Here is a 65,767-nt window from a genome sequence, read left to right as displayed (position 1 = left end):
TTTCTCCCTGCTATGCATATTATAAGACAAAACAAAACCTTACACCTGGCATAACATGGCATGCAGCACAGTGCAGGTGTGCACCAGTTTAGCACAGCCATATGTTGGAAGTACAAAATATACTTGTGCCCATCTTTGCACCCATGGATCATTAAAATGAGGTGTGGTCAGGCAAATGGTTGGCATATTGCTATCTTACTGTAGGCGGAATGAGAAATGTTTAGCTCTTAGGCCTGATCTAAAGCCCTGTGCAGCATGACAGAGCAGTGTGTCCCTGCAACAGCATTATTCAAATTAACCACTTGAGCCCTATCATCCCCCCAAAAATAGCAGATTTACACACAAGCTCACAAGGCGTCACAACGCAAAGCGTTGTAGAGCGGCTATTTTTGGCAAAGAGATTTAGCGTAGACGGAAAACAAGAGTACACCAAGTACAGTTGCAACTCAGGTCCATTTCACTAAGACTATAGGGTTTAAGTGGTTAAGATGTGCGCCTAGGAAGGTACACAACGCACATACTGTACAGTACACTCTGCTTGCAATCTAAATCCATCTGAATTTCAACATAGATGAAAATGCAGAGAAACTCAGCCTTGAGGTAACGATGGAAACTATTATGACGATTATGCAAAATATTTGATTAGGTGATTTTATAATAACTGTGACAGGCCTAGGCCAGGTTCTCCATTTTGCATCAATTGCCTGGTGGCACCAGCCAATGTGTTGTTGGTGAACACATACCCTTCTGTTCTTCTTTGTTTTTCTCTGTACAAGGTACAGAGCCAGCCATTGCTGCCCCTAGATGAGATGTTGAAAATGCCCCTGCCACCCAAAACATAATTTAGCAAGGGTAGCAAGGGTGTTCCACAAGCGCCAGCTCCCCGTCGGACAGCCACACATTACAACATCTGCAACCAGCTACATTTTTACTACCTAAGATGCATCTGCTTCCTGATCACCTACTGTATGCCTCGCTATGCCAATGACATAAGGAGCATTCAATTGTGTCAGAGCATTTGTCATGAAAACTAAAGATACAACAAATAGTGTGCTCTCCATGATACTGAAATAACAGTGCTATATTTGAGACGTCATAGATATGTCCCTCGTGTCACCACTCCCAGTCACCTGATTGGGGTGTTGTTGTTTCTATTAAATATATGCACAGTTGAGTGAGCTGAAGCCCATGTAATGTGGGAATAATATTAATGTTAATAAAACATACTGTATATTTAAAAAATAAACTTTGGTTTTCCATCACAAATCTATTAAGCGCCATAGGTGCAGGTGCACCTGACTCTTAAAGGCAAACAACACTTTCATTAGTATTCATATTATGCCCAAAACACACCCATGACTAATTCAGAGACTAAATGCAATGAAATGGAGTGAAACAACAGCATAGTCGCTCCTGAGAAGATTTGTTTTAAACTGTCCTTAACATGTCATTACCCCCAATGTTGATGTCAATATATTCAAAATAAAACTGCATAATGGAAAATAAGTAGGCGAATTGCTTTCTATTTTTTTGTTATTATAATTTTTGTATAATATGATTTAATACATTACAAATCAGCAGGTTAACACACAGTTTGTCTGTGTATTATCATTAAACATAATATTATTTATTTATGTAGGCTATTTAGTTTTTCTCATGAACCCCCTGCATACCCCTAGGAGTACACATACCCCAATTTCTCAGTCAGTTTCATGAGGGCTGCCTATTTCAGAAGACATGTTTCAACAAGCCATTCAGATTTGCCTCCCCCTCCTATGTCAAGTGGGGACTAAATAAAATGATCCCACCTACCCATATGTACTATATATATGTGCTAGTCCATACCCGGTGATGTGCGCAGCCAAATTATATGCATGCGTTTAGGTTATGCGCTCGGTATGCATAGTTTCAGTTTTCAAAACTGTTTTCCGTTTCAGAATCAGTGATTTAATCGTTTTGGCATCAATGGTGTGTGTGTGTGTGTGTGTGTGTGTGTGTGTGTGTGTGTGTGTGTGTGTGTGTGTGTGTGTGTGTGTGTGTGTGTGTGTGTGTGTGTGTGTGTGTGTGACAACCCGGTCATTTACGACCTGAAGTGGAATCCTTCCCTTCCCACCCACAACCATGATAAGTTGATGTTTATGCTGTTTCAGCAAAGCTATGTGTGCTAATAGCCTAATGTGGATTTGAACTGTCAATGTGCGTGCTAGTGCTATAGAGATGATATCCAAAGCACCCTAATAAAACACAGTGAATGAAAGTGAATGAAAGTCCTGTATAAGTTTGCAACGTCTGCACGTTCTTCCGTTGTCTTTGTGCCGGTTTATGTGTGGTGTGTGTGTGTGTGTGTGTGTGTGTGTGTGTGTGTGTGTGTGTGTGTGTGTGTGTGTGTGTGTGTGTGTGTGTGTGTGTGTGTGTGTAAGCTAAGTTAGTGTAGCCAGCCGCTAGAGATCCCATAGCCCAAAATATGAATCTCCGGTCGTTATACAAAAATGCTTATTTAGCTTACATTTTGGTAAAGTGGCTTCGGCAATGTGCTAATGGTCAATGCCTGTGTGCAAGTTCAGATCAATTGCTCAACCCACTGAGGAGAACACTACACATTTGCACTTGGTCTGAGAGAGTTAAGATGTATGTTCTATCAATAAATATATCTATAAGTGTACTCTATCACCAGTGAACAGACACAAACACAGAAACAGCCTGTCGAGAAGGACTGTCATGCTGTATTCTGAGTGGTATTCTCAGCAAACAACTTCAAAGACATGTTTTGGAGACCAGTCAGAAATCTAGTGTAGATTAACCTGTTGAAAATGGATAATGTGTGACCTAAAACTAATCAAGTCATAGTTGCTCTGAATTCGAGTGTGTGTGTGTGTGTGTGTGTGTGTGTGTGTGTGTGTGTGTGTGTGTGTGTGTGTGTGTGTGTGTGGGGGTGTGTGTGTGTGTGTGTGTGTGTGTGTGTGTGTGTGTGTCTGTGTCTGTGTGTGTGTGTGTGTGTGTGTCTGTGTGTGTGTGTGCGTGTGTGTGTGTGTGTGTGTGCGTGCATGTGTGTGCATCTAAAATTTGCTTAATGCTAATGCCTAATAGGCACACCACATCAGAGATTAATATTCAAAATGATAAAAACAAAAATAATAAAAAAATCAACAACGGTCTTGAATTATAATTACCAAATGCAAGTGCAAGTATCATGCGACCAGATTAATTACAAGACAGGCTTTTTCTAATGCAACTTGGTAGACGATCATGCTTAAACATAATGCATAGATCATGACTTGTGCTATATGTCCTCATTAAACGTTGGAAGGTGTATACAGAGCAGTACACAGTAAGATCCTCAGAGTTAAACGTGCTGTAAATGATATTTATTTTGTTTGATTAACTATTAAATAGCTCTATATTCTGATAGTAATCGTTGCTACAGACTCTAAAAACTACATTTTCATGTTGGTATACCAATTTCATCCAATCGAGAGAGAGAACTCATACAGGATACATAAACAAGTGAAATTGGAAGTGATGGGGGAAAAAAACATTTTGAACTTGACCACAAGCTGATAAAGGTTTGTGAGGTTCTCTCCCGGTTGGATAACATTTGCAACCCACCTAAAAATGTATTTTCCCCATTGGCCGCTGCGTTTACTAAAAAGAGCTCTGGAGAGACAGGGAGACCCCTTTTATGAACAAAGCAATGATTACTATCAGAACATAGAGCTTTATTTGTTTTACTAAACAAATTAAAAAGAAAGAAAATACCAAATACAGCACCAATTGGTAACTTTAGTACACTCTTACAGTTAATTAACACAGTATGTGCTGTGGGTCAGACTTTAGTAAATCCAGCCCATTGTGTTCCTTTTCCATATCCACACCTACCTCATAATATTGTCTCTACTTGATATGATTGTGTGTCTAATGAGTTGGACTCTATGAATTCATGTCATATCTGTTTGTCAGGCATGCTTGTTCCAATTTTAAACAGCATGGTGCAGAAAAATAAATATATAAATAGCATACTGTAGTGTACGTGCTCTTAATTTTTAGTGTATACTTTCAAAATACCATCCACAGCAAATTGCATGAACGCCACCTTAACAAGTGATGAACTTCATTTGCACTTGTTCTCTTGATAGTGTGGTTTCATTCAGCCAGACTTTCTCTGTGTGTGAGTGGAATGAGCAATGTTTCACTTTGAGATCTCGTTAGTTTAGTTATTTGATTTCTATTCACAGGACAGGATCACATTCCGTGCTTAACTTTGATCAATGGAACCATAATACTAATTTGCTCAAAGACAGTAACAGCTTCTTTGTTCACTGGCCTGCCTCCATTGACACTAGAATCCTTATTTAAGAGCTTGGAACAAAAGCAAATGTATTCAGTATTCCCTGGTGGTTCACAGTGAATGCTTGTTAGGATAGCTCCGGCACGCCGGCCTTTTATACAGGGCGTTAACTAAACAGGCTCTCTTAGAACGGAAGATTTATTAGGATTAACTTCCCATATAGTCCATAAATTATGCATGCATTCCCAAATGACCTATCAGTGCTAGTCCTGGGGGGGCCACACAGTGAGGTATATATATAGTGAGGGGTTCACCAACAGCACAGACAATTGTGTCTGGTTAAACACAGAGCTTGATGAACACCTGGGGAGCATTCACTGACCTATACCACTGTAGTACACAGTGGCATAAGGTTGACAAAAGTAAGTGCATGAAGTGCTACTTCAGTGCACTGTGAGCAAGTCACTTACGAGAAAATAACCAAACTACAGGAGGGACATCCACTTCGCGGCTGGCCGTGTACCCCCCCTGGAGGGCGGTTATTTTCTCATAACTGACTTGCCTACAGTGCATTATCCTGCTTATATACAACGGTTAAGTCGAAAGGTCCCATAGCCGCCAAAACATTAGAATAGTCTTCCATGGTTCTCATTCAATCATTCATTCATTCAATGTAGTTACTTCATCCAAGTTTTTGTCACCCATGTTTCAATAATTATGATCTACAATTATGTCATCTATGTATATTGAACAGTATGGTGCATTGACATTTTTATGGTGTGGCTGAAGGGGCCCTCGATATCAACACACCACCATGTGTCTCAAGAGTGATCAATATTGTGTTGCCAGATCCAATTCATTTGTGTTTGTCTCCTTTCCACAGGGACCCACAGGACGTTGAAGAAGGGAATACAATGTATTTTGTGGCGACATTGATCTCCAGCATTCATCCCAGCTGAAACGTGCTACCCGTACCTCGCGAGTCAACTTCACGCCCGGATACCATGATAGCCAATCACCTGCCGCTCCTCCTGATGCTCTCCGTCCTGTGGCCCAGCGCCGCCCTGCCCTTCTCTCCCCGGAACATAGGGAATCTGTTTGGCATGTCAGAGGGTGATGGACGGATACTGCAGCGCTCCAAACGAGGATGGATGTGGAATCAATTCTTTCTGCTGGAGGAGTACACGGGAAACGACCATCAGTACGTCGGCAAGGTAATGTGTCAGAACACCGTCGTCCACTCTTTTCCCTCCAGTTTTGCTTTAGCTTGTTAAAGGAATGCTTGATGTACAGTAATTGGTTGACGCGGGCACGGACTGACAGAAGCTCGGCCTTGGAACAGAATCGTGCTGACGCAGCGCGCGCACGTGCAACATCAGCCCCCCCCCCTTGCTCTCGCATCACGTTTCACCCCCATTCATTCATGTGTCGTAAGTGAACTCTGACATGAATGTCACCTCGTATCATCATTTAATTAATTTTCCTGCTGTGCAGATGTCAGTGATGTGATGAGGATGCTTTGACATTTGCTGTGGAAAAGAGCACAATTTGCAGCTCATTTGAAGAGCTCGTTTTGGCATCATGCGTACATAGCACACACATCACGAAGCCACATGAAACTGTAATCACAGCTTCATCAAGTCCTTTTGAAGGCCTGCGGCAGCTGATGAGTCTGCTGCATATTTCATGATGCGAATATATTTTTTGGTCTTTGCTGAATTGGGGCCTGCTAGGCCAGACATCCATACTACGCAGAATTCACAAGAAATTGCAAGAAGGGTTAATACGCCCACACCTCCCGCCACCACTTAAACCCCATACGGATAACCGGAGTGCTAGCGTCTTTTCTGTTTTCTGTTAATGTGTCTGTTTTCTGTTATTGTGTCACTATGAGACGTGTTGCGTCCCATGGTGAGCTTGTCGATCTGCTATTTTCAGCGAAAGCTTTCCCCACAATACCGATGCTGGGGTTTGAATTCTTTAGAGGAAACTCACCGTTCATCACACAACTATTAGAGTACCAAAGGCTGATGTAAAAACCACACCCCCTGGATTGAAAAAAATAAAGAAATTCCCCTCAAAAAATCCAATTGACTTTGTTTTTAATCATTAAAAATAATTGTGACAAAAAACAACAACAACATAATAATAAAACAAATAAATGAGTCAAGGCATTCTTTCAGGGAGGTGGCTTTGTACCATTTATGATATCTAGTTTAATATATTTAGTATTGTAAAATGTATGTATTGTGCAGCAGTACCTGGATGAAGCGTTAGAAAACTACACCACCTAACATGAAATCACTGTACCCTGTGAAGCACGTCATGCCAACTTACCACAGCCAGCAATGGCGGAGGAAAACAGTCATAACTTTAAGTTATAATGTTTATGTTACTACTGTTGTGTCACGGAATGTAGTTTTAAAATGTATTTGCGCTGACATTTTCAGCGACAGCCAGCATGCCTCAGCCTGAGAGCAGCCTTATCTCGGCTATGTCTTTTTGACATTTTCAAAAAGACAAAGATCAGATATGCGTTGTGGGTATAATCTAATGACAGTCTTTGTTTCAACTCTTTTTTGGTATATTCAACTTAGCCACTGTCTCTGTTTGTTTGAATGAATGTATTTACTTTATTAATTCAGGTACATTTGGGGAAATGTAGGGGCTCGTTCTCTGGCAAGCAGAGCCTCTTCACCAGCAGAACTTACATAAACAATTATACATATAGTTATGAATATTTATTAACATTGAGACATGTTCACATTCCTCTAACTTTTTAATGTATGTATGTATGTATGTATGTATGTATGTATGTATGTATGTATGTATGTATGTATGTATGTATGTATGTATGTATGTATGTGTTCATTTATTTATATCAATACAATACAATTTTCAGGTTCTGGGTCAGATTTTGATTTTGACATGCTAATGTAACAGATTTATCCACGGTGCTGCTTATGAGCTGGGCTTAGTGCAGTGGGATGTATGATGTATAGTCATTAGGTCATTTCAAAGCCTGATAATTGAAAACACAATCCTGATTGACTGGTATCAATGTGTGCATGCCTGCCTGCCTGCGTGCCTGTGTGTGTGCGTGCAGGTGTGCGTGTGAAATTCAACTCACAATGACGTAAACAAAGTTGTGCTAACTACCTATGAAGCGGGGGCACTGTGTTGATGTGCCGATCCACCGGGATTTTCTTGCTGCATTCTTTGATGCTTTCTGGCACTGAACTTCTGTGGCATGATAGCAATCACATTCACCAATTCCCCACTCTCTCACTGTCCAATATCATTCACCGTTAAACTGTCGGGGAGACAAAGGCCTGTAATAAATGATTGAGCCTTGGAGAAAAAAGAAAAGGAAAGCAAGTGGAGCAGGGTAGGGCGTTGGGGCGTTTGGGGGCAGGTATAGAACGCAGTGTGCTGCCATGCAGAGGGAGCAATGGCGATCCGTATCACCGCTTTCAATGGGCTCACTTCAGAGTTCTCCAGAGAGAGAGAGAGAGAGAGAGAGAGAGAGAGAGAGAGAGAGAGAGAGAGAGAGAGAGAGAGAGAGAGCAGAGGGAGAGAGAGCAGAGGGAGAGAGATCGAGCAGAGAGAAATATGGAGATAGAGCAGAGAGAAAAGTGCAGTGGGAGAGCTATAGGGAGAGAGAGGGCAAAGTGTGTGAAAGGGGGGACAGTGGTAGGACAATAATAATTTCAGATTTATTGCAGTTGAGTTTGAGGAAGTTATTTTGCATCCATGTTTGAGGCAGATGGTTAGGTGGAATGGGTGGTTGTGGTGATGGTCTTGGTGGAGAGATAGAGTCGAGTATCATCAGTGTAGTAGCGGAAGTGCTACTATGGTGGTGAAAGCAGCTAGATTTAGGGCTGGACAGGGTTTATTGCTTTGGTGATAATCTCTGCGATTTGGGTCTGGCACCGCTCCGTTGTGAATCCAACTTCCTCATAGAAGCACCAGACTCATATCCACCCAGTGATATAGTCTGGCTACGCGAGACTAACAGAGTAGAACAAACATACAGAACGATGGGTGACACTTGGGATTAGAGGTGGTGGAGGAGGTGGCCAGATAGGTGTGCATTGTGTACATGTTTGATTGACAAAACACATTCAATGATTCACATTTACTTGTGGTGAAGGAGGTGGAGATGCTGTCAACAGGTTTGGGAAATGTTCTTTTTGTGGAGAAAAGTTGACAGGGTTCATGCTGCCAGATGGAGGAGTAGTGGGAAGTGCGTGTGCACTGTTGAGGGTTTTCTTTGTATTGCTGCTGGTGTAATTTATATGCATCCGAGTGGGCAGTGAGACCGGCCGGTTCCTTTGCCAAGCCATTCTAGCTGGCAGCCCTTGGATTTGAGGTGTTGGATTTTGTGTGTTTACTAGGGATCAGAGTGTGTGTTGGACACAGACTTGGTTTCAGCGGGAGGGAGCTGATTGAGGCAGGAGGACAGTGCATTGTTTTAGTACATCTAACACACTAGAAAGAACCCCCCCCCCCCCCAAAAAAAAAAAGCAAAGCTAATTGGAAGTTAATTAGCCCTACCTGAGCAGTAAACTCAATTGTTATACACATTGCTTATTTCTTTTATCCATGGTGTTGTACAGAACTGCCTCATATAACAACATATCACATTTACATTCTCACATAAAACAAATCGAGCGTGCAACTCAGATTGTATTCATGTAATATACATAACCAGAATAGAATGAATGGAATAAGAACACAATTAAGGGTAGAGGAGAGAGAATGAGCTCCTGATTTTATCAGATGTACCTGAATTAATAAGAGACACATCACACAGAGACAGCGGCTCTTAACTTTAATCCAAAAATTAGTTGAAATTAATGATATTATACTCACAACTCTATGCTCACAGCGTCTTCATCTAATTTTTAACAGAGACAACGGGAAGCCAGGGGAAAATGTCAAAAAGACTAGCCGAGATAGGCTGCTCTTGCCCGAGGGAGGCTTGCTGTTGTCTCCTGTGGTGACCCACATCTCAGAAATTGTCAGAGCAAATGTTCATGTAGACTCTATCTTGATAAAACGTACCACAGATTTAAGTTTAAACGACCATATTCTCACTGAATTATAACTCTTAAAACTGCAATGTAGTATTTATATTGCATTGTAGTTGGTTCGTAACATCGATCCTTCACAGGGGACAGTGATTTCCTGTTGGTAGTTTTCTCATTCAGGTACCGCCGCAGAATAAATTACAGTTTCTCAAAACACAGACTATATGAAATCCTACTATAAATGCGCAACATCTCTGTCTGTCCGTCACGTCTGTGAATGTGTGTGTCTGAAGTTCACATATCTCGAGACCGACTTCAAACTCGAGACGAGGGAGTGCCATGCCCGGCATTGAGTCGTCGGATAGGTGGTTGTCGAGGACCGCCCATCCATTCTGTGCTACAGCTTACATTTCCTTAAATTGACTGTGAGGACTTAGCTGTGAAATATGTTGTTTTGTTAATTTTGCCCATGGGCACAACATTGCCTTGTGCTGGTCCTGTGCTGCATGTGTCCTCACTGGTTAATGTGAAGCCCAGAGCTACATTTGTTGTTCTAATATACACGATGTGGGTGATAATGGGTGTGCTTGCATCTGGGAGTAAAAGCCTTGAAATCTCTCCTTTTGACAGACTTTCAGACTGCCGTTAACAAGTGTGAGCACTCAGCAAACCCAGACACGGTGCCCTACTTCTTTAAGGGGGTCTGTGAAGTAAGAACACTGTGTAACACAATCAGGTCTGGAGCATTTCGAGCAGTGTGTTCTGAAGTGAACAAAATCCTATTACATGTTCCAACACAGCATGTTGCCCTAAATTAGAATATTCCAGTTTTCTCCCTCTCACTCTCGTGTCATTGTTTGAGAATGGGCATCTTCAACGCCTTGCAAAGATCTTACACATTCATTTTCCAACCAGCTATACATGATAATGTGACGCAGACAAGACAGGTGGTTGTGAGGTGTTAGTTTAATCTACATAAGAACATTACTTTTTCACTTGAGTCTTAGAAAAGAGAGAGAGAGTAATTACTCTGTATCCATTCTGAGCTCCATTTTGCTATCTCCTCTTTGCAGCACCGAGCAATGCTCACCACAGACCTGACAAGAAGTGCCAATGCTTTTGCTGCTTTACTGACAATTCCTCAGTGTTTGTGCAAGGCAATTTAACTCATCAAGTCTCTCTTCTGTGCCTGTGTTGCACGGCCATGAAAAGGCACTGTTTGTGCTTTGAGACCTTGAAAGGGAAGCCATTAAAGCTATACACATTTGATTTTGTCACAGCTTTGTGGGAACTCATTGTGTGGCACTTTTTTCAAGATTGCCATTGCAAACTTCACCCAGGCTTATGCAATCTGTTTCCTGCATTATAACGCAGAGGCCACCTTTCCCTTTTTAACCATCCAAAACCAACAGCTTGGTGTAGGACTGAATGCAGCAGATGTACAGTAAACGATGTAACTAACAGACCATAGAGCAGTCAGTCACATCATCTTTTTATTGTCTTTACCCGACCGTTATGCCAGGAGGCGAAGACTATTTTTTCACCCCTGTCCGTGTGTGTGTCCGCGTGTGCCCCTGTGTGCATGTGTGTCTGTGCGCAGCTAATTTTGGACCCCACCCGACCGATCAACATTAAACTTTGCATGCACACTTCCAGTAGGCTGAAGTGCCCCAAATAGTTCAAATCTCATGGCTGTTCATGGCTCATGGTGGTGCTATACCAGCCCGCTTTGCATTTTTTTTTTTTTTTTTTTTTTTTTCACGATTTTGTAACCCCATTTTTTTTTACACCCAGTGCCAATTGTCTATGTAATCCTGGGCACTACCTTCCCTCTGCCAACCTAGGGAGGCCAGGGCCGAGCTCATGCCTCCTTCAATGCATGAGAGCCAACTGACCTTCTTGTCACCTGACAGGGGAGAGTTTCCCTGGTTGGACGTAGCGCGTGGAAGGAACACGTTATTCCAACCAGTTCCTTTCCCCTCCATCAGGCGCCCCGGCTGGCCAGGGGGAGGCAGTATAGTGACCAGGATTACTGCATGTTTTTTGTGAGGGTACCTACCCTAGGGAACACGGGGAGAACATGCAAACTCCACACAGAGAGGCCCTTTCGCCAACCCCACCTAGGGTATGGCCACTGATGATGCGGAGGAGAGAACACGCCCCCAGAGCCCACAGTGTCCCCTGCGGGAATCGAACCGCTTTGCATTTTAACCCTTTTTCTCCCCAATGCAGTTATTATGCCAATTGATTCCTCCCCACACACATGTCTGTGTTGTTACTGCTGGTGTATCCTACTGACTCACCAGTGAGGAGCCCCCACCGGGAGGACGTAGAGCCTTTGTCCTACTCCTCCCGCCTAACACTCCCTGCTGACACTCCCAAATTCTAATTATTGAGCCAAAAGCACACCACAAATGCAACAAATGTCATTGTTAACCCTGGTTGTTTTCCTCAAATTAGGCATAAATGATCTTGTGAGTGCCTTAAAAAATGTGGGCCTTTCTTTTACAAAAAAAATAAAATAATCCATACTGTATATAATGTATGCAACATCCAACACCAATTTGTAATTTCATGTTGAGGGGCCTATAAAGCATACCTCCAAAAGTGCTTTCTTTTCTGCCCATAGTGGACACCACAAATGTGAAAAGTTCAACCGTATGTTGTAGAAATGCTGTTTCCCCCCGCAGCTTCCTCATGTCCTTCTGGCTGCAACCCACAAGTTACACACCCCCAGGTAGGCCACCCAGCCTGGCGAAGACATGTGCTCCAAGGAGCACCTTTTTCTAGTCTTTTAAATGAAATAGGCATACCCAGAAAAAGCTATGGCAGCATGCTTGTTTGATAGATATAATTATGAATCATATAATTGTGGGCGGAGGGTGGAGGTGGGGTTTACAAGGCATTCAGCATTCATAAGAGTAATGACAAATTGAAATCTAATATTTATTGTCCAATCCAATCCACTTTATTTATATAGCACATTTTAAAACTTGTTCAGGGTTAACAAAGTGCTGTACAGAAAAAACCAAATACACTGGGAAAGTTAAAAAACACAGAGACAAAGCAAAACACAGAAGCAAAACATACAACAAAAGAAGCAAAATAAACCACAGAAAGAGACACATCACTGAAAATACGACACAAGCAGACAGTGAGACAAAACATAGACCACAGAAACACTCAAACAGGGTCAAACGCCAAAGCATAAAGGTGGGACTTAAGGCGAGATTTAAAGGTATCGATGGTGGGGGCCAGTTTAATGTGGGAGGGGAGCGCATTCCATAGAATGGGGGCTGCTACCGAGAACCTCTGGTTTTCAAATTTGAAATTGGGACCTCAAGTTTCAACTGGCCCGCAGATAGTGACCTAGGGGGGTTATACACCTCTAGGAGTTCAGATAAATACTGAGGTGCCAGGCCATTCAGTGATTTAAAAGCAAACAATAAAATCTTAAAATCAATTCTGAAGCGAAGTGAAGCCAGAATCGGTGTGATGTGGTCATGCTTGCGGGTTCCCGTTAGGAGACGTGCCGCAGCGTTTTGGACTAGCTGTAAACGTGCAATGGAGGCTTTGTTTAAGCCAACATAAAGTGCATTACAGTAGTCCAAGTGTGTGGTGATAAAAGCATGAATGGCAATTGTATGCAGCACAGATTTGATTGTCTATGTAATTGCCTTCATTGCCTGATTTGCAACATGCAAGTTAAATACCATGCATGTACATGTGTGAAATGCACTCCGCACTTCTGTAATACAAAGTTCGGGCCCTGTGATGCCTACCACTGATTTGGTTTTAGAAATAGAGGTTAAGAACATCCACATTATGATTGAAAATATAATCATGCACCTGCTTATAGGTGGAGGTGTTTTTCAGAATGCCAATGGTAACGATTCAACCAGGCAAGTGTCAAAAGAGTGCCTTCTTGCCATGATATTACAATGTTAGATCTCAAAACTGTACCTTAAAAATGTGCCAATTCAACATGGTACAAGAACCTTGCCTAGGCAGCATACTGGAAGTCTAAATTATGAGTTGTGCCATGCAATGTAAGGGTGGAGAATAGCCGACACCAACTTGGGACTCCTTCCTATTCAGCATCAGGGTCCAGAGCTCTGCAGTGTTGTTAGCTCCGCTGTCACACCGCAGTGTGTCCAGGTATAGGTGTTGCGCTCCCTTCCCCTCCTAGCTGTGCCTTGGGTTGACTCCCACAGTAGCAGTGGGCTCGCGATCAGTTCCGGGTGCCTGACACAGTGCCCAGCCAGCCTCAGCCTTCTCTCTCTGACCTTGTCCGTGACCTTGTCCGTGACCCGTGAGGTCTCGTAGAGGTCCAAGTTTGAGGTCTATTGCACTTTAATGCAGGCAACCAACTGTTATTTTATGTCCAAGCTCAACATACTTAAAAAAGTGAAAATAAATAAATAACATAATTGGCTGGGGTACTTGATTTTATTTTATTTTATTAGATAATATTAAAGATCCCCCGTTAGCTGGTGCCATAGCAACCAGCTAGTCTTCCTGGGGTCCACATAAATAAATAAAAATCACACCCAGTGTGAAGTGGGCGGTGTGGTCATCACAGTGGTCATCACAGTGATGGAAGCTCACTTAAGTGCATAGTCCTATTTATAGGTTATTCATTTCATCATGTGTCTCGCTAGCCAATCACAGTGCTGAATAGAGTCAGCCAATCACAGTACAGCTAGGGGTGTACTAATGTAGGGGTGTACTAATGTACGAGCCAATCACAGTACAGCGAAGGGTGTACTAATGAGGTGTCCCAACCGCACTTATAGGGGCGGCTACACCGCCCAAAAACATACAAACAAATACGGTTGCAAATACAAAATTATTAAATGTCAGTACTCAACACGCAATACATAATAAACATACAGAAAAGAAAAAAAGGAAGCATAATAATAAAGTGAATGAAAAGTGATTATTTATATTGAAACTATTTGAGATGGCTGAAATTACATGTGAGAAAAATAAGAGGAAAATACTACAGTGTTAAATAAATATAATATCCTTTAAAAAAAGTTAATTTACCGTAGATGCAGCAAATTGCAGGTTTCGAGGCAGATGCCGCCCCATAGGAGTACTTGCAGTGACTATTGTCACTCTCCCCACTCGGCTTCCCTCCCCCGAACACCACGGTGGATTCAAAGTAAACCCACAACCTCCATGGTGGTGGGCAGGCACGTTACCACTGCGCCACCCGAACACCCTAGATGGATGGATTTTAATGAAACTGAATGGCATGGTGTGATTAGGAGCGAAAAGGCAGCACCACTTGCATTTTAAATGAAATGGGCGTGGCCTATATGGGGAGTTGCTTCATGATCAGCGGAACCCAGAGAAAAAAAAATGTGCTTGTACCACCGGTTCAACAGCTATAGGTCAAAACATGAAGCGGTTGTAAGAAAACACAAAATGGAACAAAATGTAGTGAGCCCTACAGTATATGGGGAATTACGTCATGATCTAGGGAATCCAGGGAGAAAGAAAATTGCCTGTACCACCTATATGTATGGTTATAGTGCCACCATAAGGCCGATTAGAAACATGTGGTTTGGATGTTCTTCCTTGGCCTGGGAGTGTGCATGCAAAGTTTCGCGCCGATCAGTCCAGCGGTGCCCGAGATTGGCTGCTCACAGACACACAAAGACAGACACAGACAGAGAGGAACGAAAACACAATCCCTGCCCCCGGCCTTTCCTCCCTGGCAGAGATGATAATCATTAGTAATTGTAATACTAGGAACATCTACAAATCAGACTATGCATTTGGGAGCTTTATCGATTGCTATGTTGTAATTAACTTGTGACAACCAAGCAGCGGCTTGGTAATCATTGCAATAAAAGCCAAAGATGCTTTCGTGCGGCTCAGAGTACTAACAGTGCCTCACGTTGCATCACTCGCATAACGCAAAGAACACTCTGGGGGATTATTACCATCATAAAGAAATACCACACTGTTTGCTCTCGCATGATTCCAACTAATTGGCCAAACATCGAGAATGCTACAGCCATAGGAAAGAGAACTGTATGCACAGGATTAGGGCGCTGCCCTTATGAAGACGTGCGATAATTAGCATGGTCATTTGGAAGAAGTGTCTGTTATTTTCCATTAAAAGTATTTTCCAGTTTTTCAAAACAATAATCAATTAGACAAGACATTTGCATTGGCACGATTGAGAGGAGATCGTTTCTGATGGCATCTCATTTGTTACAACTAAGAATGGAAAATGTGACGCAAATGTGATATATGAGGAAAGAAAACGTACAGACAGGGGGAAAAATATGAATACAAAAAAAATCATTCAGAAGCTGTGATGTGATGTCAAATTGTGTGTGGCTTTTGGGAGGAGGACTGACTAAAAGGATGTCAGGAAGATTAAATACTGCTGAATTTTTGCATTGATTTGAATGTTAATGCCAAGTCCTACGTCAGTATAGTTCAGCCTTTATCTGTCACTCACTATACTAACTATGCTCCACTTTCTTACATACAATCCTAACAGCCTTGACGTTTCATTGTCTATTAGGATCCCCGTTAGCTTTTGCCATGACAGAAGCTAATCTTCCTAGTTAATTCCATGTAATGTGAAATGCACTGCATTTATGACATGAGCTATAATAGACATATTGTTTTGCTAGTGTGAATAAGAGGTCCTGAACCAGGCCTGAAAGTCAAATGTCTGGAGTGGTCGTATATAGCCACTTCAAACAATCCAATTAAAGTGGAAGCTTTCAAGGTTGAAGGCAGAAGCAATGCATAAAGAGCATAAACATTACTTTTGTTGATTTCTTGTGAATTTGCTTCAGCACTGTCAAGGGGACAGAAAACTGTGCTTAAAAGATGCAACCCAGAACTTTTTTGTGTATGTGAATAAAACTTTACATTGACCATTCAGTATGGTTGCCAGTCTTGTGGATTAACAGATAGTACCCATTGGGCAAGCGGCCTGCTCGGGAAAGATGCCAGTCAGGGACAATGCAGGTTGGAAATGACTGTCCCTGTCCCACCCGGTTTTATCCATTGTCAGCATAACCTTTGTACCAGTCTGTCTGTGTTCCTTATGTCCATATGCCCATACTGTAAGGAGATCTCTGTCTGTCTGTCTGTCTGTCTGTCTGTGTCTCTGTTATGCCCATATTTGAAGATCTCAGCATATGTCTGTCTACAACCGCCAATCCAACCGACTTCATGCCGGGCACCAGACTCCCTAGGGGTCCTCTCAGTTCTTGAAACGTGTAGATAACAGATTCACTCACATGCTCTATTCTTTTTGCATTTTCTATCATTATCCTGTTGTTGTTATTATCTATGCTGCTGCATTGTCTGAAGGAAGACAAACCAAAATAAGTTTTACTCTTATGTACCTGTACACAAGATGTAACAATAAAGTACAACCTTGAACCTTGAACCTCAAACTCACACACATGCACGCAGATATTTCCCGTGTTTACAAGGATTTTTGGTCCTCATCAGTCCCTTTGATTCAGAGTGGTGGTAGGTGACTTTGAAGCTACAGCCAAGGCAGAAGTCACTTACTTAGGGTTGTATATTGGAGAGTCACTAAACGTTATCACAAAGATCAATCAAAAGGTAAAATGTTTATTCAGAAAATTGTCTTTTATAAATAGAAGCACTTTTGAAATATTGGCTGGGGTACTTGATTTGATTTGATTTGATTTCATTAAGGATCCCCATTAGCTGATGCCATAGCAACCAGCTAGTCTTCCTGGGGTCCATATAAAAGATAGACATACAAACGAATAAATACAGTTGCAAATACAGAATTATTAAATGTCAGTACTCAACACTCAATACACAATAAACATACAGAAAATAGAACAAACAAAGCAGAATAATAACAAATAAATGAATACCACAATAATCAGAAATATGAAAAGTGATTATTGTCTCCGCCAGGCCGAAAGGCATGGCGAGAGAGTGTGTTTTACCCCCTGTCTGTCTGTCCGTCCGTGTGTGTGTCCATCATTCTGTCTGTGGACAGCTAATCTCCGGCACCGTTGGCTTGCTCGCCGTGAAACTGTGCACACACACTCCCTGGATGCCACAGCAGAACCTCTGCCCCAAATTGGGGCATTTTATAGCGCCATCAGGAGGCCGATTTGTGCAAAACTTTTTTTTTGACAGTACTCCTACAGATTTTGTCCAAAAATCCCGCAAATCGGTACACAGTATCTCTATAGTCATTAAACGAAACGGGTCTTTCACATTTTTCATATTCCATCCTGATTGGCTAAAAATGTCTTCCAAAGTTTGTAGGAGTGCTCCGTTTTGAACAAAATGCCTCAAATCATGAACACAGCATGCAATTTCCTTGAAATTTTCCATGCATATTTCCACTATACCCAGGAAGAAATGCCACTTGAGCATTTTCAAATCAGCCTCATGGTGGCGCTACAACAGGCCGATTCATGTTTTTACCTATAACTGCACCGATCTGTGTAAAACTTTGTAAGCGCACTCCCTAGAGGTCAAGGAAAAACCTTTGCCCTGCATTTTTCACATCTGCCTTTTATAGCGCCACCAGGAGGCCGACTTATGTAAAACCATTTTTTTATATTACTCCTTCCGATTTTATCCTAATTTCATGCACATCGGTACACATGATCTCTATAGTCATGTGATCAAGACGGATGTGTTTGATTTTTCATATTCCATCCTAATTGGCTAAGATTGACATCTAAAGTTTGCAGTAGTGGCTTGTTTTGAACAAAATGCCGCAAATCATGAACGCAGCGTCCGATTGCGGTCAAACTTTGCACGCACATTCTCACTATGTTGAGGAGCAAATGTCACCCTTTTAACATTGGCCTGTTATAGCGCCACCAGCAGGTCTAATTTAGCAATGCCTCAAATTATGAATGCAGTGTCCGATTGCCGTGCAAGGCCTAAGAAGAAATGGCACCCTTTTCACATTGGCCTATTATAGGGACACCAGGAGGCCACACTAACCTACCTGACCTGGCGGAGACCTGTGCACCGAGGAGCACGTTTTCTAGTTTATATTGAAACTAACAAATGAGATAGCTGAAATTACATGTGAGAAAAATAAGAAGGAAAATAATTGAATTTACTGTAGATGCAGCAGAGGCAGGTTATTCCAAAGAGAAAATTACCTATAAATTAAATATCTCATTAAAACATGTGTTCTTGGATGAGGCAATAAAAGCTGCCCATTACTGGAACCTCTAGTGTTATGAGGGTATTACTATAATAAACAATTTGTTTATGTACAAAAACAGGAGTTGCAGTGCTCATGACTGACTTGAACAGTACAATGTAAAGACAACCTGTAATCAACTGTAAGCCAGGAGAGGCAGGCATACAATACGGCTCACATTAGATTAAATATGCCCAATGCCATTTTGATTGCCTGCACACCCTGGTGCTCTAGCATCCCAAAGATCGTTAAAAAGAAGCTACAGACCTCGCAAAATGAATTAGTTAGACTGATCCTTAAACTCCACCTGAGAACACATCTTCTCATTTGATTAGCCTCAAGTGGCCCTGAGTGGAGAGAGAGAGAGTATCACATATTAAAATGTGTATGGCCCACAGAAGTTAGTAAATAGTATAAATTCAATTAATGTAATCAATCAATCAATATTATGCCTTGGTCCTCATTTTGGATAGCCTACCCTACTGTACATACTCTTTATGGGAGTTCTATCAGCTTGAGACGAGAAAAGGAAAATCATCTACGTATGGCAAGGCAAGGTAATGGATTCAGGATACTGATATTCACTTTCCTGTTTCACCATTACTGTGCTTCATGGAATGTCATGTTTATCTATTTTGAGGTGTTCAGCAGATGTGCTACGGGTGGCAGAATGGCTCTATGGTAGTTTACTAAGTATCAGTCCCTGCGACAGCTGTGTGTCCTACAGGATGTCCTTGAGCATCACCCTGAGCCTCTGTCTTCTTACTCATCACTTGTCCTGGTTGACGTTGTCAGCTAAATTCCTAACAGGTGCAGCCAAACAGCCTGACAGTACACTGCCTAATGCAGAACGTATAGGGTTGATTTAAAAGCCGAGGGCACATACATATGCTACCTGGGAATAGATGGCAAGTCCCATTTCTGTCTTTCATCCCAAATTGTCACAGGTGACGTCGCTCTCCAGGATTGCAGCAAAAAATAGAACTAGTTTCCTTGTAGCAGGCCGTTATTAATATTAATACGGTAGTGACGTGCATTACCCTGGCCTACTACTTACTCATTTAAAACGTCAACCAACAAGATAGCGCTCCAAATATATCCGCAGACAGAACAGAACCGCTGAATAGTAACGAGCTTGAATGAAGTATCTGTCACATTGTGACTTTTGCAGCCGTTTCATGGAGATGTACAGTATGAGTCAGAGTTGACTCATTTTAGCAATTTGTGTTGAGAGTCATTTTTATCTCTCCCTTTGTCCGTCTTGAAAGGTGTGACATAGCCAGGGGAAATCAATGGCTAATTTGATGCAATTGTATGAAGTGTGTGAGTCATATTCAACTCCCTGTGCAGTAAAACTTCTTAGTGAGTGACACTTTAAAATAATGGTGTTTTTTTCTCCAAGTCTCATGGCATTTAATGCCTTGACCAGACCACTTCTGAGGCGGTGGGGAAAAAGTGGACCTAATATAATTTCTAATCCCGTGTAGATAGCCTGTGGTCACATGGTCTACATTTCAGCATCAATTAATGCATTAGCATGGTTAACAGACTCCTCTCCAATGTGTAATTCTGTACGCAGCCTCTCTCATGCAGCTCAAGGTTGTTATCACAGCTTGCTTATTAAAGCAAGTAGATACAAAGTAGTCCAAACACAAATCTAGTGGCTTCAATGAATGGACTGTAGTCAGGGCTGCCAACAAAAATGGAATTGGCCCCGGAAAAGGTCCAGTGAATGCGCCCTCAGAAAATCTGCTTTACTCATACTGTATCAACACGTGTGTGTGCTCCCTCCTACATGAACACACATTTAAACAGAGAGACTTACACAGATAGGGGGCACACAACACACATGCACGCACGCAACACACGTGCGCACGCACACACACACACACACACACACACACACACACACACACACACACACACACACACACACACACACACACACACACACACACACACACACACACACACACACACACACACACACACATATGCATAGCAGCGTGTACTGTAGAGTCCACTGTTACTGTAATATTTCCCGAATTTATCATGCTTTCGACCATACAAAAATGTCTCACATGCTAATTTGGCATATAATAAATATTATGTTAGTATAGATTTTCTGACACAGCCCATCACTGCCTCTAACCTTTATACTGCCTATGATCCCTTGAAAACAAATAATAATAATAATTGATATTAATGTCAATAATATTAATTTGATTGATTAATTGATTGATTGATTTAATTAATTACTTATTGCTATATCCAAATGAACCATACTAAACTTGTTCCCGTTGCACCCGTTCTCGGAGTACCCAGTGTGGTACCCACTAACATATGACCAATTGGCAAAATAAAATAATAACAATTCACAAACGTGACGAAAGCCAACCGGGTTTAGAGTTAGACAATCAGGGGAGTCGGTGCCTACATCACCCCGCAAACTTGACAGTTCTCGGATATCATTGGTCCGACTGAATTGCCCAGACAGACACACAGACACACACACACACAGTTTTGGTGGATTTATAGATTCAAATGGTGGCCATGTTGCTCATACTTATTCAGGAAGTTGGTCAATGGGCCAGTAAGCCAAATTGTTTGCCTTTATGTGCAATCCACCTATATCTAATTATCTCTTCGCTCATGTTTCAGCTGCACTCCAACATGGACAGAGGCGGTGGCAACGTGAAGTACATTCTCACAGGGGACGGGGCAGGCACCCTGTTCCTGATCGATGAAAAGTCAGGGGACATTCACGCCACCAAGCGGCTGGACCGGGAGGAAAAAGCCATGTACACGCTCCACGCCAAGGTTGTGGACAGGAACACGAATATTGATCTGGAACCAGACACAGAGTTCAACATCAAAATCCATGATATCAACGACAATGAGCCAAAGTTCGAGAAGGAAATCTACTTTGCCAGTGTTCCTGAGATGTCCGAAGTTGGTAAGTGAGATATTTAAAAACATATTGAGAATGTTGGGAAAATTTTTGCAAGTTAGTTGCTTAAAGGCAGGGTAAGTGATTTTCTTTGGTTACAATAAGTGTTAAATAGTTATATATTATGATAGTACTCATTGCTATAGAGTGTTTGTTCGGTAAAAAGAGTCTCCATGTCTCTCCAGCTCTTTATTAAACAGAAAATGCATTTTCGTTTCAGTTTCAGTTTCATTTCCAATGTTATCCAATCAGGATAGAACTCAATCAGGATACAGATTAAACAAGTGAAATTGGAAGTGATGACACTAAGAAATGAGCAGACAAAATTGGAACTGGAACACTATAAAAATTAAGCTTAAAAATGGGTACTTTCTCCTGATTGGCTGAGAGTTTGACACCTACCGGAAAATTTATGTTCTGTTTATTAAAGGTAGGGTAAGTGATTTGCGTTGGTTAAAATAATTGTTAAATAGCTCTATATTCTGATAGTACTCATTGCTATAGAGTGTTTGTTCAGTATTAGGAGTCTCCTTGTCTCTCCACCTCTTTATTAAACAGAAAATGCATTTTCGTTTCAGTTTCAGTTTCATTTCCAATTTTATCCAACCAGGACAGAGAACTCAATCAGGATACAGATTAAACGAGTGAAATTGGAAGTGATGACACTAAGAAATGAGAATGCAAAATTTTAACTGGAACACTATACAAATTAAGCTTAAAAATTGGTACTTTCTCCTGATTGGCTGAGATTTTGACACCTACCGAAAAATGTATTTTCTGTTTATTAAAGAGCTGGAGAGACAGGGAGACATCTGTTACTGAAAAAACACTCGATAACAATGATTACTATCAGAATATAGTATTTTAACCTTTTAACAAAATACTTTTTGTTTTAACCAAAAAATATCACTTACCCTACCTTTAAAGAGCTGGAGAGACGGGGAGACTCCTGTTACTGAACAAACACTCTATAGCAATGATTACTATCAGAATATAGTGTTTTAACATTTTAACAAAATACTTTTTGTTTTAACCAAAAAATATCACTTACCGTACCTTTAATTATGGCTGTAGGCACTACAAAAGATATGACCCAATGGCTGATGTAGCCAATCATGTTTTCTTCTCTCTAGTAACTAAATTGCTGGGAGACTTCTGACACGTCTGGGAATAGGTTCCATTGTGTGTAACAGAATAAATCGTTATGTGCAGTAGTAATTAAGCAATAATACAGGCCATTGTATCGTGATTGTACCACAGGTGTTGTTGTCATTATGACAAGCAGAGTGCCGTAAATGCCCAAAGCCCTTGGATATACATAGTATACATACAGTAGCAATATACCATGGCTTAAAGGTATCATGACATTCATTTTCACTTTTTTTATTTTCAATGTTTTATTTGGGGTTTTATGACCTCAATTACACCCAAAAAACCTGAACTTAGAACATTCAGTGGATTTTCTGTGGTCTGGGGTTTTCTGAATAATTAGGCTGAAAAGTAATCTGAGCTTGGCCCTTCGACAGCGAGGTCACAGTCGATTAATCCCGCCCACTCTCCTCCTCGCCCCTTCCCTCCCCTATCCTTTCCTTTGGGGGGGGCGGAGCAGAGGCGATGATTGACAGGCAAAATCCCTCACCAGCGACACCCGCAGGCAAAGATTTCTTTTTTCATTGCAGTTGAAAAGGCTTTAGAAATGTGAGAGAAAAACACCTGCCATTGATCACTGGAATGGAATTTTCACTTAAAACTTTTTGTACACTTTTGAAGGACCTGGACAAAGACTTTGAATGTGGTGTAAAAGTGAATGTCATGAAAGCTTTAACGTGAAGTGCAGTGTGAGTGGATAAAGGAGGGCTTTTACAACAACTATGAATGTAATCATGCTTGTTGAACATAACAGTATAAACAACTTGTAATCATGGTTCTGCTAAATGATAGGCGGTGGTCAGACCTGACCTATAATAGGGTATTTGCTGTGTTTCTGGGCATTTTGGACACAAACAATCATGTTTGTGAAACCCACAGCCACGTCAGCTGACAAGTTCTCTTTAACTGTTGCCAGCTTTGCAGAGGTATCCAGCCTTGTGCAAAACCTGCCTATGTAGCTTGCTGACAATGATAAAACTGGTCAACGAGAAAGAAAAATACAGAATTCCAGTAGAAGGTTGAGCAAGAGATGTGTCCCCCAATTTGTATCACAAAAGAAAGAAACATTACACCAGGGGCGTGCTGTAACATAGCACAACCCATGCACGAGCGAATGTTGAGATTGTGATTTTACAGTACTGCATGGAGATCACCAATTAAAACCCAAATGAGTCGTAATTATACTTGCAATACATAATACATTGGACCTTACCCTCATGAATAAACATGAACTAGAAAGGTGCACCCAGAGAAGTGCAAATCTCCACCTGGAGTCACCGCCCAATAATAATACTTAACCGGCTGTGTGACGCAGTTATGTCAAACTCTCTCTCTCTCTCTCTCTCTCTCTGTCTCTCGCTGTCTCTCACTGTCTCTCTCTCTCTAGTAGTTGATCCCATTTGCTGGACATTACATAACCTTTATAACGAAGCAGAACTTCACTGTGTGCATGCATGTGGACTGAACAGTGACTGTCAGTGTGGTGCACAATAAATATGACAATGATTGGTGTACTCCTTTTCGGGATTAGCTGTGGACATACAAACACAGACAGGGGTGACAAGTCTGACAACATAACTCCCTGCATTCCGGTCTGCATGGCGGAGATAATTAATGCAATATATATATATATTTTTTAATTCTCTGTCTGAATTTGTATTTCGCACAATTGATAGGCAACTGTAGTCTAGTAACGACGTATGTGAGCTACCATAGCAGCCTCCCTCAAACTAAAATGAGGCTTTTCATATCCTTATATGCCAGTTAACATAAAATAAAGACTGCTGATGTAGACCTACACTCATGCTGGCTGCGTTGAAACTGTCAGATACAAAAGATACAAAGCTACACAGTATATTTGTAGCTTTGTAGATTTGTTGAAACCAGCTCAACTTTTTTGTAGCTTTGTCGCTGCTGTAGCTTTTGTAGCTGCTACAAACGTCGGATGTCTCTCTGTATCTTCATGTCGCTGGCTTATACATTGAAAAAGAATGGTACCCTGTATCTTTGTACAGTAGCTTCCAGTGTGAATGCAGCATCAGACCCAGAACCAGGATTCTGATGAGACCCCGACTTGATGTCACAACTTGCCTTTCCTGTGTGTCTAGGAGCAGCCTAAGTTAAGCTTAATGCTGACATTCACGGTCACGTGATTGATCCAACCAGCTAGCTTCCCCCTGTGCATACAACGCTTGTGTGCAACATCAGTGCATTGCAAATTGCTTGCAACAGTAACAGATGTTATATGTAGCGGTGTGTCGGACGTTTGTACCGGACTGCACAGTGGCATACCGGCTGTGTGCCTTGCAGTATGTTAGCCTATTGCGGCCTTGCCACTGTGTGATGTGATCGCAATCCTTTGACAGCTGAAAAATACATTTTCTCCGGATGATTGTTTTGGCTATGCACTGTGTGTATAAAATATTTGCATTGACATCAGCCATGTCTAAAATTCTGACAAAGGGTGACAATGGTGACAACCTTTCCATCCGATCCAAGACATCCAGTCCATGTGATGTGCAGTGCTCAGAATGCAAACATTTATATTTTGGGTGGTCTGATAAACAGTGCATGTAGCTTTTCCAGCCGTGCACCTGTTGCCTGTGCAGTTGGAGACACTCCCCTCTTTAAATTCATGGCTCCAACTGGAGAATAATGCATTATTATATATATTTTTGTTATGTATAGAGCTTTTCAGACTCAGCCACTGAGGTGAGAAAATTGTCTGTAGATATTAAGTCTCTTGCCAACGAATGGCTCAGCTATCTTAGTACCATGCTGTCCGCCAACTGTTCACCAACATGCTGTGTCACACCTTTCACAAGATGTGGGAAAGTGTTCAACGTGTACTTTGTTTCTACATTGGCTGCCACCCAGAACTTTATTCCAAATTCCAAACCAACCGGCTTAGCTATAATAATGCATGTGTGTGACACCATGCTTTGGTAGGGAACAAAACTGCTCATCAACAGTTCTATTCTCCAGGTCTATATCAGGCAATACAGTTGGCAACAAACGTGTTCCAAATGTGTCTTTTTCAAGGAATGCAGCATGATTGTCCTTGTTCATCAAAACGCAGATAGCACATGATGTGTCTTTGCCTCGGCACGGTATCACTGAAAACTGGATTACAGAAGACCAGTAGTATCTTGGATGTGTCTGCCAGTTTGTATCCCTAAAAAATACTGTAAATACAGTACCCTTCAATTCATTGAATGACAGGTGCCAGTTGTCTGCCCCATCTCTGCTGGGCTTCTGCTACATTTTGAATCTGCTCCCACATTTCCATGTCAAGCACATATAGAAAACTGCTCAGAGGACATGCAATGTTGCTCTTTCCGTGCAATATGTAATTTGTCATTTCAGAGAGTTTGAATAGAATCATAACGGCCCTGTCCAGTCAATGAATGCTGTAATTTGTGACATGGTTTTATTTTTTATTTTTTTTGCATTGGGCCTTGGACTTGTAACCTTGCTATAGTTGTGTGCGATATGACATTACCAGTTGGATTCTAGTTGTGTTGGTAATATTACTGGCGAGCTGGTGAACTGCACTGGATTCATAGTTAATCATATAATGGTGTAGCACCACCTCACTTCAAAAGAAAAAGTACAGTCATCCCCAGCAGGCATCCCAGCACGTGAGAGCATCAGCAGCTACACAGCTAAAACAAACAAAATGGAGGTCGCACTAGGCCGGTAATTGACGTTAGTTTTTTTTTGTTTTATTTTGTATTTCAGTTTTTATGACAAAAGCCGGAGAATATGATTACATCCTGGCTGGTAATAACACCCCCCCCCCTCTCTCACACTTTCTCTCTCTCATATACATACACACACACACATACCCCCCTCTCTCTCTCTCTCTCTCTCTCTCTCTCTCTCTCTCTCTCTCTCTCTCTCTCTCTCTCTCTCTCTCTCTCTCTCTCTCTCTCTCTCTCTCTCTCTCTCTCTCTCTCTCTCTCTCTCTCTCATATATACACACACACACAAATTACCGACATTGGCAAAAGGTGGGCTGGGTAATGGTGACACCTACATGGCCAAAATACTGTATGTCTGATCCTCTGCTATGTTATGAACTATCCAGACCACTCAAGTCACCTGGGACATGTTTTGATTTCTGTGCCCAGAATAAAAATGATGCAACCCCTATCTGGAACAAATAATGCAAAAAACTCCCCAAAAAACTGCAGGACTGCTATAATTGTGTTCTTTTAAATCAAAGTTAAATACTTTTCTGTTTGCCGCTGCTTTTTATTGAGGTATTTGATTCATTTTAGCTCTCACTTTTTTTGGTGTCTGTTTTCTCTTAACTGTTTAATGACTTTGAAAGTATATTATTGTATTTAAATGTCCTTTTATAGTGTTTCTTTTGCACTTTCTCTTGCTGATATGCACTTTTAATTGGCTTGTTGTTGAAATGTGCTATACAAAGGTACACTGGCCTTGCCTTGACTTTTGAAGAGGGTGAGAATTTTTCTTTGGCTATTGTTAATGTAATTTTTGTTTGGTCAGGCTCATTAAGCAATCCCCCACAAATAATGTCATTTTCTAAATTGTATAGCCAATGGTGAATATTGAAATGTTATATTGTCATTAAGGCATTATAATTAAGGATTTAATTATAACAAATGTCCATGAATATAAATAAAGCCTATGAAAAGCAATCAAGGCAAACAAAAACAAATACCCCAATTATGAAAATAAATAAATAAATAAAAACCTGCTAATTAGTACATGGGTAAGAGCTAAAGCCTATGAAAAGCAATCAAGGCAAACAAAAACAAATACCCCAATTATGAAAATAAATAAAGAAATAAAAACCTGCTAATTAGTACATGGGTAAGAGCTAAATCTAAACCTAAAATTGTCTTCATGACAAACTAGAAAAGTGTGCTCCTCAGCGCACAGATCTCCGCCAGGCCTGGTTGGCCTGGGGCTGTATCAGTCTGTAACTCCGTATCATGTTGTGCAGCCGTCAAGACTCAAGGAAGCTGCGGGGGGAAATAGAGCTCCACAGAAGAAGCTCCATGGAAGAGAATTTCCCATTCATTTACTCTGTGGACGTTTCAGAAAATCCTTATACGCAAAATCCATAAAAGCCTGGAAGCCAAGTCAGTCAGGCTCCTGGTGCATCATGAGCATGAAATATTTGATTCTGTTCATAAAAAACTAAATGGAAAACGGGAAATAAAGGTGAAGGTGCAAGACTGTACATACATAATTTAAGAATGAAGGAGCGTCTCCCTTAAGCCATGAGCCTTTCTAGTGCTTCCAGCCAAAAAATTGTTTAGATAGCTTCTTTTTAACTTGAATTGTTGTCTTTATTATAGTTTTTGTTATAGTGTTGTAAAATATTGCAGCTGATTGGGACTGATTTTAACATTTCCATAGTAACGCGAGCTCCACCAATGACTGTTACGCATTGGAAACTGACTGGGAAGCTCTATAGAGTTTGCATGACATGCAAACTCTATTTCCCTACAGTTCTGTAAATCTAGTTAGGTGGAAATGGGTGGGGCCTATATGTGGAGTTGTGTCATCAAGGGAGTTATAGGCTTGTTATAGGCCCACGATTAGGTTGATTTGAAAAGGTGGGCTGGGGTCATGTCTACCCACCACACCACACACCAATCTAAAGGCTGATAAACCACCTTGTATGTGATGGGAGAGAGCATGTGCTGGTTAATCAAGCACGCCAGCCATGAAGCTGGCTCCCCTTTTGTCAGTGCAGGGACAAAGTGGGACAGATGTTCAGGCATTCATTAGTATGCATGGAGACATTCTGCCCTAAACACAACACATCGAGGTCCCTTGCAATGCCAAGGACAATGTTTTTAATGTGTGGTATTATTGAAGAGGCTTGTAAGGATCAACTAAAGCACTTGGAAAAGACATTGCTCAAAATGCCAGGATATCAGATAGGAAACGAGATAGAAATTAAGCTTGCAATCCTGAGTTTATTGTTAATTTAAAACACGGTTCCTTTCTCACACCCACATTTCCTTCTGCAAGAGACTGAAAATGCCTCATAACTTGATTGTGAATTGCTTTCCAGTCTTCCAGAAAGCAATGTGTAATAGTAAAAGCATTTTGTATTTGTTTATTTTCAATATTATTCACACCCCCCATTCTTTGAATGGGGGGTGTGTTTGCTTTTGGATAAAGTATTTTTAAGAAATGGAAGGACACAAAAAGGCATACGCACCTAGGCTTGTGCAAATGAAAAGAAGTTGCGGTATAATTAAACTCAAACATTCACATTTGTGTTAGTAGTCTTGGAATAAACATTCCCACAATTGCATCTCAGCATTCCATTCATTTATAACAGCATACAATAGGAGCTTTGCTGTTCATGTGTGGCAATCTGCTTTATTATTCACTGCTATAGTGCTTGGCAACGTGTCGTCACCACGGGGGGGGGCGTGGCATAGTAGCTGCAGACATACTGGTGGGGGTCAATGTTAAGTCAACCTGTTTATCCCCCACCAAGATGTCCGCCGCTCCAAATTACACTTGTTGACGCCCCCTTCAGGATGTGTGTGTGTGTGTGTGTGTGTGTGTGTGTGTGTGTGTGTGTGTGTGTGTGTGTGTGTGTGTGTGTGTGTGTGTGTGTGTGTGTGTGTGAAAGAGAAATCCAACACGCTCCAGCTAGTTGGAGATAGAAGGGCTCGTCGGTGCTCAACAGGGACAACTTGAATCAGAGAGAATAATACCTGGGCACGTAGAGACTACCCACATACAATACTAGAGCACTCAACTGGTCTGCACGTATTTATTATTTAGCAGGGGTAACCGACGTTTTGACTTGCGTCTTCCTTCCTATTATAGTCAAACAGGATATAATACTGTATGTACTGTATGTGTGCCGGGAACACAATCGATTGGTTGAACAGAACATGCTCTTGAAATGTATGCGGCCGATAGGTTGCCATGTTAAGTGGTCGGATGGGTGGGTAGCAAACGTTTTGAGATTTTGAGAAGCCCTGGCATGCAGTACGTTGTTATGACTGCCTACCATATCGATATCTTCTGGCCTTCCTCAAAAAGGATTTTAAAGGGTGTGCAAAAGAGTGTGCATTTGGTTATCAACACATTGGAACGTGAGCTGATTTTGTACTTTTTTGACAGGTACCTCTGTTGCCATGGTAACGGCCAATGATGCTGACGATCAAACATATGGGAACAGTGCCAAGCTTGTCTACAGTATCCTGCAGGGACAGCCATATTTTTCTGTGGATTCTGAAACTGGTAAGCTATCGCACACCAAACATACGTGAAAATGGTTAGCTATCACCCATCAAACATACGTGAAAATGGTTAGCTATCACCCATCAAACATACGTGAAAATGGTTAGCTATCACCCATCAAACATACATGAAAATGCATGTGCTACACCCTCCTGGTGGATGGTGACTCCATCCCGGTGAGGCATGTGATTGTTTTGTCTACTCCCTCCCCAGGCAAACTGTGGGAGTCAGCAGTGACATGGACCATTTAGTATAGTATAGTAAAGGGGACAAGCTCATGAGTGGCCTTGTGGAAAGAGTGTCCGCCCTGAGAGTGGGAGGTCGCGGTTCAATTCCCCGGTCGGTTCATACCAAAGACTATACAAATGGGACCCTATGCCTGCTTGGCACTCAGCATCAAGGGTTGAATTGGGGGTAAGTCCCTGCGACATACTAGGGTCACGTCCAGGGTGTGTACTCGTACATCATGGCTAGGGGGTGTACTTGAACATCAAGCTGGCTCATGCTACAGGAGATAATCTCCTGCCCTGTTGGCCACTTGGCTCGGCAAGACTTGAAAAGTGGCATGAAACTTTATAGGCTGATTTTGAAGTTTGTTTTCCAGTTCAGGTTAAAAACTACAGCAGGGCAAAAACATGGCAGGCTAATAAACAACACACCTGAATGCATAATGGGTGTGTTAGGGCACGGTCACGCATACGCTTCAGGGTCCCATTCACTTCCATTCTATGGGAGCAAGGGGGTGGAGCATCCGGTTGCTGCATTTTGACGGAACACTTTTAACATCTGAAGCGTGGCGTTAAACATTGGTGATCTTTAACAGGGCGTCAACCAATAGGAAAGAAGCACAGTGGGTAGGTGACCCCACTTGGCAGGGAATTTGTTGACAGAGCAATTGTGGTGTAGGTAGAAAGGAAACCCAGAACAATTATAACTAATTGATTTGGTCGCTTGGCTACTGTGCTCATTTTATTCTGTGGTACATTGCAGTTTGGTTGAGGGGAGTGCCTTAATAAATCAGTTAAGTTACAGGGAGTATATTCTAAAAGGCCAAATGCACTTAGTCCATTTTATCCTCATTCAAGGTTGATTTCTTTCTTCTTTTTTTTTATGACCAATGGTACTCTCCATTGTCTAATGTCCATTGGCATGACACCAACTGAAACATTCACACATGCATGCACTGCAACCTTGACGTTATCTAGACATTAACTGTGCACTCATCTGTACAGTTCATAGAGAACATTATTAATTGTCCAGCTTGGAGTATAAATAATGTAAATTAGTTTGTAGCTCAATGTCAACATTAGTACGGTAGAAAAGAGGAATTGTTTGTGTTTTAAAATGCTAATTATTGATCACATAAATATGATATTTTCACCATAGTTATTAGTAGGCCTAGTTTATTTTTCTGAATAAAATGTACCCCCCCCCCTGTATATCCATTTGCACCCTGATTATAAAAAAGCTGTGTGCGAAATATACTAAAAACTCAATCATCAGTTGATGTTGTGCATGGGTGCGTCAATGGGAGACTGCCAGTTAAATGTCAAGCATATTTAACATCTAATTTTCATATCTGTGATGTTCTGTGGAAGGTAATTAACCACTTAAAGATGCACTCCACACAAAATTGTGTTTTTTTGTTTGTGTGTTTGCTTGCTTGTTTTTTTGTGATTAATGTGTGTTTGAAGCATACCGATAAAAATCCTGGTCTTGTAAGGCACTTTGCATATTTCTAAAGCATTAATATGGATTTTTACCTCCAAAAACTGGCTTTCAGACCAGCACTCCCTGAAAGCTGTTGTGATGTTGTGCAGCGCCTGGGTTCAATGCATCACACCGTCATCCGTCTCACATCAATCAAATCCTCTTCAAAAGATGCATAATGCATAAACAGTGACATGCATGCGCATGTCTGTAGGCGTTCAGCCTCAGATTGGACAACAGACCTAAGGCCCTAGAATAGGTATTCTAGGGGTTCAAGTGGTTAATAAAAAGGATCCCATTTGATCTCTGCATGTCTCCCTCATGCTAAGTAGGAGGAGCTAATGCTTGCATTAACCAGACACTACCCCTCGCCTAATAAAAAAATACTATTTACGGTTGTGTGAGAACACGTCTGACACACACATTCTCCTGTTGTGTGCTACATGTGTGAAAGGGCAACACCGGACAATGCCCTGACCTGATTCCCTGGACATTGTCCAGAGTCCATATGTGAGAGAGGCACTAGTGTGTTAGAAACAAAAGCTCCATTCAGATGGCATGGAAAGCCCTTGGGTCTGAAACCCCATCCATATGGAGCTTGAAAAGGAGGATAAATGCTCCTACACAATATTATATACTCCTTGTAAAGACGACTTTGTTGCTGATAGTGTGAGAATAATTACACATTGACCTTTATGTTTCTGATTCTTTCTGATTCAAAAATTTTACACTTTGTGTATGAAATGTGCCGCACAACTTCCTATGAATTACGTGTGCTGCTAAAGTTAAACGTTCTCTTCAGGCACCATCAAGACGGCCCTACCTGGCATGGACAGGGAGGTGAAGGAGAACTACCAGGTTGTGATCCAGGCTAAAGACATGGCTGGACAGATGGGGGGGCTCTCAGGGACCACCACGGTCAGCATCACTCTGTCAGATGTCAATGACAGCCCGCCACGCTTCGCCAACCGTAAGATGCTTTGTCCCCTTTTCTCCATTATCTCTCTCTCGATCACATTGATTTTGCAATACAAAATATAGATCTTTTTTCTATTTCATTTTTGTCTATGTATTCTACGTGCTATCTCACACACACACACACACACACACACACACACACACACACTCTATCTCTAGAACACACAAAATAAAAAGTGAAGATTCATAATGATAAAATGCTCTCTACAGATTCCTTTCGTATGACGGTGGTGGAGTCTAAGGACATCGGCGACACGATTGGTCGGATCAAAGCAGACGACCCAGATGTTGGCCGCAACGCTGAGATGGACTACAGCATTGTTGGCGGTCACGACATGTTCAACATCGTCACAGACCAGGCCACGCAAGAGGGGGTCATCACAGTTAAAAAGGTAAATGTCACTTCTTACACATCTACAATACATAGTTGTCCTTTGTGGAGCATATTGTATCCAGAGGGTGCCAGTAGTTTGGTTCAAGAGCTGTAAGTGGGTCAGGTGGGTCGGTGTTTTATCAGGGTCACTGAAATAACAAAATGGTTTGGAATGTGGGTTCTGACCTACTCTGCGACGCGTTGTGAGCTTGTCGATCTGCTATTTTCATGCGAAATTGCTTTACCCACAAGAACAGACAACAGAAAAACACTAGTAGACCTCTGAGGGACTCCGCTCAACCGTATGGGGTTTAAGTGGTTAACTAATAAAATGGAACGTGATTTTTAGTGGACAAATGGAACATGATTTTTAGTGGACAAAATATGGAAGGATATAGTGAGGCTGACTCTGGAAAGCAATGTAAGCAGGCAAATGGGAAGAGAGGATACGATAATTCTCCAATAAAACTGTATGAATCATATGAAGCCAGGTCTTTTGGTTACTAATACTATAATTCTGAAAAATGAAAAATGAGTCTAGTAGTTTTCGTCTTGGGTTCTATTCATGTTATATTGAATTTGAAAGAATATCTCCACCACCAGAGAAAACAATAGGTCACCAAATGTCAATGTAGCACAATTAAGTGGAACCTTCGCCGCCACAGAAAAAAGGTTCCAGGACTCATCTTTCTTTTGAGAGAGAGAGAGAGAGAGAGAGAGAGAGAGAGAGAGAGAGAGAGAGAGAGAGAGAGAGAGAGAGAGAGAGAGAAAGAAAAAGAGAGAGAGAGAGAGCGAGAGCAGAGGATTTGAAATGTGCCTTGAAAACTGCCTCTGATTCCTCACTCGCGGAGCAAAGGAGCAAAACAGATGACTGAGAATATTTGGATTTATATCATGTAGCTAGCTATTCAACCCAAGTTTCTACCAGAGTTCAACATCATTAAAATCCACAGGTAATCATAGTCTTGTTTTGTGTGCAGAGCCAACAGTATACCATTTCCCTCCACTGCTATCATGATTTCCATAAAAGGTGCTTATATCTTTTTTACTTTCAAGAGCTGCTTGGTGTGCCCTCGGAGCAGATTGGAACTCACTCTGCCTTAGCTCCTTTTGTCTTCATTTCAATCAACCCTTTACCTCGCCTTTATGTGTCAGTTTGCTCATTTTTTCCTCCTTCCCTTTCAGTTACAGCCAATTATGCTGAAGTGTTTGACTTCAGTGTTAAAATAGATGATGTAAGGGTAAGGCTGAGATTAAGAACAGTTCCTTGATAGCATTCATTAAAATGAGGAAAGCTATATGAAAGCAGTCGTGCTGAGCCCCCGTTATTAAAACCTAAAGATACACTTTGCCTTGAAATTAATAACATGAAAAAATATTTTTTGTTGGAAGCCCCTTTTTGGGGTTAATAAGAGAAGTTCAATATACCGTAATCATTTTTGCCTATTGCTTGGATTCTACAATTATTTTCTAACACATTTAGTAGTATGAATTATCGGGCGAGAGAAGGTGAGATGAAGTGCACTCTAACAAGACTTACATTAAAAAAGGCCGTAGGCAACAAGTCTGTTTTCTTTATTTTGAGAGACTCCAACCTTGATTCCTCCGGCCACGGCTCTTTTCATCTTTCAGCTGCTGGATTATGAGACCAAGAGGGACTATGAGTTCAAGGTGGAAGTGAGAAACACATACCTGGACTCGCGGTACCTCCAGGGGGTGCAGTTCAAGGACCATGCCACGTTGCGGGTGACGGTGGAGGACGTGGATGAGCCGCCCATCTTCACCAGGAACCCCTACATCATCGACGTGCACGAGGACACGGCGGCCGGCAGCTTCGTGGGCGTCGTATCGGCACGTGACCCTGACGCCGCCAACGAACCGGTCAAGTGAGTCCAAGGGGCCAGAGTTGTAAATTGAGGCTGTACAGGAAGTGACAGTTCATATGCTGGTGTCAGAAGGATGGGATGGGTTTTTGCCGAACTTTACACTTGATTTTATTACCTTAATAAACATTGTCATAAATACTATACTGTATGCTTCCAGTCGCTAGTTTAAAGTCTTATTTCAATCACCATGACATGCGTTTTGCTAAATTATGGTCCCAATTATTTAGGAATGTATGATAAATTAGGGTATGCTGTAGGAGGGGCGTGGCTACCTTGTGATGATTTGATTGACAAGCTACACAACCAATAGCATTCATTCCCCACCCCCGCTCTGGTTCCAACCAATAGCATTCATTTCCGTGTACATCAGATTATTTCAGACCGGATGTAGAAAGATGGCAGATTTGAAATAGCTGAAAAATAGGCTTCATTTACGGTCTGTAGAGTCTATGGGAGTAACTTTGTCCATCCTTTTTACTGTCTATGAGTGAGTCACACACAACTCCTTCTCAACATAATTGACAGGGTGCCCTCTGTGGGATGGGCAATAAAATGCTCTCAGGACCACCACAGAATCCATCGGAGAGGTGTTCTTTCTTTTGAACCATAATGCAGGAACATATTAACCTACCGTATTGTATTCTAATCTATATATTTTCACCATGGTCATACGTATGAAAGGTGTGTATGAATACAAATTATGCGGGGTGACTTTCTACTCCCTTTTTTTTAAAGCAAATATGGCATGAGAAGTTGTGAACTTCTAGACCCTGCAGAAGGCATAATATGCAGATTATCAGAGACAATGGGTGCTTTTGTGATTTGGCAATGTGACTGAAGAGGAAAGATTATGGAAAACATTACGAATGTTTTATTTGCTTTCTTCTTTGTTGAACCCAATAAATCTTGGGGGTTTTCAATTAGCATATTCTGTCCAAGATACAACCAAGTTGCCCGGACCTATTACCCAATGTCTTGTGCAAGTCATTATGAATTAATAGGGCCGATTAATTCAAATTAACAGATAATTATGTCAGCTCCACTAATTATGCATTTGATCAGACTGTATAAGTTTATTTAATGGGCTGCTTTGGCGCTTTGTAGGAGTCAGGATATTAGGAAATAATACAGAGGTGCTTCTGTTCTCCATACCAATGAAGCTGCCCGGCAGCAAGAATATATCCAATATCTTTTCATCTTTACCATAGTCATTTGTCCGAGGATACCATGCCATAATACCCTGTTTGAGTGGAGAGAGCATTGGACTACCCTCTCCTCCTCCAGTGGCTGTGGCACTCATTCTCTGTGTGCCAATGCACTTTAATTTTTTCTTCTTCTTCTGATGTGTGCAGCTCTTTTTTTTAAGATGGCACTGCTAAGACCTCCAGTAGAACAGGGTTTCGATATGTCTCTTTTTGTTTTTCATCACTGCAAAGGCCTCCAGACAGTGGAACAGGGTTTAAGTACTTCATCCATTGCGCTACTTCTCATGCTTTTTTCCCCCGAACCATCATCTGACATTTCAGAGAGGATTAGAGAAGATTCTACACGCTTTCATACGCGTGGCACTCGATCTTTAGAAATATGAAGTTGAATATCATTCGGTTTACTCTTGTGATTAGATTGTGTGATTGCTGTATCTTTAATTTAACCAGTGAAATGTGAATAACTGTCAAAGCAGACCTACCACTGTGACATCAAACTTATCCTCCCCTCCCTTTTTTGTGACTCATTAATTTAGTTCTGCGATCCAGCACTAAACATCAACAAACTTACTACATCAATGGTGTAAATGTTTTGTCATCAAGGGAGTATGTGGTATGATTTATCCTGGTAATGCACTTGGTGCAGGACCAAGTCTTGTTGTCCCAGTTTTAATTGCCATGGCACAGGAATCAATAACAAAAATAAGCAACACATGACAACTAATCACTTTATGGATTCAAAGTCTCCTCTCCTCTCAACCTCTTTTTTGGGGGGAGATTAGGGGATAGTGTGTGTGAAAATGTGCTCACTTAGTCAAATCTAATCCATCAGTGTGTCTGCATAGAAAGGGGTAGAAAAAGAAAATTATTCATGGCTTTCCTTCTGGACATTTCCCTGTGGAAAGATGGCAGCGGTGTGAAGGGAATACAGACACTGTTTGTTCCCTCCAGAATTATGTAAGACCTCTCTTGTGTCAAGGCACAAAGTCAAAGTGAAAGAGTCTAATTTTCTCGATCGATGGTGCTTGCTCTGTGTCGGCATTCCTCACGTATGGCGCCTGCCTGTCAATGCAGAGATATGCCGCCCTCTGCCTTGGTGGCACACAGTGTATTGTGTTGCATATTGAAATGTCAGTAAGTTGATTATGAAAAAGGATGAGCCTCAGGGATGTATCATTTTCTGACATAATATGTAAAAAAGGGGACAACTTACTACATATATATGTATATATGTATATATGTATGTATATATATATATATATATATATATATATATATATATATATATATATATTAGGCCTGTCCCCGACTAAGGATTTGTTTAGTCGACTCTAATTGGCGACTAATTGCCAATAGTCGACTGACAGTCGACTAATAAAAAATAAAAAAATAAATTAAAAAAAAACCTTTTTTTTTTTTTTGGCCAAAATACATTTTATTTCAAAGGGCCAAGTCTACACAGTTTGTTTTGTCTCCAGCAGAGTTTCTAGTGTCTCTATCTCTCTCTGGAAGAGGTTGCACATGAACTCTGCAGCCGCACTGAGGCGCTCCAACACAAACAATACCAATACAAAGACGAGGAATAAGAAGAATAAAGTGGAAGTTACGTGTGGTTGCAGGTGTAGACTTGGCCAAAAAACAATTTAAAACATTTTTGGCCCTTAAAAAAAAAAAGTTTTTTTTTTTTTCCCGACTAGAGTCGACTAAGAGACACTTAGTCGACTCGGACCCCCCGTGACTAACCAGTCGACTAGTCGACTTAGTCGAGGTCAGGCCTAATATATATATATATATATATATATATATATATATATATATATATATATATATACCGGGGGGGCTATATCCGCTAAATAATTTCGAAACATTCAATTCTTCTCATTTTGTTTAGATACTCCATTGACCGTCATACAGATCTGGAGAGGCTGTTTAACATTGACTCCACCAACGGCACCATCACCACGCTGAAAGCACTGGACAGAGAAATGTCCAAATGGCACAACATCTCTGTGGTCGCCACGGAAATAAGTAATTGTTCTTTTATTTGCTGCCTCATTATATATGATATATGTGTTTAATGCAAGCTAGGACAGAACAAAATGCACACACTCAAACATATTTGCATTGGCCTTGGATTTTGGCGTGACCATAACGCAGAAGTCAATATGAAATATGAAAATCGTTAGTATTTCTGACTATGAAACTGTGTGTGCGCGTGCATGCGTGTGCGTGTGTGTGTGTGTCTGTGTCTGTGCTATAGCTTCTACAGTAAATCATGACAAGCTGTTTGTTTCAGATAACCCACGGCAGACAACCCGAGTGCCAGTATTCATCAAAGTGCTGGATGTCAACGATAACGCACCAGAATTTGCAATGTCCTATGACACATTTGTCTGTGAGAACGTCAAAGCGGGACAGGTGATTTAATGTCAATAACATCTTATAGTCAATAACATCACATTATTAATATTAGGGGGAAATTATTGGGGGGGGGATATTGTGTCAATGACAATGGCATAAAGTAGGTGAAACTGAAAACTGGAAGCTGTGTGGAAAACAAAGACAGGCATGAATGACCATTTCAACAGTTCCTATTTTATACTTCTCACAGTTGATTCAGACGATAAGTGCAGTTGACACGGATGAGCCCCTCGTTGGACACAAGTTTGTCTTCAGTATCAGCTCCACCAACCCAAACTTCACCATTGAAGACAGAGAAGGTTCAATGTGCTTTCAAACCTATACTGTCATCTGGCATATATGTAACATTGTGGGAGGAAATATGTGACCAAAAAATTACCGTACTTAATCACATATACTGACTCCTCAAATGATAATCATTCACCTAAATACCAGAACTGAAAACAATGAGTACATATGCAAATAATGCAAGAATAACAACTTACATTGGACCTCCAAAGCCTCCTCCTTTTTATTTATATATATGATGTATATGATGTTTATTGGGTTTTTTACAGTTTTTTTTCCTCCCATGTGAGGTCTTCATTCGTAAACTTACATGTACGCATATATAATGCTTAAGTACCCCTCATTTCCCTCCCGTCCACCCGCTCTCCCTCCCACCCACCCACTCTTCCCAGATGCAGAGACAATACTGCAAGATCTTTTTTTAAACAAAATAAAAAATATAAAAAAAAAAGTATAAACAACTTTTCCTTTCTTTCTCTTTCCCCGCTTCCTTTAAAATATATATATATATATACAAGTAAGCAGAAAAAGAAAGAAAAGAACAAAACTCATAATGTCGGCTGCTTGCATTAAAATCCGGTAAAACTCATCAGGTTAATGTTACAATTGTATTCCCATGGTTATTCTGTTTCCAAGCCCCAAATCACGTTCAAATGAGATTTCTTTTTTTCTTTATTGTGTAAATAATTACTTGTGAGTATCTCTGCTGACATTACAGGCTGTGGAGTTTGAAATCCACTGTGTAGACATGCTGTTAGGTACCATACCATTTGAATTTTGTATTTTGAACTTAAACATAATTAACACAACTAAATAAATAATTGCTAAATGGGCCATGAACATATAGGCCTACATTAGTTTGAATGATCTATCATTCTAGCATTGGGGACATTTGAATAATAAAATAAAAAAAAATAATGTAAAAAAAAATGCAGAACAAAATGCTGGCTAAATGCATGAACTTATACACAAGATAATGTCATTACAGGATAGGACAAGATAGTGTGCAGTCAGATTCCTAATGTTTCTCAACTGCTTTTGAGACATCTCAAAAGTCTCCTTCCTCCTGTGTGTGCGTCTCCACTGACAGATAACACTGCCAATATCCTGACGAGAAGGGGCGGGTTCCGCCGGAGAGAGATGAGCGTGTACTTCCTACCCGTGGTCATCTCGGACAACGACTACCCCATCCAGAGCAGCACCAGCACGCTCGTTGTGCGCGTGTGCTCCTGCGACAGCCGCGGCAACATGCAGTCGTGCAACCCTGAAGTCCTGCCCTTTTCAGACGGGCTGATCACTGGAGCCCTAGTGGCCATCCTGCTCTGTGTCATCATACTGCTTAGTGAGTGGGCATGCCCTTAGTGTGTGTGTGTGTGTGTGTGTGTGTGTGTGTGTGTGTGTGCAACCCGATCTCCAGAGATTACCGTAACATTGCACGGAACGAGTGCACTTCATTCCGTGGATAGCCGCCTCGGAACTCCCGAATTGCGTGCATATGTACGGCGCTCCCTTTGTGACAAAACCATTTCGGAGGCGCGCAGTCACAGGCGAACTGTCACCCCGTGAAGGACCACCGAGGGAGCTAAGGCGACCGAGTTGCCGTCCTGAACGGTGGGACGTTCGCCTGTGCCTACTCAGCGCCGTTTGAGTTATGTACCGATAGGCACAGAATCGTAATTTTTTTTGTGGGGACTGCTCTGCTTCCGGGTTTTTCCGGGTTGCGACTGGTTACGCCCACCGTGGGACTCGCCGTACATATGCACGCAATTCGGGAGTTCCGAGGCGGCTATCCACGGAATGAAGTGCACTCGTTCCGTGCAATGTTACGGTAATCTCTGGAGATCAGGCTGGTGTGTGTGTGTGTGTGTGTGTGTGTGTGTGTGTGTGTGTGTGTGTGTGTGTGTGTGTGTGTGTGTGTGTGTGTGTGTGTGTGTGTGTGCGTGCGTGCGTGCGTGCGTGCGTGCGCGTGTGCAAATGTTTAAAGGTTGAAAAAGGGTCCTTATGTGCCATATTTGTTTTAATCGCACAAGGAATTATCACATGTTGTCTCTAATAAACTAATAACAATGTTTGCATATTAAGGACTGTCATTATCTCTGTAAGCATGAAGCAGAGCACTGCTTCATGGCTGTTGTGAAGCTCAAGATGCTAGCAACTGAGTGAAGGTGCTCATCTTTCTACTCACTAAATCAACAACAACCACTCTTTCACGCACTCTCCCGACACAGGGATTCATTACACATTCCATGCCAGACGTTAATCTCATAATGTACTCACCAGTGCCAACGTGTTATTGTTGTTTTTTAGTTTTTTTCACGTCGCCATAGACCTTGTTAAAATCCTTAAGATTGAGCTGTGCACTGTCTGTATACATCGGCGACATCTCACTGAATCTACCAGTGAAAACCACGTGTCAAACGGAGCTCCATGGTTGTAGTTAGAAGGGTTTACGTTAAACAGTGATATGCGAGGAGAAAAAACTACAAGGAGAAATTAAAGTTTCAGTTTCGTCATTAGAACGAGGGCCGACGTGATCGGCAAAACCGGATCCCAAATAATTCTGTTTCCGGTCGTCAAACCGGAACCGGAAATGGATCAAAAAATTCCGAAAGTGCACCTGGGGTGAAATCAACGCGAACCGGCGGTTCGCGTAGATCTACGCGATTGGCACGCTGCGGCTTTAAATAGGTTCGCGTAGATCTACGCGATTGGCATTCAATGTGTTAAAGCAAAGTTGAAAGTAGGCTTTCGATGAAAAGTTTTACTGAAGTGCAGTTCAGTGCCGGTCTCCAACGCAGAGCACAGTCACGTAGAGGATGATATGGTAGAGTATCGAGTGGGTTCCCAATAGAGCACCTCATTAGGCTACATTGGCCAAAAGTGCATAGATAGACCTTGGGTGGTTTGATTCACAGTTAATTGAGTCAGAAGTGCAAAGCGAGTGCTCTTATTTGGAAGAATCGGTTCTGCATCTAAGATGAAAGCACGTGCAATGTCTCAGAGAGACACTGCTTTACATACCCGGGTTCCAAATAGCAGTCTTCCTCGGGAAACGGTGCAGTGGCTGAAAGCTGCTTTCATTAGCAAATAAATCCACTTGACAAAAAGGTCTTTGTGTATTTCGCTGGTAAAGTAGGTCACATGCTATTTCCTGACATCCTAAAGTGCCACTTCAGCCCCCCTTTGTTATTTAATGCAGTATGTAAAAGCATACAGTGCAAAACAGGGAGAGTGCATATCGTTTTTCCCAGCAGAATGCTAAAATGTGTAGTGCTTATGTTCAAGGGCATATCAATAAGTAATGGATTTCAAAATGTCATTGAACTTTAGACCGCCTGGTCAAGCATAGTCTTGGTCTCTTGACAAACGCTTGCAGAGGCTTTGGTATAGTGATAAATGGGAATATGTTTGCGTGCGAATGAGTATGTTCCACATGTGCAGCCTCTCTCATATGCATGTTACACACGTTCAAATGCATATTTCCTTTCAATTCTAATTCCCTGTTCCATGACTGCCATCGCACGCAATGCGCCTCCACTAACTGCAACACGTACGAGCAAATTGACACCGACAGACTAACCCTGCACTCAGCACCTATACTGTACATGGATTATATCTTACCGCCAGTCACCTGTCTGGCGGCTGTGGAGAGATCTTTTGCGCTCCTCTGAAGCGAAATATCATGACATCTGCTCATTATCCTATACGCCTTTTCTCGCATGAACCCCCCGCTGACTCGCCTGTCTCGCCTGTCTCACCTGTCTTCAACATGTAGCCATCAAGCTGAATTGTCTCTTATTGCCCTCTATTTTGCCTTGCCTTCCGTGTCGTAGAAAATGTGCCGCCATTGGTCGATTGGAAGCGTAGTTCCTCAGCAAAAAAAGGAAAGAAAAAAAAAACTGTGAAGGTACTGTAATTAACACCTAGTTGGAGGCATGCAAGACAACTCCCTAAACCTGCTGGGAGGAAAAAAGCGTAGAGGGAAGTGCGGAGGCAGGAGGCGGGTTGGGGGGTCTCGGGTCTGGAAATATTTCGCTCTCTCACACTGTGCAGCTGTCTGCGTAAAGCACCGGCTTTGCAGCCCCCGATTAAATGCCTTTCATCAACAGAACAACGCACATGAGATATGAAAACGTGTGCCAGAGAGTATGGTAAGTGTGTGTGTGGATGTGTGTGGGGGGGAGTTGGGTTCCAAGCACTGTGGCTTTTGTACTGTGAATGTGGAACTGAAGGGGAAAGAGATATGTTTTCCTCCCCCTGCTGAATCCTTAATAATAGGAGATAAACGCCAGTGGCAGTGCTAGGGATTTATTACCGATAGCAAAATGTGTCTCCACATGCTCGCCTCACCGTGCTCTTTAATGCATGACACATGTAAGAAGGTACAAGTTATGCTCTCTCGCTCTCTCTGTTGTATATTTATTTTTCCTTTTCTTTCCTCCCCTCCCTCGCAGTGATCGTGGTGCTGTTTGCGGCCCTGCGGCGACAGAGGAAGAAGGAGCCTCTGATCCTCTCCAAGGAGGACGTGCGGGACAACGTAGTCAGCTACAACGACGAGGGTGGCGGTGAGGAGGACACGCAGGCCTTCGACATCGGCACGCTACGCAACGCGGAGGTGATAGACGCCAACAAGATGCGGCGAGACATCATCCCTGAGATGCTGTTCCCCTTCCGCCGGGCGTCGCCCATCAAGGACAACGCCGATGTGCGGGACTTCATCAACGGCCGGCTGCGGGAGAACGACGTGGACCCCACGGCACCGCCGTACGACTCGCTGGCCACGTATGCCTACGAGGGCAGCGGCTCGCTGGCGGAGTCCCTGAGCTCGCTGGAGTCGGCCGCTACTGAGAGCGACCACGAGTACGATTATCTCAGCGGCTGGGGGCCACCATTCAAGAAGCTGGCCGAAATGTACATAGGCAAGAGCCCCACCCGGGACACCTAGCGTACAGAGACAGACAGACATATTTGAATATATCCCCGCTCTTGTCTTTTTGTTTAATTCTTATTCCCTATCCTTCAAGCTCTGTCCACCTCTCTTTCACTTACACTCACTATCTGGCTGTCTACTAGGGCTGTCACTTTTAGTTTGAAATTAGAACTTTGTTTGAACTCTGCGAAGTATTACGTTTTCAAACTGTAAAGATTTCAAAATGTAAAGATTTGTGCAATATCTATTGAAGCACAGCGTTCATTTGAGGTGAAGCATTTCCCCCTGGCGCCATAGTCTATTGGCTATGCTAGCGGGCAACTGTGATTAAAGGTACTTCATTTCCCTCAGTGACAGCCATCATGTACTGAGTTAACTAAGAATGTGGAAGTATTCAAGGCTGTTTACAGCCTTCGGGCAGGAAGTACCGTAATCATGGTCTTATTATTCTCACCACTAACGTTAAGATTTAGGAGATATAGAGCCATGCCATTCTGATGAATGGAACATCTCAACACCAAAGCACCCAATAAGCACAGTGTGGAGGCATTTAGGTGATGATGGCAAAATTATCGTTCAAGATAAGGCTAAAGTTTGGGATATAGAAGCATACATATATTAATTCATTCATTTGGGGTGTAATGATTCATCTATTGCATTGATGCATCAATTAGATTTCCAACAATCCAACTACATTGAGGTAAATAGCAACTTGTCCTTCTAATGTTACTAGTGTCAATTCAAAATCTATGAAATTGCATCGTGCACCTTTTCAATGTTCAGGATAGTGGTCAAGTGACCATGCAGACTCAATGTTGAAAACACCGTTAAATACAATGAAAATAAATTGAAAACAAAACTTAAAACAATAAGGCAGGCTCGCAGTTAGAAGCGGACTTAAAGGGATATTTCACTTTCAAATAAAATAAACTTTAAAAAAATATATATAAAATAAATGAAAAAAGTAATGGAAAAATCATGGCCCCCTCACGCATTAGAATATCCTTCTAATGCGTGAGGGGGCCATGAATTTTCCATTGCTTTTTTCATAATTCTTTTAAATACTTTTTGTAAGTTCACTTTATTTGAAAGTGAAATATCCCTTTAAGCCCTGTGAGGAGCGTCCGAGTGAGACACAAGCTTCGAGTTGCACTGATAGATAGGCAGAGAATAGAAAATAATTATCTCTCCTCATGAGTATAGGATGTGAATAGGGTACCATCACAGGGGATGATTCATGTCCGCATTGCCAATCTCAGAGAAGATGAGATGATAATGGCTGGTGATTGCGACCAAAGTGTGTCTGGGGGATGTAAAGAGAATTGCACCATGAGCTTGCATTATCAACTTAATTCAATAATGATAAACATGTTCTTTAAACAGCATCCAACCAGCAGTTGAATAGGCATTTTAAAGAATGAGGCTTCGGAGTTTTGTCTCCCATATCATATATTAGATTTATTTGAACCCAATTCCCTTCACGTTGAGCTGAGAGGGATATTATTTATTTTCAACAATTTACTATTATGCGCAATGTTACTCTTCAAACATAATTTGACCATATGTGGACAAATACAATGTATATGAATAGGCCATTGAATCATTGTGCTTACTTATTTATATTCATAATCATTCATCTATCCCTTACACAAATGTATGTATCCAGGTATTTATTCCACGTAGATTGAATTTTTGGCAAACTAAGTTACTGTATCAATCATTACATTGAATTGTATCATATCACTCTAAATTAATCAATATCATCCTTGTATCGTATTGTCAACCATGTATTGTGATAAGTATGGTATTGGTCTTAACATAATCGTTACGCCCCTAAAATTAATGAATGAATTCAAACAAATTCCATTATAGTTTACATTTGTTTGAACTTGATGTTTATGAAAAAGTGACAGCCCTATCTATCTATCTATCTATCTATCCCCACACACACACACACACACACACACACACACACACACACACACACACACACACACACACACACACACACACACACACACACACACACACACACACACACACACACACACACACACACACACACACACACACACAAAACCTGCCATCCATTCACAAATGAAAAGAAGCAAAGAGAAAAGAAAGATGTGAACTGAACTGAGTTTTTTCCCCTCACTACTGGAGATATATTTCTCACCGTTTGATTGTTTGGTTTTTTTGGTCATAATCAGTAAAGATGCCTTTGACATTTTAGGAACTTTTGTGAACAGTGGTGTGGACAACGTGTTTTGTAACAGCCTCAGAGATAGTAGTATTGTATACTATCAGTGTTTAATGGTGACAGGGGTAGGTGGGGTGGGGGGTTCAGACAGCTATTCCAGCCAACTGCGTTAGATACTGTAAAACTGTTTTTAATGAACATCCGTATATATACTATTTGCTATCAATGTTCATGTGAATGGTTGGTTCAGTTTGTCAAACTGTGGGCTCATTTATCATCTAGGTGTTACTACGTAATGGGGGAAAAAATGTGTTGTAGGATAAAAAATGTCATACACTGGATTCATGCTGTTTGAATGCTGAGTCATACTGTTTTATATTTATATTTTTATACTTATTTTATTAATAAAGCAATGGAGAAAAAAATCTATGTTCTAGTCTGCTGCTAGTGAGTGCATGTGTGTGCTAGACAGTGAATGTACATTTGTGTGTGCGTGCGTGCGTGCGTGCATGCACACACATCTACGTGTGCACTTCAGTTGAAGGCCTGGAAATCCTCATTTTCAATATTTTTGTTTTATTCTCAAAAAGTAGCCTCTGGGGGTCTCTGAGACTGATCTGGAGAGCAACATTTGCACTCAGGATATGATGGATATTATTGTGTACCAATCTCACTGAAGCAGCTGCACAGTAAATACTGGAAGCAATACCTTATCCAGTGAATTTGATCAGCATCCTTTTGGTCACGACAGAACAACTTACATAGAGGAATACTTTGTGTATTTGATGTACTAGTTCCTCACTCTATGGTTTACCAATTATGAATCACCGAAGATAGCTCAAAAGTCAGTGAAGATTACCCTTTTTGCAACATCGTATCCAAAAAGTAAAGGTAGTCCGAGACACCTACAGATGTTTGCAAAATAGTCGGAAAGCTAAATTTAAGTGACGGTGTTGAAACTATAGGTTACTAACGTAACCCCGGAAGCGAGAAGTCTCCGTTTCAATCCCTTATATAGTCAGCCTGTGCCATGTTTTCCCATTCAAACCGGGTGAACCCCCCTACGGCAGGTGTCAGTACTGCTCCTGATTCGGCTACAATACAGCGGAACCTCATATCGGAGCTATTGTGAAGAGTGAGGTTCCAAACGGGGCTAGTTGTGTCCATACACCCAGCTTATAGTGTAATTAGTTAAACTCAGGTCAGGTGTGACTGCTTAAACCAGCCATCACCCACCCACCTTACAGTCTGCTTCTGTGGTATATACTGCTGTGGAGCAGTGCCAGCATAGCTGTGGTTTGCTGTGATTGGTCTACTTTTATTGGAACGAACAGACAGACAGACTTCTTTTCAATTTCTCAAAATAGCAGTACTTTTTCTTAACTGCATATATTTCAGAATAGATTTGTCCACTGGGACAAATGTAAGCACTGTGATTTGTTTTGTGGTGTTGAAAACACACATAACAACAAATAAAAGAAAGTCTTGAATTGCTCTGAAAATGAAATGGTCCCTGGGGGGGTTGATGCTGCTGTACTTTTTGTGGAAAAACAAGACAAATTCATTCACTGCAAACCAACAGAAGTTTCACAGTTTTATTTGTAGTTGTTATCTGCTTTGAATTGTCTCATCTGTGTTTGTTGGAGAAGTTTACACAGCAGCATGTCAGAGACCCCCCCCCCACACACACACACACACACACACACACACACACACACACACACACACACACACGCACTCACACAAACAGTACAATCCAGAGAGTGTAAAAAATAGACTGTATTCTTCTTTCTTTTTTACAATCTCAGAGTTAAATCAATACTAAGGATTTTGTGATATATGATCTCCCTGATCCTCGCATTATTTTATTTTTTTCACCCTTAAATATACCCACCCTTGCCCCTTTCTACATCTCATTTATTCCACTAAAGCTACCCCGTCTCTCACAGCTACTAAGCAACGTTACTGTCTCTGTTGGTCGAGGCACAGTGATGGATAATGTATGCTGTGGCATGCTGCATGCATATTTCACTGGAAGGGGAAGGGATTCAAACCCCAGTCTTGCACCCACTTTATGAACAGAAGATGATGAGACTGATCTTTCACTTACACAGCCTTCATGGGTTTGGCTGTGGTTAGTTATCTGGGTGAGCTCGGGCTTACTGAATAATGTATAATCTGGAAAAAAATCCTACAAATGTTTTGCATTAGTGATTTACATTCTCAATGCATACATTGCGTTTCCAGGGTGTTGCCAGTCAAATTAGTTGATATATCATCTTTTAAACTACTTTAACCCTATACATTGGCTATTTGAAAACATTTTAACAACAACAATCTTGTATGGGGGTCTGTGGTCAAACACATATTAATTTAGGGGTCCTTGTACATGAAAATGTTTGAGAATCAATGATTTAATGGAAATCATTTTCATTGGCTAAATATTTATAAAAACCCACAGACGGACTTGTTTGAAAATAGCCAATCTACACGCTCAGGTATATCGGCTATTTTTGCTATATACTTTGGTGCAACACTTTTATATGACAAAGTAGGGCCAATGCTCTAGTCTACTTCATTTGATTTTACAAAAACAATTTAAATAGATAAACAAACAAACAAACAAACAAACATAAAAAGCTTAAATATAGAGAACAAGGTTTCTACCCGACAGCAAAGATAGGCAAATTGGCTATCCATGTGTACTGGACAATCTCTTAAATTAGTTGTAATTAAGAATATAGTGGATTGAAATTATCACCCTTTTTTCTCCTTCCAGGGAAATCCAAGTGTGAATGCTAAAGGTCAACTTATGCTTTGTGCGACAAGTGTTGAACGAAGTGTTGCATGCTGAACGTGACGTCAAAACGACAATAATGCGTGTTGCAAAGGACCTTCGCAGATGACGTTGTGTGGCTTACATCTAGAAAAATTAAAGGTAACAGATGCCTTCATAAAAGGTTGCATACTCTGATAGGTTGGGAAGATGAAGTAAGCTCCATTACCACAGAGACACATGAGATTCACTTCCTAGTTTATATTTTGTGGCGACACGGTTGCAGCCTGGAAACCAGACGAATCTGCCAGTGCAAAACAAAAAAATAGCCCTCGGCAGATTAGTCTGGCCCCGCTCGGTTGTGATTGGATTTTGCTGCGCCCGAAGTTGTGGGGCACCAATCAGGAACCAGTATGCAAATATGGGGCGGGTTTAAAACTGGAGTCATTTTTTTTAATCCGCCCCTTGGAAATACAGTTTCTGCACAGAGATTCCAGACTAATATCTACGCAGTGATATGAGTCTGGCCATGCCAGGCTAACATTGTCGGTGAGTTGCAGACAGTTTGAATGCTCAAAACGGAATGTCGTGAGACACGTAGTGCGATACATTGTTTGACACTTGTTGCTCAAAGCATAAATTGACCTTGAGTGTCAATTCAGCCAATTTGAGCCATATTCTGTAACTTATGGTATATGTTCCAGCAACCTTTCTACCTCATTTTGTTTAAGCCCAGAAGGTCATAACAGTAAGTAAATATGTAAGCGAATGCACTATCATGACCAATGCAGTGTCATGAATTAGTAGTGACATATTGTGTCTTCTTAGACTCATGTAGATATTACTTATTTTCCAGTTTCTCATCTGAGAAACTGAGAAACGTCTGAGATTCAACTTGAACATGCAGCCTTGGGGGAATGCAAGAAAGAGTGTTTAGTTGCTGGATATCTGTATGCAAGCTACTGGATTGTAAGGGATAAAAGAAAGGTCATGTCAAAGGTTACAGCTCCATAGATGATGTAGTTATACTGCAAGCAGAAGGTTTGATCTCAACAGTCAATTTTGATTTACTGCAAGTTGAAAAGAATCTTTAATTTCTCCACAACTTTTCTGTATTACAGACACGCTTTATGCCAACAGAAAACAGTCTGGGTTTAGAAACAGATGGCTTGCCTTGAGAGCAGCTGAAGGGCAGGATTAAAATGAATCTAAAATGAGACGTATTCTGCTTTGACTGAATTGTACTCTATTTCTCAGAGACCTTTAGGAAATAATATGCATGCTGAAATGAGATACATCGCATACTCCTTTCTGCAATTTACGTGTGGATGTAGATTCTCTTACACTTAGGCACACTGGTGAAGGCCTGTGGGAAAGCATCATCTCGTTGCTGTCGGGGCCAAAACCTTGTATAACTCCATATTTCAACATTTTATGTTTTTCATAAATTAAGCCCTATTTCTTCACACTACAGTGACACGGAAAATATGCAAAAATAGCCAATCTACAAGCTCAAAACGTGTCACATTGTGACGCATTGTGAGCTTGTAGATGGCTATTTTAGCTATTTTCTTTATATTCTTGTTTTGTTCTTGTTTTTTTAACTACGTGGGTATGTGGGTTTTATAAATAGTGAACAAATCAAAAAGTATAATTAAGAGCTTGTGACTAAATAATTACTCCATTGAATCCATTGGATTTTTTTCCATTTCCTGAAAAGTAAGCCTTTTGGACATTATGGTTTCCACCAGAAAGTGACAATGTTGTTTTGTAGGGATTCTATGTATCCTAATCTTCCTTAGGTCTTTGTGAGCGGAGGAGGCTATGTTCTCCTTTCCTTTGTCCTAAAAGCATTACTCAATATGTTAAGCCAATATTAGGGGTATGGTTTCAAAACAATGCATTGGGCATTGCTGCTCCTTTCACATTGCATTTTTTCTTGTGTTTTTCTCAAGTTTCATAATTGTCTCCCTCTCTGCCTGTACTCACACATTACAAGTCCCCCGCCCACTCCTCGCTATAAAGACAGACAGACAGACAGAGAGAGAGAGTGAGAGAGAGAACTTTCTGGAGGATTTGGACCAACAAATAACCAAACACAGTGGCGTTGCAGGCTGTTCAAGTACTCTCGTACGGTAGCTCGAACATATTGTGCCTTTAAGGAGGGTGAGTGGCCAGGCCATGTGGTGTATTTGGTTTTATTGAGATGGTAGGAAAGTTGAGAGGGAAGGCGTAGGAGTAACACTTTGTAACCTTGTGAAAGGTTAGTATTTTATCCAAGGAAACATTTTAACTTTGCAAAGTCTTCAGGAAAACCAGAGACAGATGCCTTTTTTTATGCCCTTACAAACACCTCTACTTTTGTCTACTTTGACAAGGTATCCCTGATAGATGTGATTTAATAATCATTTGTCTAGTGTCATCTCTGGCCTGCCTGATGTCAAATTTCGCCATGACGACGACGTATGATGTCTCTCATCCAATGAAAGGATTCCACCTCCGCCCGGAAGCTCACCACTGTCAAATCCATAATGGCATAAGTTTATGTTATCAAACTGATATGAGTCTTGTTAAAACTCAAGTCCTTTCTGTCTCTCGTTGGAGAGAGGGACCCAGCTGCTGCCTTGTGATTCTGTAACCTTCATCTCTCTCTGTCTGAATAGAATACAATTTAATCAGCACCCAATGTCTGTCTCTGTGGGAATTTTCTTGTTGCCTTTCTGAAAATAATCTGTACTTTATATGGGTGATAAGAAAATATCCATCAATCCCTTTCTAGTACATGTCATATTTTATTTTCCAAAAATATGAAGTGCATCATTTTCATAACACCTTTCAAAGAATGAAAACAACATGTTTGTCCAATAACGATTCAATTCGATTTTATTCAGACCGAGTCATGAAAAAAGAAAATCATTTTCTTTCAGCTCCAAAAATGTACAGAGGTCAGGATCCCTGTGACTGCCAGTGTTTGTAAGGTGGGCCATGGAGGAGAGGACGCCGAAAGTGGAGCTCAGGAGTTGATCACTGACCCTCCCAGGGCCAGGCTTTGCTCGGTGATCGGGAAGGTTCGTGTTTTTACCTATAACTGCACCGATCTGTGTACAACTTTGTATACTGTATGCACTCCCTAGAGGTCAAGGAAAAACCTTTGCCCTGCATTTTTCACATCTGCCTTTTATAGCGCCACCAAGAGGCCGACTGATGTAAAACATATTTCTTTATATTACTCCTTCCGATTTTATCCAACTTTCACGCAAATCGGTACACATGATCTCTATAGTCATGTGATCAAGACGGATCTGTTTCATTTTTCATATTCCATCCTGATTGGCTAAGATTCACATCTAAAGTTTGCAGTAGTGGCTTGTTTTGAACAAAATGCTGCAAATCATGAACGCAGTGTCCGATTGCGGTCAAACTTTGCACACACATTCACACTATGTTGAGGAACAAATGCTACCCTTTTAACATTGGCCTGTTATAGCGCCACCAGCAGTTCTTATTTAGCAAAACAATAAAAAAAATGTTTTAACAAAATGCCTCAAATCATGAATGCAATGTCCGATTGCCGTGCAAGGCCTATGAAGAAATGGCACCCTTTTCACATTGGCCTATTATAGCGCCACCAGGAGGCCACAATAACCTACCTGACCTGGCGGAGACCTGTGCTGCAAGGAGCACTTTTTCTAGTTTTTGTTTGAACAGGTATTTTGTTGCAGTGACACACATAATAACAATACAAGAGTTGCTGGTAATGGTCATATACTTGCACCTAGCTCAAGGACTAACTTGGGGGATGGTACAACGAACCATTCAATAATAATGTTTAAATGTATTTTTACATTGGAATATGGAATGTGTTCCATGGGCCAAGACATCTCCCCAGGCCACCAGTTGAATATAACTGCTGAAGATACAGGAAGACAGGTCGTTGTGCTATCAGGTGCTGGAGTTTACACATCGCGGTCTCCGCTTATGTCGCCTTGATGTGGACTGTCCAATTTCAGAAGTTTGCAAAGTATTTTTTTTAGATTATGTTGCAAGAAGTTGCAAGTTTCAACTTGCTGTGAATCTTTGATCTGAATGTCCACACGTCTTCATCTCCCCCCTTCTTCTCTCTGTAGACAAACACACACGCACCTAGCACGCACACACACACACACACACACACACACACACACACACACACACACACACACACACACACACACACACACACACACACACACACACACACACACACACACAGTCTAGTGATGCGTGGGTCCATCTTTTTTCTTTCTTTTTTATCACACCCGCCTGACCTTACACCGGCAACGACAGATTTAAACCAATTATCTTGTAGGTGATTGTGAAGTAACATTTTGGTGCAGTAAAATGCTATAATTTTTACCAGTGATAGAATATAACCTTCTCACACGGTTTGAAAATAAAATGTGAACTGACCTACTTGTTTGGTGAAATGTCTACGTCAAATGTATATGTGTCGATAATATTTTTAATTACAACACCAGCACCACCATTACACTATTAATGTCATGCACCCTAGAGGCAGCTTGCGCACCCCAGTGGGGGCTCACTTTCTCATCTTATGAAAAGAAACCGTGTCTCATAATCTCCAGGCTTCTTGAAAATCCTGACTTTCACTATCAAAAACAGCCGTCTTTACTTGGCCTGGGATACAGTACACGTGTATCCCAGATGAGAGATGACTATTTCATGACTGAATTAATGGTGCATCAGCCGATAACGTTTCATGTGGTTCCATTCATCTGACCGCGGTGACCCGCGTGGAGAGCTCTGACAGAGGTTTAAAGGGTTGCCTTTCCTCTGGGTCTCTAACTCCTGGCTTCCGCTCTCACATGTGACCGCATGATTAGCCGTTAAATAGGACACATCCTGTTTGATGTACAAAATGCATTTACATACATAATGGAATAATACATGACAGAATGCTTTGGATGGCAAACCAACTGTGGGCCTAACTTGGAACGATAGAGTGCTCAAGGGCAGCTGCAGAAGAACAATGCAAGAAATGCTGATCTTTTCATTGGTACTAATAGCGGCTGAATGTGACAAATTTGCCTGAGGCAGTCGTGGACATTTTTATGGAGCTTAAAAGAAGTAGTCGGCGGCTATGCACTATTTGCTTGGTCAACTCATTTTTACCACAGACGGATCTATAGAGTGTGTGTGTGTGTGTGTGTGTGTGTGTGTGTGTGTGTGTGTGTGTGTGTGCGCACACGTGCGTGCGTGTGTGCATTTGTCTGTCTGCTCCCATCTGTGCGTGCAAGTGTGTGTGCGTGCGTGCTACTTTCATCGATTTCCAACCCTCATTGATTCATTTTGAATAGCTTTCAGATGGATCATGCCCTGAAACAGTCATATCAGCAATTCTCCGCAAACGGTTTTCTACGAATAAAGAACTTTCAACTGCATGATCAGGCTGTTCAACACCAGCTCCCATCTCGCGTGTTACACAACCCTTCATGGTTCGTAGCAAATTACCGGCACACAGCTTCAAAAGCCTTCTTGGTGCTTTGTGCATGTACATGATCTGCCATGCCCATGAGGAGCGAGCTGCAACTCATGATTTATATTTCATGTCTCTGTTTGTTGGAGCCAAGAACTTAGACAGCCAAAAGTTGATCCTATGATCAATAATGCAGGTGAAATGTTGACACGTGCTTGTGACAGCATCAGCTGACGACCTGAGTTTTTAAAATGTATTCTATGTTTTTTCTGTCCTCAAGCATATCTCTCTCCAGTAGTAATATGATTATATCAAACATGTAATGATATCTAGTATGCCCTTATCACCTGCTTTATTTTACAGAATGTAATAGTGGTGCTGACTCCCTGCCAGGCTATTCGCAGGACAGAACAAAGAGCATCCATTTTGCATCATCAGCCCAAAAGTGTTTCTTTCTGCCAAGTAATTTCTAAAGTGCCCACATCCATTTGGCTGTGCAATATTTAAGGCTTTCATAATTGAAGGCAGATGATAGTTTAGGCTTTTAACCCATCAAAACCAGGAAAGCATCTGTGTCATTTTAGATTTTAACCACTTCAACCATTATTTTATACTTTGGTTATTCAAAAATAGCAGATATACAAACTCACTGCGCGACGCGCGTCACTTTGCCACCACACAAATATTAGATTTGTTTTTAAAGTGAACATTTTTAACTCAAATCTTTGCTTCTGTTGGTCCCTGGAACAAAACAGGTTTGAGATGGGGGTCCACAGACAAATACATATCATTTTGGGAGTCACCACTAATATAGCCTCGATCTCTAGGCTTTTATTGTTTAGTGTTGCTAAAAAATAAAAGCCTGGCCCAGCCCGTCGGTGTACTCGGTATGAGGAAGTGTTTCACTTCCCAACCAACCAGAGTGCAGTGGGCGTCGCTCGTAATGTTGTGTTAACGGGGCGGGGGTTGACGGACAGATCGGTGAACCAATGGGATCAGCCGCAATCTCTCGCCGGCTCTTTACACCCGCCCCTCTATACACGAAATCAGGAGCGTTGGGGCAGTCTACCACTAATATAGCAACATACGTTTTTCAGACATTTTTAGAATCAGCCTCAGGTCTTAACGGGTTAATCTGTATTGGATGTGAGCAGCCTGTTCACCAGAGAAAACGAGAAAACAGTACTGTAAATGTCTGCAAGTCACAAGATATGCAGAAGGTGGATTTTTGTTTAACCCCCAAAACTATGCATATCAGTGTTTCTAGACCATGTCGACTCAATCCTTTCATTACATTTATTTTTAAGTACATTATAACTGAGAATGTATTATTTACTATTCTGTGCCTATCCGTATGTAACACAAACGGTGCTGAATTGGCAGCAGCGGGCTTCGCGCCACTCAGTGCGGCCACTCGCTTGGCTAGCGCCTCGTTTGGGGGGGCACCTCCCTGAGCTGAAGGACGCTGCTTGCACGCCTGCCTGCCTTGGAATATTGAGTTGTTAGTTGTGGTTTGCAGAAATGTACAATGGCATCTCTAGTGATGGGGTTGATTTTAAGTCCATGCCTGTAGTTTCCAAGCCTGATAGTTTTCACATCCATTATGTGCCATTATATTAGCTGTCACTGTGAGGCCTTCATGAAGCTCTCAAGCTTTCATGAAACAAGAATTAATTGGATAACATATCCAAGGTGAGAGTCTGTGTGAAATATATCAATATGTCAACCAATAACTCATACCAAATATCAACAACGTTTTAGAAACAGGGACAAACCGCAACCACCAGTCTTTACAAGCACCTTCACAGAAAAACAAGGGCAATGTCGCTTACAATAAGCAGACATGGCAACCAATCATGATGCGTTGCTGAGCCTTTTTTACCAAACACGCCCCTTTTCCACAGCCACGCCCCCACCTTATATATATTAAATGAAGTGCAGGCCCACAATTCAGTCTAAACACATCCCTCAAATGGACAGGGTGTTTCTTAGAAAGTTTTACACACACTCTCAAACAGGTTTTAATGATGCTGATTCTATAGCCCAAAGGTTAGGAAGGGACTTCCACTATGCATGGCAACATGAGCTCACCAAATCAATAAGGTTGTAATCAATACCTAATCAATACTGATACCCTTCATATACGTTTGGCTTGGTAGAAAACAGTAATAAGCAATCCCTGTAGATCTGGACAATGTTTTTTTCACTGCTTTGTGATAGATAGTGTGTACATGAAAGGCCATTTGTCCTGTCAATGTGGTCCTTGATCCTGAATGCCTATACAGTTCTCTCATGGTTAGTCATTCAGTATTACAGTGTCAGCTAATAGTGTATACCTTCAATGTACCACTGTGTACAGTACATAATAGCTGCTTAGCCACTTTGCTTTACAGTACACAATGAACTATTTTCCAACATGGAACAAATTAAGCAGTCAGCATTCTTAATACCATCACATATTAGAGGGCTGTCACAGGTGGCTGGAGAAGGAGGTCTAATTGAAGAATTGTCTTTTACCGTGCTGAATATGCTGCTTTCACAGTTATTCACAACATTCTGTTCTTCTGTGACTTCTGTGTGTTGATCTCTCTCTCTCTCTCTCTCTCTCTCTCTCTCTCTCTCTCTCTCTCTCTCTCTCTCTCTCTCTCTCTCTCTCTCTCTCTCTCTCTCTCTCTCTCTCTCTCTCTCTCTCTCTCTCTCTCTCTCTCTCAACTAATTTATCAGGTTACTACTAAACACGCACATAAATACTATAATGATTAATCTCACCCGTGCATAAAGCATGCTGTGGACTTGCCATGAAATTGTATGTCATCCCATGTCATTAAATGATGTAATTTCTACTATCAAGGTTTAATTAGGACACCTAGCCATTACAAAAAACCTTTAATTCCAAAATAATTTGTCACATCTGTGATTGCAGTCAGGTTTGGACGCAGAGACGCTGGCTGAGTAGTCTGGCGTAGGCAGGCGATCAGACATCTCCGCCTACTGATCAGTCTGGTTGAATCTAAATGCAACGTACTGGCTAGCAGCACAGCTGCGAGAATGGCCAATAATAAAACTACACCCACTGCAAGTACAATTACTTTTAACTGGAGGATTAAATCTATACTTTTACTTCTACTCCACTACATCTCAGAGGCAAATATTGTACTTTTTACTCCAAAACAATTACTTGAAAACTGTATTACTAGTTACTTTGTAGATTTAGATTATTATTACAAAACATACATTACAGTAACCACTCCAACCCTATTTAAACTTTGGCTATTTGAAAATGGCAGATCTACAACCTCACAACGCGTTGTGAGCTTATAGATCTGCTGTTTAAAAAAAGATATGCACATTTTGAAAACTTGTGAAAATGTGACATTCTGCATAATGAGTACTTTTACTTTTGGTGCTATAAGCATATTTTGATGCCAATACTTTTTTACTTTTACTCAGGTAAATTATGAATATGGTACTTTTTCATTTGAGTATTTTGATTGATTGATTTATTTGAATGTTATGTTAAAAAAGAGAAATACATGTACAATACATAACACGTCAAGGATGAAAAAACAATTAAGTCAAAGACTTATTTCCATTTTGGTCCTCGATCGGTACATTGTGGCATTACTACTTTTACTTGAGTAAAACAATTGACTACTTCTTCCACCACTGGAAGAAGGTTGCGAGGTTGTAGATCGGCCATGTAAACCCGACTCCATCTCCGGCCGTCTCGACTCTGTCTTGCCACTGGATACAGGTGGACTCGGGCGAGAGAGTGAGGTCGGCGCTGCGCAACCCACCCTCACTTAAATCCATAGCATTGCGCAAGTCATGACTTCACACACACACACAACCAACACCTCTGTTAAGCAATCCTTGACTGAAGAGCCTGCCAGCAAACTGCAGGATCTGAGAACCTCAGGGAACGTGGCAGAGGACTGGGCTGCATTCAGAGACAACGTCCACACTGTAAAGACCAAAGTACAGACGACTCAAGCACTGTTCGCAACTTCCTCTTTTGGACGACAGTGCATTGAATGCTCCCAACCTGAAAATGCAACTGAGCATGAATAACATCGCCACAGTGTGCACAGAATTTGGCCTTACTATCAGCACAAAGAAATAAGAGGTGATGCACCAACCTGCTTCTGAAGCCCTGTACACTGAGCCCCTCTAAATGCTCTAGTGTATACTTGTTTGCATTACTGTAATGCCTTGTACTCTGGGCTCAGTCATAGCTTGATACATCGTCTGCAATTAGTTAAAAATGCGGCATTATTGTTTGGTCGATTACTGTTTTTAATTGTTCAAGCACTTTGTAACATTTAAAAGTGCTATAAAAAGTGCTATACAAATACATTTGTATTATCATTGTTATTCAGAAACTCCCACGGAAGAATTGAACACTCTCACTATTTCTTTGGCAGCGTCTATCAGGCAATATCTACCTCTTTTTTATTTTTAGCTGCCAACAAAGTGATTTTTATACTTCTGTGGCATACAGAACTTTGCTTTGAATGTCAGGGCTCCACTGAGAAAACACTCTTCTAAACAGCAATCTAGGAGTCTTTCTTGCGGGTACAAAAGTGATTTAACTGCATGGCTGGCTAGTAGTTATGGATGTGGGCTGAATATTAGAAATAGGAGGCTGTTGTTTTCCCTCAGATGAAAGACAATTACTCCTGGACTCATAGGGAATGCATCATCAGCGACATGGCATACTGCCTAGTTTTCTATAATTACAAGCAAAAAAGTTGTGAATAGACATCTCAATGACCAAACAAATTGTTGCATATTTCAAACCCATCTGGATAATTTTCTTAGGGGGGATATGTAATTGCTTTTCACGAATGCTGAAGACTTTCTTTGCTGTGGCAGATGTGCATGCTTATACAGTATCTGTACATAATGAAGGTACAAGCAAACTCTTGCATACGTGCATACGTGCATGCGTGCGTGCGTACACACACACACACACACACACACACACCTAATATTATGAAGGCAATGCATAATAGGAATACACATAATACGAATATGCAGCCAATGCTGCCATTGAGATATGACTTTGTCAGGTTTAACTTAATGTAGATGCATCATACTAAAAGGGGAATGCCTCTGAATTAAATATTTCAGTCTGAGTATACTGCACGTAACTTCAAACAACAGGGACATGTTTGCTCCATCAACTAATCTGTGTTTTTATGACAATACACAGGTTCTTAAACATGAACAAGGCACAGTATGGTCATCCAGATGATTCTGTATCTATTTGAATATACAAGCTTAGCAAATTAATAGCTGATTCCACAAGGTCAGTCTCCTGTTCATTGTCAATGGTTCAGCTGATTCCTTGTCTGTCTGTATGTCTGTCTGTCAGTCTGTTTAATACAGATGTTCAAAGGTTAGATGAATTGTGTTACAGGTAGCAATATAAAACAAGCACTTATTTTAATCTCCAGACAATATTGGACACTTCCAACCAGTTATAATGGCATATCATAATATTAGATCTGTGCAGCAGAGTGATTTATAATCGCAACGCCATTGGTTCCCAAAGTGAGGTCCAGGAACCATGGTTCTAGAAGGAATTTTAAGGAATTTGCAAAAATGGGAATTTCATTTATTAGGGCATTTATTAAGGCATCACAAAATAGAGAAATTAAATGAAGAATGACTCATCTGAACAGAGGTTCAAAGTATCACCTGCAGTATCGCAATTATACCACTAAATCTGGAAGGGGAATCACATTTGTGGGTGCCACAGTCTAATGCAAATATATGGGGACTGTTACATCAAAATGTGGATGACATCTTTTTTAGCCTATATAGCCCTATCACAGTATGATCTTATTGTGTGGTTTGAGAATATGTTAGCTAGTGCCTTACCCTGTATAGAAATGATTTGTTTCCTTAGTATTTGGCTCCATCTACTGGAAAATACTGAGTACATAAAATTACTGAAAGGTTCTCTTTGCTTGGTAGTTGACATTTTCAGTCGGAGCGAAAAGATAATAGAACACTATGATAAGATAATCAGATAATCTAAATTCACATCTCCATTTTTGTCTCCGCCAGGCCGAAAGGCATGGCGAGAGAGTATGTTTTGCCCCCTGTCCGTCCGTGTGTGTGTGTGTGTGTGTGTCCATCCTTCTGTCTGTGACCAGCTAATCTCCGCCACCGTTGGCCCTGTCGCTGTGAAACTGCGCACACACACTCCCTGCATGCCACAGCAGAACCTCTGCCCCACATTTTTCTGAACCTGTCATAGCGCCACCATGAGGCCGACTTTTGCAAAACACATTTTTTGCTATTACTCCTACAGATTTTGTCCAAAAAACACGCAAATCGGTACACAGTATCTCTATAGCCATGTGATCAACACGGATCTGTCTGATTTTCCATATTCCATCCTGATTGGCTAAAATTGGCTTCTAAAGTTTGCAGGATTGGTTCATTTTGAACAAAATGCCTCAAATCATGAACGCAGCATGCGATTTCCGTGAAATTTTCCACAGATTCCCACTACACTTGGCCCAGGAAGAAATGCCACCCTTTTCAGATTGGCCTGTTATAGCGCCACCAGCAGGTCTAATTTAGCAAACCACATTTTTGGAACAAAATGCCTCAAATCATGAATGCAGTGTCCGATTGTCGTGCAAGGCCTAAGAAGAAATGGCACCCTTTTCACATTGGCCTATTATAGCGCCACCAGGAGGCCACAATAATCTACCTGACCTGGCGGAGACTTGTGCTCCGAGAAGCACTTTTTCTAGTTTAGAACTGGTGTAATGATCATGATACTGGATGAGATCGCAGCATATGAACACAGGACGTAATTAGCTCATAAACCATATAAATATAATTTATGAATCAATTACAATATAATAATACATACATATAGGTATATATATATATATTATTATTATTGAATCTTACGTCACTGTAATGTAACGTGAGTTCTTGGACAGGTTTATATAAATGTCTGTTTAATCAGAGAGAGATACATTTTAACTGGTCGGACAAAAGACACCACACATCATTACTTTCCTTGTCACAATAAAATTGGGTTTATTCAGACTTCACCGTTACAAGTATTTATAAAGCAACGCTTGGGAAACAGAAACTTATGTTGTGTATGGAGTTAATGTGGGGAGATAAGAAAACAGGAGAGAGAAAAAGTCACAGAGAGTAAAAGAAGGAATCGCATTGGGAATGCATTATTGTGACACCTTCTGAGCTAGGCTCAACTATAACAGATATTCTCTTGTAAACACAGTAACGTCGCCTTAAGATTAATGCACAAATCAAAATGGTTCAACACACCTTTAGACCCTGGATAGGGGCCTGAGTCCGGAGACTCTGGATTTCGGGAGAAAGGTACACAGGCGCGCTTTAAAGCCCAACTTGGCACTGGTTCTAGCGAGTGGTCTCAGAGTTCGGGAATCTCAGTGCAAAGGCAATACTGAGTTGGCGTCGACGGTGGCGGAGGCCGGGTCGCCGAGTTGACCGCGGTGATGTCCTCTTGGAGAACGGCGCATTGGTGCTCTTTCGGTGCTCGCTGCCGCGGGTAGACGAGAGTGAGGCCGTGGTAGGCCTCCGTGCTACGGGGACTTGTGTGTCCCTTGGATCGAGTCGTTGGTTGGATGGAGCCGACAGGAGGTCCCGTGTTGAAGAGCCCTAGGAAGGCTGGTTAACCCTCCTCGTCCTTGGTTGGTGATGGGAGAGCCAGGGAGATCATCCCTTGGCGGCTTTGAGCCAAGAGTGGGGTCTGTGTGGGATCTATATACCCTAAAATGTCTTTGAAGTGTGGTCAAATGTCCTTACTATGCTAAATCCTTATCTCCTGTGGGATTGCTGACTCTAAGTCACCGGGAGGGGAAGCAGAACCCTTCCGTGAATTTTATGACCCAGGTCAGCCATGGGCCCCCCTTGGGTCATGCCCCGGTCACTTCTAAACACCAGGCATACATTTGGAAATACAGCATAGTACTACATTTTCGCATTATTGTCCATTATTGTCCACATGTCTCTCCATGAGGTCACGTGTAATGTCTTCTTTGTGGTGAAAACATGATTCATGATTGATGCGCTCAAAAAGAGGGAGAAAAGAGTGAGAGAGAGAGAGAGGGGGGGGGGAGTTGTGTGTGTGTGTGTGTGTGTGTGTGTGTGTGTGTGTGGCCATTTGGTTGGCCTGGCTTTCTCCCCCTCTTTCCTGATCTGTTGTCTTATCAGAAGTGGATGGTGGTGGGACAACTTCAAACGGCTTTGTTTAGCCCCTTGTTGTTGTTAAAGGTTTGCTGACGCCACCGGCCTGGCTCCCAGCTGTTGAGAGGTTGTCCAGACGTTGGCTACACTGGTTTCTTGCCGTGTGCACGGTCTAGGAGAGTTACATATAGCAAATACCAGCACTCGTGGACATGTTTACTGTTAAAAAGTTAAAGCTCTATATTATGCTAGTAATTGTTGCTATGGAGTGTTTGTTCAGTAGCAGGGGTCTCCTCACACCACCAGCTCTTTGGTAAACAGAATAAAATTTTGGGTGGTTTACAAATGTCATCCAATCAGGAGAGAAAACCCCTCAGAAATCATTTATCAACTTGTGTTCACTACATTAAAACGAGATATCATTCCTGTAACCCTACAGTTCCAATGATAACCGTTATCACAAAGATAAGGCTATGCATGTTAACAATGGTAATTTGAACGTTTCACTGCACAAGTAGGCTCTCACATAGAGATGAAAACAAAAAAGGTTAATGCCATACAATGTTATATGAACCTTTTGGTTGCAAACACCTCTCTCTGTAGGAGTATTCAGTGTCTGTCCACGCATCTCATAAAAGGCTGTCCAGTATTCTATGTCCTAAACACCAAAACAGGATATAATTTGATGGCTCACTAGCCACAGGAAACTTCTCATTACTCTATGTCATTGAAATGATCAATGTTATAAAAAATATTAAGCTGTCTTTAACAACATTAAGGTGATGCTCTTTGGGGAAGGCATACCCCTCCAGTATGACGACACACACACACACACACACACACACACACACACACACATATTGTGCTTTTTTTTTTTTTTTTGCCGGCTCGGAGCCGGGCGTGGAATGCGAGCGCCCAGTGGGCCACTTTTGGTAAGCAGAACTGGCGCTGCGGGATGAACCGAACGCCGGGGTAAGGTGCCCGATGCGATCGCTCATCAGACCCCACAAAAGGTGTTGGTTGATATAGACAGAGGCGAACGCCGTTCGGAAGGGTTGGGGCGATGGTCTCCGTCGCCCCCAGGTTACCGCACGCTCCGCGGTGGGTCGGCCGGAGTGCGACGGGCGCCAGCAGGCTGCTAGAGACACGAGGTCCCCTGTTGAGCTTGACTCTAGTCTGGCACTGTGAAGAGACAATACACAATCACATTTCGTATTATATTAAATTCAACTGATAGTATTTCTTGTTTGTACAGAAATATCAATAGGTCTAGGAGAGCTCATCATTTATACATTAGGCTATATTCTGATAGTAATACAAAACAATAGTACCTTTGTTGTTTGTCAAAGCCACATTATCATAATGCATTTTAAAGGGCGGAAGTATAAAAAGGGTATGTAAATAGTGAATGGAAATAGTATTGACTCTACAAATGAAATCCAAATGTCCATGACTTATTATATAATCATTCATCTTTGTCCTGCCTGCAGCATGTTCATAATACTGCTACCAGTCTTCTGACGGGCATCAATAAAGGGAGAACATCACAACTGTTATGCATGGCCTCTCTCCACTGACTTAATTGTAAGGTGTGTTCTGACCACAACGTTGTCTAATTTTATTGAGCAACACAATTTACATTAACATTATTTAAAACATTGCAAGCAAATCATATATACCAGGATTATGGTAATGTTAGAAGACAAATCAATCAATCAATACAATCAATAAAAAAAAACAATAATTGCGTACACATTATGCCTATTATGTTACATACTGTCTTATAGCCTACATTTCCTGTTCTTTTTATTTAGACATGCACTCTTTTATCCATAAAGTGAGTGCAATATTATTTAGTTGTGTTTAGATTAATAGTCTGTGTCTGTGTTCCTTTACCACCTTATGTTCCTTAGTGTACAGGGAAATAATCATATTATTTTTGCAAAACTACTAATGTATTCATCATTCTGTGAAATTGTCTAAATAGCTCTGCTTCACATACAGTATAGAGTATGAGTATATTTATAATAGTAAAATAAAAACTTGAAAGAGAAACATACAGACTGTTTAAAGGTAAAATACATTCACAGTATATCAGGTACTATAATGTTTCATTTGATTCTTGACCAGCAGGTGGAAATGATGCTCCACAGAGAAGAGGCAAGGACTCTGGCCAGTTATTCTGAGGTTACAGTGCAAAGACAATCTTGGCTTTGCAGGTGACATAGCTCTCCTTTCACTCACTCGCACGCACGCACGCACGCACGCACGCACGCACGCACGCACGCACGCACGCACGCACGCACGCACGCACGCACGCACGCACGCACGCACGCACGCACGCACGCACGCACGCACGCACGCACGCACGCACAGCAATGACCCAGGTGATGAAGCTCTACTCCAAAAAAAACAGCACTTCCCTAGAGGACGTGAAAGCATTCACATTCCTATGCAGTGTTGTGGACACCACCGAAGGGACAGACGCTGTCACGCTGATATGACATGCTCGGGTAGATCTTGAGCTCAAAATACTGATCTCAATCAACGCTCAATGCTCAATCAACAGGTAATGCAGTATGTATCAGAAACATGGAGAACAACAAACAACATATTCTCACTCTTAAGCTGTACTATAGTGACTGCATAGGCATAGGACATCATCTGACCAAACGGCAACGTTTGGCATGTCGGGTAGCCCCGTCACGCCAATTTACCCAAGACGTAGAGAGTAATGACTCCACCAAAAAAAAAACTGTTTAAACGACGGCGGTGCGCCGTCTGAAGTGTACTTGAACCACGAGAGGCACGTTGCGAAGTGACAAATGTTCCCCCCCATAATAGGGTGTTGTTGGGGTTCAAGTGGTTAACATCTGCCTCTGGAGAATACTAAACATCTGCTGCAGTGACAGAGTGAAAAATGTGGACCTGTGGGTCTGAACAAGCTAGGGTCCACTTGGCTCACACATTCAAAAGAGAAAGTGGAGTTGGAGTCGACACACCACCCGACAAGCCCTGACATGGAACTCCCAAAGGGAAAAGGAAATGAGGTCGCCCCGGGAACAGCTTGAGAAGAAGTGGCCCAGGCAGAAATTGTGGGGAGATCTTGAATGAACTGCCAACAACCGAGTGAAGTGGAAACGAAATAAAACAGGTTTCCACATGACAGTGATGGTTTGTTGTTTGACGAGTCTCTCATTGGTTTGTGGGAACGCTCTTGGCCTCTATAGGTTCTAGAGCAGGGGTCACGTTCTCCAAGGACCCCTTAGCTGAGACAGAGATATGAAGCAGGGACCCCCACTACATATTGTACAAAATGTGTTACAGCTCAAACTTTTACATAGATTTCATAGATGGCTTCTTAGACTTGCTTGAAAGCACTATCATCAGTGTTGTGTGAATTAGTGCAATTAATGCAATATCCTCATGGCACCACCAGTGGGCCCCGC

The 65,767-nt window shown here is 41.6% G+C and overlaps 1 protein-coding gene across 1 annotated transcript; it reads left to right on the top strand.

Moving 5' to 3' along the window:
* Nucleotides 1–5,289: 5,289 nt before the first annotated feature.
* LOC308077058 (cadherin-10-like) lies at nt 5,290–43,676 on the top strand (the record flags this gene model as incomplete). The annotated part of the gene is made up of 11 exons (XM_080417610.1): nt 5,290–5,499; nt 21,179–21,473; nt 29,751–29,870; nt 32,383–32,550; nt 32,769–32,950; nt 34,564–34,817; nt 37,914–38,050; nt 38,319–38,440; nt 38,634–38,742; nt 39,822–40,073; nt 43,186–43,676. The coding sequence occupies 11 exons, from the start codon at nt 5,290–5,292 to the stop codon at nt 43,674–43,676; spliced, it is 2,340 nt and encodes a 779-aa protein (XP_080273736.1).
* Between the last annotated feature and the right edge of the window lie 22,091 nt (nt 43,677–65,767).

This window comes from Gymnoscopelus braueri (genome assembly GCF_963280865.1).
Source record: "Gymnoscopelus braueri genome assembly, chromosome: 21".
NCBI lineage: Eukaryota > Metazoa > Chordata > Actinopteri > Myctophiformes > Myctophidae > Gymnoscopelus > Gymnoscopelus braueri.
Note: the sequence above shows the minus strand (reverse complement) of the source record. Positions and strands in the feature narration are given on the sequence as shown.